This window comes from Lotus japonicus, chromosome 1 (genome assembly GCF_012489685.1).
Source record: "Lotus japonicus ecotype B-129 chromosome 1, LjGifu_v1.2".
Classification (NCBI taxonomy): Eukaryota; Viridiplantae; Streptophyta; class Magnoliopsida; order Fabales; family Fabaceae; genus Lotus; species Lotus japonicus.
In genome coordinates, this window is record NC_080041.1 from 45072053 (window position 1) to 45144141 (window position 72089).

The 72089-nt window shown below is 38.2% G+C and overlaps 2 protein-coding genes and 2 long non-coding RNA genes across 7 annotated transcripts; 1 reads left to right on the top strand and 3 right to left on the bottom strand.

Annotated features, from left to right (window-relative positions):
* Positions 1-5839: 5839 nt before the first annotated feature.
* On the bottom strand, positions 5840-7560 carry LOC130731857 (uncharacterized). The gene is made up of 3 exons (XR_009016854.1): positions 7270-7560; positions 6625-6701; positions 5840-6034 (listed from the first exon to the last, which is right to left on the bottom strand). It is a non-coding gene; the product is annotated as an uncharacterized LOC130731857 (long non-coding RNA).
* Positions 7561-23527: 15967 nt separating this feature from the next.
* Positions 23528-27249, bottom strand: LOC130730522 (uncharacterized). 4 transcript variants are annotated; one of them, XR_009016379.1, is made up of 7 exons: positions 27054-27246; positions 26538-26923; positions 26358-26429; positions 26156-26208; positions 25854-26031; positions 24045-25090; positions 23528-23706 (listed from the first exon to the last, which is right to left on the bottom strand). It is a non-coding gene; the product is annotated as an uncharacterized LOC130730522 (long non-coding RNA). The 4 variants fall into 4 exon arrangements; XR_009016402.1 differs by having other exon boundaries at positions 23528-25090; positions 25854-25958; positions 27054-27249; XR_009016372.1 differs by having other exon boundaries at positions 23528-25090; positions 27054-27249.
* Positions 27250-41453: 14204 nt separating this feature from the next.
* Positions 41454-42079, bottom strand: LOC130731858 (uncharacterized). The gene has a single exon (XM_057584051.1). The coding sequence runs from the start codon at positions 42017-42019 to the stop codon at positions 41600-41602; it is 420 nt and encodes a 139-aa protein (XP_057440034.1). The 5' UTR covers positions 42020-42079; the 3' UTR covers positions 41454-41599.
* A 3450-nt stretch (positions 42080-45529) lies between these two features.
* On the top strand, positions 45530-46741 carry LOC130736615 (uncharacterized). Its single transcript, XM_057588427.1, has one exon. The coding sequence runs from the start codon at positions 45530-45532 to the stop codon at positions 46739-46741; it is 1212 nt and encodes a 403-aa protein (XP_057444410.1).
* Positions 46742-72089: the final 25348 nt, after the last annotated feature.

Sequence of the window (72089 nt, forward strand, 5' to 3'; positions counted from 1 at the left end):
GAGGGGGAAAATTCCTTTTCCGAAAACTTGTCCTTTCGCGCTAGATTATCGTACCTCGGAGTATGAACTACTTCGTGTAACCTTAGTGAGCATTGATAGCTTAGTTTCCGATAGATTTTGATAGAATTCTGTGGTTTTACTTTAAAGGTTCTTTTGAAGAATTTCCTGAAGATCAAGGAGCTCATTGTGAAGGAACGTTTGAGGAGAACGCTGGAATAACTAGAGGTAAGGGCAACTTACCTTACTAGCTAATGCTTTAGGTGTCGACGCATTCGACTTGATTTACTGTTTATGCACTTGTTTGTGTATGATTGGGAAAATGTTTTCTGAGGCTTCGGCTGACAATGTAGATGATTCATCTACTGACTGTTTTTGAGATTGAATTATATGCTATGTGCTATGTGGGTAATCTAGGATGTGTGGTGCATGCCTTATATGCTAAGTGCTATGTGGTTATTGCTTATTATGTTGATATATGACATGTTGATTGATGGTGCTGAGTTATTTATGCTTTAGCAATGAAATCTGAGTTTCTGAATAGTGAGAATAGCGGGCAGGTCATGCCGATTTTATTTTGAGAGTTTTGGGGAAAGTTTGATAGGACGAATGAGATTCGGGCCTTGTTATGGTGTTTTATGGATCGAGACATTCTCTGGAGTCATTTGGGGATTTGGAGATCCCGAGAACTTATAAGAATTGCGATAAGGCTAAAAGGATATTATTTTGTGAAGAAAACTCATAAGACCTTTAACAACCTCTAAATCTTTAAGTAATGATAATAATCTCGAAGGAAGCTTAGGAGTCGAATCTTAGTTTTGGAAAACGAGAAGTGTCGTCGGATCCAAGTGTTGAGATATTGAGGGGTTTTGAGTATGTCGATACTCTTGTGCTCTGGGAGCAGTTGTGTTGTTGGGCTATCTGAGAGATGAGCCGGGAAACGGGTAGTTTCCGAGCATGTTGATGCTCTTTGCTCGTTGAGCAGTGTTGACCATCGGATAGAGATGAGTCGGATGATTTGGAGATCATCATGAGATACCGTTTATGCCTTCGGGTACAGTTTATACCTTCGGGTACAGTTTATACCTTCGGGTACAGTTTATGCCTTCGGGTACAGTTTATACCTTCGGGTACAGTTTATACCTTCGGGTACAGTTTATACCTTCGGGTAATTCGGACATCGACGGGGGATATGATCGACCGTGAGGTTAGGATCGACCTGTTGATTGTCGGGCATAGCGGAGGGAAAAGTTGACCCGCAGGGTTAGGACTGATCCGGCTATGTCAAGGTTGTAAGTGACACTCCGGGGTTATGGTCGACACAATGCCAGTGTTAGGACCAACTCAAACGTGCCCAACCTATTCTTTCTGGAACCGTCAAGAGTGACGTTGCATTGACATATCATGCACTCTAATTGTATCGTTATGTGTTTTGATGAGTTGATGTTGATAAACATCGTTATGTGTTTTGATGAGTTGATGTTGATAAACATCGTTATGTGTTTTGATGAGTAGATGTTGATAGATATCGTTATGTGCTTTGATGATGGAATTGTACTAGAGATTTGATAACATGCTATGTTTAAACCTTAGGGTAGACAATGCAGAACTTATATGTATGTAGACAACATATATATATATATACCCCTTATACTTTATCTGGTGTCTTGTATTCTCTATCCTATATTCCGTAAGTTGACCCTTGCACGTGCTACCTGTGTTTGGGGGGCTATGTATGCCCTTTTTGTCAGATGTCGTCCATGGATTCTTCGTCATTCGGGGAAGACCCGGAGCGAAATGACTACTATTGAGCCTTCGACGTGGACCCGGACTTCATGCATGACCAGATGGGAGTCGATGATGGAAGTATGGGGGATGGGTGATTAGAGTCTATTAAGGTTGGGTGTTAGTGTCCTAGCTCTGACTTATTCTTATTTTTGAGGGCTTGTGTTGCTGACACTTGACCTATCACTTAGGGGATTGTACATTTTGCCTACGGGCGTTACATTTTTCTACATTCCGTCACTGGAGGTTACTCGTGACGAGGTCGCTACTTACAGCGGGGAATGTTATATGTATTGTGTATTAGTTCTGTTACCTTTCGCATTTGGGTTTTATTTATTTCAGTCTTAGTTGTCATAAAAAAAAAATTATTTACGTTTTCCGCATTAAGTTTATTTTGGTTACTAAAGTGACGCCACCGAAATCGGGGTGTCACAACCTTCCCCTGTATCAACGACCAAGCCACTAACACAAGGCCCTCCGTCAAACTTTTTAGGTCGGTCTCGCCGCTTAGGAAAACTAATAGCTGCTTTAGGCCCGACACCTAGGCCCTGAACACCCACTTCACAAGACAGACCAACAACCATTGTCATCCGAAGAAAGCTCAAACACTTCAACAAGGGAAGAGAAGCAATGTATTGCCCCATTCACAAACAAACCAGTGTCGCAACTTGGGTTGCGGGGGGACGACGCATAAGAAGCGTAAAAGCAGAAGAGTCGCCAACAATATTTATTTACATGGATAACATTCGAAAACCCACAAAGGAGAAAGGTCTTTGAAAGCAGATCAGGATATGAGAGTCTATTACACATAAGAAAAATACGGGAATCCTACAACGCTCGTTTATAAAACGGTCACCCCTAATTAATTATGCAAATTATGTTAGCTTTCTAACCTTTTGTTTTACCCCTAGCAAATTTTAATCATTTATAATTATTTGTTTTTTTTGTTTTTTATTAAGAAAAATAACATTCACAAATTTGACTATAAACGAGCTTGGCTATAGTGGCAAAGTTTTTGCCAGCTTTATGCTACTAGGTTACTTTACCCATGTTGAGAGAGGTTGTTTCTCAACACTTTCTATTCATATATATTATATCGGGTAAATAGCCAACTTGGTCCCTGAATGTGCCAGCCGCCTTCATATTGGTCCCTAAACTTCTAAAATGCCTCTCGCGATCTCTGAATGTGGCAAAACCTCTTCACGTTAGTCCCTGGGCTAAAAAAAGTTGACGGATGTTAACAGAAATACTGAGTTGTCACGTTAAGTGCCACTTGGACATTCTTTCCACCGTCAGTATAGTTCCCACCGTTGAAAAATTCAAAGTTCTCTCCCCTCACCCATCTCTCCCTTCACCCCTTTGGGTTCCGGTCCCCTGAAACAGGTTATTGGTCAAGCTCAAATCCTCCAAGGAGCAGCCACACCTGGGTCAGCGAAGTCATGTTCTGCTAAAACATCAGGGAGCTGCAATGAAGCAAAGCTCGAAGGCAACACACCTTCAAGACCATTGAAGGCTAAATGCAAGTGGGTCAGGCCAGGAAATCTGGGAAATTCCCGGTGATGTTGGCGGAGTTGGCGGAGAAGTTTTGCAGCGATGACGAGTCACGGAGGCTCTCTGGAATCTCCCACCATTGGAAGGGGTTGTTGCCGATCTCCACAGACTGAAGCTCCATGAGACCGCCGAAGAAATCCTTGGGGATGGAAGTGAAGCGGTTGTTGCGGAGAATGAGGACTTGCAGGGAGCTCAACCCGTTGAGGCTAGGAAGAGGACCTGAGATGTTGTTCAACTAGATCTCCAAGCATTCAAGCTCGGTTAGGGTTTGGAGAGTGGTGCTGTTTGGGAGGGTTCCATGGAGGCTCTAGCAACCGATTTGGATCGGGTGACCTGTTTTTCCTCGGAGCAGACGACGCAGGTCCATGTATATGGGTCCGGGCCAGACCACCCGAGAGACTCCGACGGGTCGAGGGATGTTTGGAGGGTGAGCAATGCGGCGGCGTCTGGTGAGGTTGGTTGGGAGTGAACGGTGAGGAAGAAGAGGGAGAGGAAAATGGGGAGAGGTTTGATGTTTGGGAAGCGGGTTGTCATCATGGTGGTGGTGGTGATTGGTGAGTGTGGGGAGAGTGAAGAAGAAGAAGAAGAGATGGAGATGGAGATGGGAGGAAGAGATGGCGATGGAAAGTGAAGAAGAAGAAGAAGTCAATAATTTTTTATAGGTTTATCTACTTGGGAGGAGGAGAGGAGTGAGAGAAGAGTGCTGGTGGTGGTGGTGTTGGGGGAGGGAGGTTGGAGGAGGAAAAGGGTGGTGGAGGTGTTGGTGGGTGAGGAGAAGGGTGGTGGTGGAGAGAGAGGGGGGTGGGAGAAGGGTGTTGTGGTGGTGGTGGAAGAGAGAGATGAGTGGGGGAGAGTCCGAGAGAGAAAGAAAAGGTGACATAGAGAAAAGAAGTTGACTTTTCAACTGTTTGGGACTAAATTGACATTAGGTTGATAACATTAGGGACTAAATTGATATCTAAGTGGCGTTTAATGTGACAACTCAGCATTTTCGTTAACGTCCGTCAACGTTTTTTAACCCAGGGACTAACGTGAAGGAGTTTTGTCACATTCAGGGACCGTGTGAGACATTTTCAAAGTTTAGGGACCAATATGAAGGCGGCTGACACATTCAGGGACCAAGTTGGCTATTTACCCATATTATATCCTTTTGCTTTAAGAAAAAAAATATTCCTACTCCGTTATCATAAATTTTTTATTTAAAAACTTGTGCATTTTATTTATGCTTTTCTCATCAAGGTGTTTTCAATTTTTTTATAATTAAAACTGGAGCATATTGCACAAGCTATCTTGAATCAATAATTAGTGATTACAGAGAAGTTGATTTTGCTACCTTGAACAATTTTCTTTTTTGTTTTCATGATTCTAAGATTATATAAAAATAAATTAAATAAAAAACTATAGAAGAAAAGATGCAGATAGAACTATATGGGCTGGATATACTTTAACACATACTGCAAAAAAACAAACAAAAAGGCTGGGCAAGTCCCACAAATGGTGGGGGTTTTGGTGTTGGAGGATGAAGGTGATATGTGGTGTTGCTGAGTTTGTGGCTGATCATGTTCCCACAAAAGTGTTGAAGCTTGTTGCAGAGACATGCAACAGTGGGACTTTCCAATTTTCTTGATCAGTTTTTATCTTTCCTTCACTTCTCCTTTCCAATGAATGGCCTGCTAGCTTCCATATCTTAGCTTCCGGTTTTGAGAGGTATAACATCTTGCTAAGATATACCTCTCAAAACCGGAAGTTGTACGTTTAGGTTCGTAATGATATATTTTTGCTTGTCATAAAAAAACTGTGGTAAAGATATATAAATATAATTGATGTAGAACAGTCCAAGTATAGATTACTATTCTAGGCTAGCGTGTTCTTCTAACTCAAATATTAGATAATTATTTATAGAAGAAAACTCAATCGCATGTATAATAGTCACAAGCTTCCATTATGCTTAAAATGAAATTTATTCGTCTAATGAAACCACAAATACCCTTATCAGCTGTTACAATACTACTCAAATGAAAAAAGATAAACGAGAATCCCTAAATAACAATAAATAATTCCTAATAAAAAGCCATAAATAAATATAGAAACTAAATAGCTTGATCCCTGTAAATTATGTTCTCGGTTTCTGGAGCAGATGCAGTTGTTCCATGAAGTTTAGTTCTGCAGAAGTTCAACAGAGAAAATAGAGATTTTTCAATGAGAGGATAATCTAATTCTCATTGACTATATTGTAATACAGAAGATAAATATATAGCACAATCTGAATAATTGAAGGTGATTATGATAGAATACTTCCTTCCAGTTTTACATAGGAAAGGGAAATCAAACAAACCACTATTGCAATTTGGTAATAAGAATGTAAGGTAATTGAGGTGAAATACTTACATAGTCCTTGCAAACATCACAAGTTGAATGGTGGTCATTCACATAGCATGTTTTATGGAAATGGTTTCTTCCACATGTTACGAACTACAAAGCAAAGGATAAACATGTATAAGTAACACAAGCCAATAGAGGAAATGATCAAGCATGAACGTGTGCAATTTGGCTTGGAAATAGATAATCTCGCATCACCTCATTTTTTGTGATTCTTCTGTTGCAAGCTCTGCAGTGGAAGCATTTGGGATGCCAGTATGCATTCAAACTACTCTTATATGGCTGGCCAGACCCAATCTCAGTATTGCAGCCAGCACAAATCCTATTAAGCAAATATTGAACAACTTTTCATTAGAATCACAGGAATATATAGTTGATATTATAAGGTTTACTGGCCAATGTATGTATGTGAATCGGTGTTTGGAGCAGTGTTCACAATTGATTTTGGATAAATTTGACTACAGCAAAATTAAGTTGAAGTGAGATGAAAGTAAAGCAAAATCTATGATTGAATCCATTTAAGAAAAAGTGACTTTTGTAAGATAATGTTGTGAAATTAAGTTGATCTCATAATTGATTATGTCCAACGTGAAAGCTACTACCTCTAGCTTCTCACATGATTAATTTTGAGGCTGAAATCAATTCCTCAAAATGACTCACCAATGTCTATTTTATCCAAAACTTATTTTACCTAACGAAAAATCAAACACAGTTTATCTAATAGTCACGCCAAATAGATCTTGTTATATTAATTAATACCATCTTGAAATTAACTAGTCACTTGATGGATAGTTTTAAACAATTGACGCTTTATTACAAAATACCATGCCAAATTGAAGAAGTCAAATAGAACAATGGTTGAACTTATAATGTCAAATTTGTAAAACATGTTCTCGGCCTTTTAATTCATACCTGCTGGGTCCTGTTGGTTCTGCATCAGATTCAGAGTTACTTTTGCTAGAATTACAACCCATGAGGAGCTTAAGTATCTGCACATTGAACACCATGAGAATCATATATACACAGTCGGAGCTCAAGATATTGCTGACCAAGAGTCATTGTTTGATGCATGAACTCCAAACCAAATTAAAGGAAAAGAAGGTTAATAACAATGATAATTTGAATATAAAGATATTTAATTATTTTTTACAAACAAACTTTTTCATTGCAAAATCAAATAATTATTACACCCAGACCCATTAAAAAACAAACTCATTTGTTCTTACTAGAATCGTTTGGATTTTCTAACAACTTCCACGTTTCAAAAGAATTTTTTTTGGCTACATAGGAAGGAAGTAAAATAAACATAAAATATTAATCAAAGGACATTTAATTTACTTAAACGAAATTTAACACTTTCACACATTGGACATGCGAAGGTGAATGCTTAAAATTATCATGTTTTTTTATCATTCGGAGCTTAAAATTTTCATGTATTCATTCAAAACAAGACCCATTATGTTATAACAACTAAATTATATTGCCATCCATTTAAAACATGGATTCACTATGTCACAAGCAAAACAAATAGAAAATAGAGAAGGCAAATATGGTTACCTTCTTGTCAAACGACAGCTCCTTCTCTTCCCCTACTTGTTGCTCTCCTTCTGAACGTGTCTTTCCACCACCAATCCTCCTTTATTTATAATCGTTCTCCTAGGTTAGTTGTTTCAAAATTTCACCTGTGTATTTCATGATGAAATCTGATTAGATTTATTCATTTCTTAGAATTACATTTATTATTTTCTAGAATCTTTATATTAATTTTTAGAATCAACTGTTGATTGTGTTCCAAAACCTTCTATTAATTATATTTAATTCTTAATCTTTTTTATATGACCTTTTTAAAATTTTTATTTTTTCATTTATTTTCGTTTTTTACTATTTTATTATTTTTTGAGTTTTCTGAATTATTTAATTTATTATTTTTTCATTTTAATTTTCTTTTTTTCTTTTTTTTCTTTTTTTATGATTTTTAATTACACAATTAATTGAATAAAATTAAGGATTAAAATATACATAAGTCGGGCAAACACAGTGCCGACAAGATTAAAAATAATGTAGATAAAAATATTGGTACATTAATAATTTTAGTTTTTTTGGTTACTAATCAATATCAATATCAATATCAATATCAATCATCAATCATCAATATCAATATCAATATCAATATATATTAAAAAAGAACAACTTCTAACATGACGTGTCAGCACCAGATTAATTCTTAGTGACATGTCATTCTCACGTTAATTTTCTTAAAAAAAATTTCACGTGTCATTCTCAGGTATTTTTAGAGTATTAATTAATTTTTATGGTATTTTTATTGAATTTTCGGATTTTTAATTAATTCAGGATTTTATGAGTTTTTATTGTGATTTGCTAGATTTTGGTAGTTTTTTATCTATATTTGTTTCTCTATTTTAGATTAGTATCTACATAAAAATATATTTTTTTAAGATTTTGTTTTGTTTTTATTGTTATTTGTTAGATTAGTTTATTATTAGTCTTATCTCATCTCATCTCATCTATCTATCTATCTATATATATTAGAAAAGAACAACTTTTAGCATGACGTGTCGCTCTCACAGGCCAAGTTAGTGACGTGTCGCTCCCAGATTAATTCTCACATAATATTTTACATGTAAGCTCTTTCTCCTTGGCCTCACTTGCCACATGTGCCTTGATTTTTACTTACCTTATTTCTCCTTAATAAAAAAATACATTTTTAAATTTTAGATTTGATTAGGATTTAGGTTTTATATTTCTTGATTTTAACTTAATTTATTTTTTATTTATTTTTAGAGTATTAATTAATTTTTATGGTATTTTTATTGAATTTTCGGATTTTTAATTAATTCCGGATTTTATGAGTTTTTATTGTGATTTGCTAGATTTTGATAGTTTTTATCTATTTTTATTTAGTACATTTTTAAATTTTAGATTTGATTAGGGTTTATGTTGTTTTTTTTGTATTTTATCTTAATTTATATTATTATTTATTTTTAGAGTATTAATTATTTTTTATGGTATTTTTATTGAATTTTCGGATTTTTAATTAATTTCGGATTTTATGAGTTTTTAATGTGATTTGCTAGATTTTGATAGTTTTTATCTATATTTATTTAGAACATTTTTAAATTTTATATATATTAGAAAAGAACAACTTCTAGCATGACGTGTCGCTCTCACATGCCAAGTTAGTGACGAGTCGCTCCTAGATTAATTCTCACCTAATATTTTACATGTAAGCTCTTTCTCCTTGGCCCCACTTGCCACATGTGCCCTGATTTTTCCTTACCTTATTTCTCCTTAATAAAAAAATACATTTTTAAATTTTAGATTTGATTAGGATTTAGGTTTTTTATTTCTTGATTTTATCTTAATTTATTTTTGATTTATTTTTAGAGTATTAATTAATTTTTATGGTATTTTTTATTGAATTTTCGGATTTTTAATTAATTCCGGATTTTATGAGTTTTTATTGTGATTTGCTAGATTTTGATAGTTTTTATCTATTTTTATTTAGTACATTTTTTAAATTTTAGATTTGATTAGGATTTATGTTGTTTATTTCTGTATTTTATCTTAATTTATATTATTATTTATTTTTTTATGGTATTTTTATTGAATTTTCGGATTTTTAATTAATTCCTGATTTTATGAGTTTTTATTGTGATTTGCTAGATTTTGATAGTTTTTATCTATATTTATTTGGTACATTTTTTAATTTTAGATTTGATTAGGATTTATGTTGTTTATTTCATGATTTTATCTTAATATAAAATCTGTGATAAGTGATTTAAATCAATAATACATCCCATCAGCAAAAACCCTCTTAAAACCCTGCCTACCTCCACTATCTCCTCCATGGAATTCATCTCCTCCATGCAATTTTCATCTCATCTCTCCACTGAACGGAACCACCCCCACAAAATCGTCTCATCTCTCAACGGAACCACTTTGCCATCGACTTGCAATCGCATCCCTCCGATTTGCTGCCTTGGACTGATTGGGAAGGTTGCAGATGGAGGTTTCAAATTATTTTCTTCCTTTGCTTGCATAATATGTTATGGTTTTTTTCAATTTTATTTTACTTTACCTTTAACTTTCATTCACTCATGTTTGACTTCAAGGTCAATTTCGTTCATCACTTGCCATGCTAATTTCAAATTCTTTTCTTCAGGTTTTTTTTTATAGATATTCCACCAAAAGAGATTCTTTGGAAGCCATGGATGGTGAGTCCATTTTATATTCTATATGGAATTTTGCAATATTTTGATTTGTTTTTTATGTTTTCTGATTCTCCTTTGTATGTGATTCTACAGGAAATATTTTATTCTATTTTAGAGTTATTTTTAGAGTATAAATCAATTAGGATTTAGGTTGTTTATTTTTATCTTAAATTAATTAATACTCTAAAAAAATCCGAATTTTTATCGTATTTTTATTAAATATTTTTTAAAGATTTTGTTTTGTTTTTATTGTCAATTTGTTAGATAGCCTCTCTTATGTTGTGCTATTTTATCTTGAAACCTGAATTTTAAAAGATTTTCCCTAATTATCTAAGATTTAAATAAATTATATTTTGAAAGAAGATTTACTACTACTCCTTACTAAATTTATAATGATGGCTTCGACTCCCCTCTTTGTCACGTTCCATGACTCAATTGGAGAGCTGGCCGGAAAAAGTGGTGAGCATTCTCCCTTTTCCTCTTCAAATTCCTTCTTTGCATAGTTTTGTTTATGTCTAATCTTATTTTGACTCGGGTTATAGGTGATGGTTCCGCCAATCTACCTACGTGTGTTGCTCCAAAATTAGTTTCTTGATATAATATTGTAGGTTGAAATGATTTTCTTGATCTAAGACATATTATGATTTGTTTTCTCAGACTATGCTAAGGAATGAAGAATGCAGGAGATTTCAAAAAAAAATTAGAGAAGAATTGTTGAAGTACATTAAAGGCTCGAGATAGAGTTTGGGAAGGAAAAACATGTGGCTTAATGCTTTTAATTTCTGAGGTAGGAGAATGAATCTTTTTAGTTAAAAGTTCTTTATGTCTAGCATTTGATTCATAAGATTAATGTATTGGTTTGAAGCTACTTATGTGTCTGTTTTTAATTTTATTCTTTATGTGTTTTGGTTGGTTCAATTAGGCTAATTTGAATCAAATGCCTTAAAGAAATCAAGGCACTACTTGAAATAAGGTATGAGAAGCTAGAAGAAGGAAATGAGTTGTAGGCAGGAGAATAGAGAGACAGAGAGAGAGGAGGGTGATTGCACACAAAGAATGCTAATGAAGTGGATATGTTACTTTCAAACAAAAGCTATATTGGATAAGATTTGAAAAATAATTTAAAGAAATTTTAAAATTATTTTCCAAGAACTCCTATGCCATTTTGTTATAGCCTTGCTAAACTATTCAACTAGGTTCTCTAATGCTTTGTTTGATATGGTAGTGAAAGAGAAGAGAGAAATAGAGGAGAGAGAGATAAGAGTTAGTGTGTTTGATTGGCAAGGGATGAGAGATAAAGGGGCAGATTTTGTGGGTCCAATGTATTTTTTCAATCTTCTCATTTTGAGTAGACATAGAACAAAGTTTGATCAATTTTTTTAGCTTTCCAATTGTAATCTTATTAAGTTTTTTGGTTATTGGGAGGGAGTAATCTTATTAATTTATTAAGCCTATCATTGTTTTTATATTTTGATATTTTTATTTTTATTTAAATGTCGATTCATGGCAAACTAATTCCCTCTCTTATTCTCTATTTAACCCAACGATGGGAGAGAATCTACGTCATTCTTTCTCTACTATCACAGCTCTCATACAAACAACTTATATAATTTACTCTATACCACACGTATTTCTCTATACTCATCACATTTTGTTATATTTTTTATTAATGTCAACTCCAACAATCAATTTGCCGTGCAACGCACGGGTAAAAAACACTAGGGGATAAACAAGGGGTAGTTTCAAACTCCAAGCGCAATGTTGTCTACCAAGAAGTTTTTGAGAACATATGAGTGGTTAGTTTAATTTTTTATCTTAATAGTTTTTTTAATACAAACTGACTTCTAAGTGACCTAACTTTATTTCATTGTTAACATGATGTCTATGACATCTTATAAGTTGATGAACATCTGATGCAAAAATATTATTGTCGGTTTAAGGTTCGTTCTATTTTCCCTTACAATGAAATAATTCTTTATTGATTAAAACAAGTATGTACAAAGTCTGATATATATATCTTAAATTTTGTAGGCACCCTGCAATATTGGCTCAAACATGGATGACTTGAAATAAAAAAAATGAGGTCATGCTTTATGATTTATCTTTCACAATTCAGATTTGTGCTACTATCACGTTCTTTTTTTTTTCCATGATTAATATGTATTTATCATCTACTTTATTGGTGATTCTTTTTTGTCCACTTTCCTTAGCATTTCAGACTCTTCTATTTCATCTATTGTTTAATAATCACTTTTTTTTAAATTAAATATGTAACAGAATCACAGTTGTTATCTAATGTATTGACACGTTGAATTTTTAGAAAAAGAATCACGTGCTATTTCTTCCATTTTTAAAAAAAGAATAATTTTTTAATGAATGTACTAAGGGTGGAATCACGTTGTGGTAATAGGACAGTCATCACCCTTAGACACAAAATTGTTACTTGATATACTATAAAAGATCATAAACTCCCTATATATTTCGGCTCTTCTCCTTTAGAAGACAAATTTTAAGTAGACGAATCAATATATATTTCTTACACATTTTATTATTATATGCAACTAAAGTAGTGTTGACAAACTACTAATAAAAAAGTCAAACTTTTTTTTTGAAAGATAAATATATATAATATCAAAAGGCTTGAGAGCAAACTCTTAAGCAGGAAATACAAACCAACCAACACCGGCGGAAAAAACCCGAAAGTACACCCAAAGATCGAGCCAGACAAAAACCAAACAGAAGAAACCCAAAGACAGAAAGGTAGGAAAACCTAGAAAGTGCCGGAAAGAAAACAGGACAGAGCAAACAAACCAAAAAAAAAATTCCTATATATTTCATAAATTTTGTAGGTACCTTGCAATATTGACTCAAACTTGGATGACTTGGTATAAACACAAAATGATGTCATACTTTATGATTTATCTTTTACAATCCTGATTAGTGTTACTATCACATCCTTTTTTTTCCATAATATGTGTTTATCGTTTGCTTTATTGGTGATTCCTTATATCTATTATTTGTGTCATTGTTTTCATGTTCATGAAGAATGTGAAACGATTTCATCTTGATCTTAATCAGGCTTAGATGACAAGTCTTTTGGTCCACTTTGCTTAGCATTTGAGACCCTTCTATTTCATATGTTGTTTAATATATTTTAAATAATCAAATAATTGATTGATGTATCAAATACGATAGACATATTCCCCGTGCAACGCGCGGGTAAAAAAACACTAGAATTTCCCCTTCTATATTGATTTATGAAATTTATAAGATTTTGTTTCTCTGATAAATGAGAATCCATTGAGTAAGATGATTTGCATTTAAGTCTGCTCTGAAACCTAAAAGCGGTTGTTGTTTGTATTTGCGTATAATTTTCAATTGTATGTTTTAATTTTAAAGTACTATAATGCTATCTACGTGAGATTTTGTTTTATATAAAAAGTATCATTATACTTTTTTTTATACAATCATTATATTCTAAACTAATTAATTGATATTATTTTAATAGAATAAATTTAATATAATTAACTTTAGTATTATTTTCAAAATTTTAAGAGTGTATATTTATATAAGTATATAACTATAATAATTTGATAATAAGAAAAGTAAGAGGAATACAAAATATTAATACATATGTACTATAAAATTATGACCTGAATTTATTAGTGCTAACAAATTAGAGTTACGAGATCTCACGGGGAGAAACATTTTACATGAAAATGAAAATTTGTACGAGTTAAAAAAAAATAATTCATTTTCTATAACTTAAGTGTATTTTTAATAATTTAAAAAATATTTATATATTTATGTATTGTTATATATCTAAAACACAAAAACATTACCCTTTATGCAACACGAGTATACATCTTCACAAACAAAATTCAGTTATACCTCACATATGCAAAAATTAAAGTTTTTAGTTTATTAACTTCTGTGTTTTTCAAAATTTGTGCTCTTTAAATATCTACATCTTTATTATGATTATTCTTACATTCTTAGCATCTTAAATATTTATAATTTAAAATATGAATCGATGTATCAAATATAATAGACATATTCCCCGTGCAACGCGCGGGTAAAAAGCACTAGTTGAGATTAGAAAACAATAACTTCTAGCATGACGTGTCAGCACCAGATTAATTCTTAGTGACGTGTCATTCTCACGTTAATTCTCATAAAAAAATTCCACGTGTCATTCTCAGGTATTTTTAGAGTATTAATTAATTTTTATGATATTTTTATTGAATTGTGATCATTGTTATTGCTCACCTTTCTTTTCTTGGATTTGCCTCCTCTATATTGTGGACTGCACTCTAGAATTTAACAACTTCAGTGTTTGTTACTGTATACATATGCATGTAGTTTTGTTATTTAATCAACAATGATATAGTTCTCTGACATAGTGTCATCTAAAGTTGCATACTTCACTTTGTTATTCCTAACCCTATTTTATTAGTTATAGCATCGTATTGAATGTTGTTTTTAATAAAATATATACAAATTGAATAATTTTTTTTTTTTTTGAAAGATGAAGATTAATATTAAAAAAAGGATCATAGTACAAGGTAGAAAGGAACGCAGCATTAGAGCCAACATTGCCCTAACACAACTTCCACAAAAGCAAAAAGGAACATCCAGGATACAAGGGAAAACAATCCTATGTAAAACAAAGACACAACTAGATGCTTTCCACATTCGCGCCCCTCCTGTCCTCTACAAGCTCCCATATGGGATCCTGAATTTCACAGCCCTTGTTTGCTAAATAATCTGCAATTATATTACCTTCTCTGTAGGTATGACGAATTCCCAAGCAATTAATCTCAGTCATCAATAGGTCGATTTGGTTCAGTTCATTCATCAGCTTCCAGGGCCTATAGCAATTGTAGAATCACTTTCTAAAATGACATTCCTGAATAGGAACTGCTGACAGAATAGTAGTCCCTGTAATATTGCTTTTACCTCTGCTTCATAGGCCCATCCATAACCAATTCCCATTGCAAAGTATCCCATAAATTTCTTATCAGAATTCCTAATCACTCCACCTATCCCACTGATACCAGGATTTCCCCTAGATGCACCGTCTACATTACATTTCAGCACCCCAATGTCAGGTGGTAGCCAAGCAATCTGTCTAGGGATTGAGTGGGAAGCAGGTAGTTTGATATTTCTCAGGTTCAGAGCAATCTGATCAGAATCAAAAGGGCAATTTTTCCAAACATTTTTTACCCACCAAGCTGTTCTCAAAGCATAAAAATCTTCCACCTCTTGCATTTGCACCCTCCTGCCTCTGAAAATAATGTTGTTTCTCTCCATCCATAGGGACCATACCAGAGAGAAGGGGATGAAGGACCAAACTGTGGAATCTAATCCTGTGGTAATATTGTTCCATTCTTCAAAAAGTGCCAGTAATGAATTTGGGATTGACCAAGATATGCCTTCATTTCTAATTATGCTATACCATATGCTGCTTACCAACGGACAAAGCAAAAAGAGATGGTCACAAGATTCTTCACCAAGATTGCATAAACAGCATAATCTGTTCTCTTCATTAATGACACCTCTCCTCCACAGATTCATCTTTGATGCCACCTTATTATGGCAAGCTTGCCAACACAATAACCAAACCTTCGGTGGGATTGCTTTCCTAACCTGCTCAGGGACCTTAAAGTTTACCTCTTCTTGAACATTTTCATCCACCCAAGAGCATAGCTTTCTAACCGTGAAATAGCCATTTCCGCTACCACACCAAATTAAGTAGTCTTTAGCATTGACTGCTGGGATTCTGGAATTGATAGTGTGCCTGAATTCAGAGTATGTTTCCAGTTCCCAACCCAAAAAATCCCTCCTAAATGGAATGTCCCACAGCCATTTGTTTCTTACAAACATGCCAATTTCAGATATGAAAGTTGTTTTGTTTGTACATAATGCAAAAATACGAGGGAATTGGGCAGCCAAGGTTTTGTCTCCAATCCAAATGTCTAGCCAGAATCTGGTGTTCTCCCCATCACCAATTCCACACAGCAATTGATCCTTGAATCCCAGGGCTAACAAAGAATTTTCCTTTAGAATAGAGCAAATGTCTTTCAAGATAGCTGAAAAAACCCCTCCCTCTTCCAGAACTGAGTGTAGAAGAAGTATCTTGCTGTTCCACTTATATTTTCCTGCAATGATCCTTCTCCACAGGCAATTCGACTCTGAGCCATACCTCCAAGCCCACTTCAGTAATAGAGCTTTGTTTTTTCATGCTAGATGCCCCAATCCAAGACCCCCTTTGTCTCTTGACTTGCATACTAGTTCCCACGGGATCCACACAATTTTCTTTCCTCTTTCTTCTCTCCCCCATAGAAATGCCCAGTATATTTTCTCCACTTCCAGAATAATGCTTTTCGGTGCCTTAAATAGACTCATCCAATACACAAGTATAGAATTCAGAGCAGCCTTTAAAAGGGTCAACCTTCCACTCAGGGATATATATTTAGAATTGTATGATCTACCCTTCTTCCTCAACTTGTCTATCATTGGATCCCAAAAGGCCAATCTTCTCGGGTTTCCACCAAGAGGTGCTCCAAGATAGGTGATAGGTAGAGATCCCACTGTCCACCCATAAATCTGAGCAACTCTTTCAACCTCTGATACTTCCATGTTACAGCCAATGAGAACAGATTTTGCCATATTAAGTCTCAACCCCGAAGCAAACAGAAAAGCAAAGAGAGCATGACATAGGAGTTCAAGTTGCTTATCATCTTTTTCACAGAAAAGTTGTGTGTCGTCCGCGAACTGGAGATGGTTCAAAGCCTCTGCATTGCCCATTCTGACTCCACTAAAGAGGGTAGTTCCCGAGTAGCCCAGTAATTGATTCAGTAAACATGACAAGCCATTCACACATAAGTTGAATAGGAGAGGGGATAGAGGGTCCCCTTGCCTCAAGCCCTTTTCTATGTCAAAAAACATGGATGGTGAACCATTTACCAACACAGCTAGAGAGGCAGTTGTAACACAATTTTTGATCCATAGAATCCATTTCTCCCCAAAGTTCATTTCTTCAAGTATGTCAAATAGGAATCTCCATTCTATTGTATCATAAGCTTTGGCGAAATCGAGTTTAAGAATATACCCACCTCCTTCACTTTTATTTAAGAAATCAGCCACCTCCGAAGCGATTAGAATACAATCAGTTATTTGACGACCCGGAGTAAAGGCAAATTGGTTTTCTGTGATTATCTTCGGCATTATCCGCTGCAATCTGGCCGCCAGCACCTTTGAGACTAGCTTGTAGACACTTCCTATTAGGCTTATAGGCCTAAAATCAGCAACTTCAATAGGGCAAGGTGTTTTTGGTATTAACGAGATGAATGCAGCATTTAACCCTCTAACAAGTTTTCCATTTGCGTGAAATTCCTCAAAGAATTTGCATATATCTCCTTTGATCAATGGCCAAAAATGTTTGAAGAAATTGAAGTTGAATCCATCGGGTCCCGGTGCTTTATTGCCATCACAATTCTTGATCACGTCCCATATCTCATTTTCAGTGAAACCTTCCTCCAAGGATCTTTTTTCCCCATTAGATAGCTTGGCCAGATTTGAACATTTTACCTTTGGTCTTGAAACCTCCTCACGGGTAAAGAAAGATTGGAAGTGTTGTCTAATGGCTTCTTTGATTATTGTTGGGTCAGTTGTTTCAATATCATTCACTCTGAGCCTATAAATGTGATTTCTAGCTCTTCTGGATTTGCTCACAAAGTGGAAGAACGATGTATTCTTGTCGCCCTCCTTCAACCACCTGACTCGTGATTTTTGCAGCCATTTGGACTCTTCTTTTCTATACCCTTCCCAAAGCCCACTTATCACTTGGCTTCTCTTGTTTCTCAGTTCCTCCGACATACCTTCATCCTCAAGCCTTTCCATGACATTTTGGAGTTCCCCTTCAAGGGTCTTAATTTTTTCCTCATTCTGAGAGCAAGAGTGCCCTTTCCATTCTTTTATTTTCAGTTTCAGCTCTTTGAATTTTTTCTGTAGTACATACCCAGACCAGCCTTGTACAGTAGTAGTATTCCACCAATCATGAATTAATCTGTCAAATTCCTTGTCAAGTAGCCAATTATTGTAAAACAGGAACGGTTTTGGTCCTGAATTAAATTGACCCATTGCTAACACAACTGCTCTATGGTCCGACAAGCCCCAATTTTCTACACGTTGGGTGGCTTCTTCAAGAGATGACCAAGATTCTTCATTTAACAACCAGCGATCAATTCTGCTCCACACCCCTCCATTCCTAGAGCTAAACCAGGTGAAATCTGAATTCTGTAAGGGGAGATCAATTGAGTTCCAATCATTGACAAAATTCGTGAATGAGGCATCCGAACCCCCCATCCTTCCACTCCTGTCTTCAAGGTTTAGAGTAGCATTGAAATCCCCTCCTAAAACCCACCCACAATTCCAATTCCTGAGAATGTCTCCTAATTCTAGAAACATTGCCTCTCTTTCTACTTCAGTGTTCGGCCCATATATATTTCCAATCACCATAGTAGCATTGATCGTGTTGTCATTAGCTACAATGAATACATACCTCTCTCCTTTCAGGACTTGATTTAGGGAAAAAGCAGATGATTTCCACATTGTTAGTAGTCCACCTGCAGAACCTCTCGCCGGGACCACCACACACTCAAAGTTTAATGCCTTGGCGAAATTAAGGGCCAGTTTCTCCTTCTGTGAATCAAGCTTTGTCTCCTGCATAAGTACTAATTCTGGGTGAGCTTTCTTCACAGCCTCCTTTACTTCCCTTCTCTTCTCTGCGCTTCCCAATCCCCTGACATTCCAAGAAATCCAATTTCTCTCCATGATTAGGTTCCACAATTGGAAGGAACGCACCTAAATCAGATTCTAGAGAGGAAATGGCAGATTCATCAGGACCATCAAACTCCAGCCCAAGAGTTTTACCCAGAAGCCATACTCTTGTGCTCCTCGTCAGGTATCTTCCAGTACCACTTCTTTCTGGCTGGCTAGGTGACACTGCTACTGATTGAGAATTTCCAATGGATGGGAGTTTAGGTTTCCTACCTCTCTTCTTGGCTAATTGAGGCACAATCGGTACAACACTCGAGGTCTGTGGCACCAAATTGGAGCTTAAAGTTTTCTTGGGTCTACCTCTTCTCTTCTTAGCGGAAGTAATTGGGGTCTCCGATTCTCCCACAACTCTGTGGTTATGAGACAGTGGGGAAATTTCATTTGACATGTCCACAAAAATTGTAGTCCCAACTAGGAGAGGCCCAATAAAAGTGTTTGTGTATCGGGTACTTGGGCCTTTTGTGCCCATCTCACAGCCCAATTGACTTTCTAATGGTTTCCACCTCCAGCTGTTCTCTCCAGTGATATTGACGGTTTGAATTTGTTCCCTATCCACCAACTTGAGTACATTTGACCCTTTAAAAGTCACCTCCAGATCACGTGCGCCTCCAAAAGTTACCTTAAGATCTGAGGGAAACCCGTTCCAGAGACCATCCAGTCCTGTCAAAACAAAGTTGAGGCAAATGTTGTCCCCTGCTCGTACCACTATCTGTCCATTCTCAAAAAAGCACCAGTTGCTGAAGGTCTCCTTCTTTGAATTTTCAAAAAAATCCCCCAAAATGTCTTCATTGGTCCGTACCCTTTCTGATGCTACTCTGCACATCATATTTGTAGCTTCGTTGACCCCTACCTCCTGACAGGGTGGCGTCCCTGTTTCCAACACTTCCGATGAGGCACTCTCATCCTCTTTTGCGTCTTCAGATTCCTCCACCACCGTCCCCTCTGAGGCCCGAGGCGAATCGTTCATTCCTGTGCTGGAGTTGTCCATGCCCCAAATCGCCTGAATCAGTTGATCTTCAATCTCTCTCGTATCTTCACCTTCCATCATCACAGTGATGCTTTGGTCTTCAACTTGAATATCCACTTTCCTTCTTTCGACGAAAGGTGTCGGTGTACTCACCACCATTCTGGCATAATCAAATTTAGCACGGTTTTCTGTTGCTTCATCCACACAAACGAACTCCCCCACATGACTTGCCAATAAAGCAAAGAAATCTCTATTCCACAGTCCCAACGGAGTGTGCCAAATCCTTATCCAAGTGAAGTATCTGGTGGGTTTGTCGAAAGATGTAGCAGGTTTCATAACTGTAAATATGTTACCAAGCTCTCCTTCATTACTGAGAAACTGAAACATCTCTTCTTGAGTGCCAAATTCGATTGCAACTTCCCTAGCCCCCATCGAAGACACCTTGATCTGAGACCAGCTATGACATCGCAGAAAATCCTCCACCTGTTGAGTGCTTTGCAGCCCTCGCAGCGATGCCACTATTGTTCTCCCTACCCTCTCCTTATCTTCATTTTTCATCTGGTAAGATCCTTCAGACATCTCAGACGTTTTCCTTTCAGTGATGGCTTCACTCTTTTGTTTCCATATCTGATTTGTAGTTGTCTGAGCTCTGTTGTGTCTTCTGATGTGCTTCCGATTCACCTCGATGGACTTAGAAAAGAAAGGATATCTGGCTATGGACACGTGAATGGTTTTGTTCCCAAGTTTAGATCCATTTAGCAATCGGATGGCCTCTTTTGCATCTGCTACATCGTTGAATCTCACAAAGCCAAACTTGCTTCTTCTATGCTTTTTTCTCATTTTCTGCACAAAAATCCCAGCTGTCCTTCCGAACTTTGAAAAGGTTTTCTTGACTTTGTCATATGACATATTGTCGTCCAAACCATCAATGAATAAGGTGCAACGACTTTCTTTTTCTTTATCTTTGCAAAAGCTCCTTTGGGCCCTATAATGGGATTGTGCTTGTCTGCCTTGGATGTGTTTTGCTTGATGAAACTCCCTCTGCTCCGAGCTCCTTACCACAGGTGCCCCCATAAAATTTGATTTTTGTTTCTCCAAAGCCGCCTTTGAAGATTCTGCATTCGCATCGAATCTCCATGGTTCCTTGCCCCTGCTGATCCTCAGCTTGTTGGCCCCTTTTGCTCCATTCCCCTTTGGTTCTAGAGAGAAGGAGGAACACATCTCTCTTACAAATTGAATAATTCTAAATAGTTAGTGTATATTTTTTTTTAAAAAAAATTGTATATTGGAAAACACAAAAAGCCGTTTGAATTAATTTTTTGAATAGGTAACTGGATTTAAATTCAAGGCATTTATAAAAAAAAATCACATGTTGACCAAAAATATGAAGAAAAATCCAACAAGTTATCCAAGCACATGTTAACCTTTTTAAATTTTAGATTTGATTAGGATTTAAGTTGTTTATTTCTTGATTTTATCTTGGGTATTTTATTTTATTTTGAGAGTATTAATTAGTTTTTATCGTATTTTTATTAAATTTTCGGATTTTTATTTAATTCAGGATTTTATGAGTTTTTATTGTGATTTGCTAGATTTTGTTAGTTTTTATCTATCTTTAGTTAGTATCTTTTTAAATTTTAGATTTGATTTGGATTTAGGTTGTTTATTTCTTGATTATATCGTTGATCTTTTATTTTATTTTTGATTTATTTTGAGGTTATTAATTAATTTTTATGGTGTCTTTATTGAATTTTCGGATTTTTATTTAATTTATGATTTTATAAGTTTTTATTGTGATTTGCTAGATTTTGATAGTTTTTATCTATCTTTAATTAGTACATTTTTAAATTTTAGATTTGATTAGGATTTAGGTTATTTATTTCTTGATTTTTTCTTAATTTGTCTTATTTTTATTAAATATTAATTCCATGAAAAGGGAGTTGATCTGGTGCTGAGGGTCCACAGAGCTATCATGGACACGCAGAGATTTGATGGTTGCTAGGTGAATTTGGCAGAGTTTCTCATTAGCTGCAGACTGCGGTTGTTTCTATATTGTTTCCATTTATCACCTAAGAGAAGTGTGTTTACTTAAATTTTCAAGCTCATGTAAGGATGTAACAGAAGGGGAAATTAATCAGGGACTGCTAAGTTAGTTAGATGTTATTATAGTAGTTACTTAGTACTAGAACGAAATGAGTTATAAATAGAGAGAAATTAAATTAGAGGAACACATTATGTAGCATTATATATCTCTCATTAAGTATGTCATTTAGTATCTGAAAATATTGTTATAGTATGGTATTGAACATGTCTTAAGCACAAGAGAAAGTTCTTCGTGCAACACATAGATAAAAAATGATTGTTTGAACTTATAGGTCGAAATCTAATTCCTATGAGTGGTAAATAAAAAATCAATATGATGTCATTACTTTTTTCATAACTTTTTGAAAATTTTAAAAAGAAATAAATATAAAGGCATGATAATTTGATGATTAAAATGTGTCGTGCGGAGATTAGAAAACATTAATATATATATATAGTGTATTTTTGTTTAAGTTAAACTATAGGGTTAAGAGTTCCCACGGGGATGAACATTTTACATGAAAATTCATGTAAAATTAACAGAAAAAGCTCCTACGGGGCAAAAAGCTAGAAATAAACTAAGGTATTGATCCATGCCTCAAACACAAGAGCAAATTTCACCGTAAAAACACTAGAAATATTTGTTCTGGAGATACACACAATTTTCTACTGCTTATCTTTCTGAAACCTAAAAGCGGCTATTGTTTGTATTTGCGTATAATTTTCAATTGATATGTTTTAATTTTAAACTACTATAATGCTACCTACGTGAGATTTTATTTTATATAAAAAGTATCATTATACTTTTTTATACAATCATTATATTCTAAACTAATTGATTGGTATTACTTTAATAGAAAAATTTAATATAATTAATTTTAGTATTGTTTCTAAAATTTTAAGAGTGTATATTTATATATGTTTATAACTATAATAATTGGATAGTAAGAAAAGTACGAGGAATAAAAAATATTAATACATATGTACTATAAAATTATGACCTAAATTTATTAGTGCTAACAAATTAGAGTTACGAGATCTCACTGGGAGGAACATTTTATATGTAAAATGAAAATTTGTAGGAGTTAAAAAAAAATTCATTTTTTCTATAACTTAAGTGTATTTTTAATAATTTAAACAATCATTATATATTTATGTATTGTTACATATCTAAAACACAAAAGCATTACCCTTTATGCAACACGAGTACATCTTCACAAACAAAATTCAGTTATACCTCACATATGCAAAACTTAAAGCTTTTGGCTTATTAACTTCTGTGTTTTTCAAAATCTTTATATTTGTTAATGAAGTGTATGCTTACAAAACACTAAAATTGAGTGTCTGAATTTATGTTCTTTAAATATCTACATCTTTATTATGATTGTTCTTACATTCTTAGCATCTTAAATATTTTATAATTTAAAATATTAATCGATGTATCAAATACAATAAACAAATTTCTCGTGCAACGCGCGGGTAAAAAACACTAGTGCTTAAAATGATAAAAATGATAAGACCACAATACCTGTAAAGACAAATTTTTTTTTAAAGGACTAATTTTTATAAAGGAAAACTATCTAGACATGAATGAGGTTTTAAATTTAACAAGAGAAACAAAGAATCTAAATCCTTGCCTGATTTTTCAATTAATTAACTTAACAAGAGAAATGTCAAAAAGAATTAAAAGTACGTTAACAGTAAGCTTAGACAATAGATCCAAGTGGCAAGATTTACCAATCAAAGTGTTGCTATTGAAGCAAGTTTACAACTGGGGACCAATTAAGATGAACCTAAAAATTATGCCTTTAGATAGAGGGATGAAGAGACAAAACTTAAAGATCATATCCAGGTAGCATATCCAGGTAGCTATAGCAAATAGAAAAATGAAACAGATCACAATCACTTTTATAAAATAAAAGTTAAGAGAGGGTGAAATATAAACGGTGAAGGTAACAAAGAAATGGAAACTTAATGAAAAAAAAAAAACATATATCAGTCTATATATACAGATTTTAAAGTAAAGAAGACCTACCTGAGAGAATTAATTTTCTAATTGATGGATACTTACCAGCAAGAAAAGCAACTTCAAATTCAAGATAAACCGAAGTTTGAAGCTCATTGAGTAAATTGCATTAGGAGAAAACCATAGACCATTCAAGCATTAAGAGAAGATACAAAAGCTATTATGCAGTGGGTGCACGTACCTCATTTTGACACAGCAGATATAAAATATCATTCAAAGAAAAGACCAGATTGGCATTGTTCTATTGCATCCAGTTTTTGCTAGGTAGTCCGCGAGCTGATTAGATTCCCTATAAAAGTGAAATACTCCCACACAATCCACATCTTCCATCAACATATAAATCAGCACTAAGTCATTTAATAATTTTCATGGACGATGTTCTTTATTAGAAACCCACCCAACTGCCAGTGCAGAATCGCTTTCAATTAACAGATGTTTGAGCTGAAATTCTTTACAAAACTTTAGAGCTGCTAGAATTCCTTTGACCTCCGCCTCAAAGGCCCATAATTCCCCTACAGCCAAGGAAAAGTAACCTCTATGTATCCTGCTCAAGTCTCTCAGAATCCCACCGATTCCACTCTTGCCCGGATTCCCTTGGGATGAGCCATCAACGTTAAACTTGATCAAGCCCGTCGGTGGTGGAAACCAGATTTTTGGCCTTACTCTAATCAGAGATTTATTCACCCTCAAGTCAGCGAAGTTGCAAGAGAAATCCACAGCTGAGTACGGGCATTCTTTCTACCATGCCTTCATCCATCCCATGATTCTCACAATATGCAAATCCCATGTGGATTCCATTGAGGATTGAGCATTCTGAAAAATAACATTATTCCGCACAATCCACAGGGACCAGCACAGCGAATACGGAATTAGATCCCAGAGAATTGAATCAGAATTGGATTGCAAAAAAGGCCATTCCATTAGCAGATCTTTAACTTGTTCTGGACAGCACCATAGCACACCTTCCCTTGACATGACAGCATACCACAGCTTCCATGAATATGTACATGACAGCATAAGGTGACCCGTTGTCTCGATTACAATCCCACAGCTGCTACATAAACCTTCGTTCTCAATTACAACCCCTCGAGCCATTAGATTATGTTTAACCGCAATTTTGTTTGCAGAAGTTTGCCATAGAAACAAAGCTACTTTAGGAGGAACGATCCGTTGCATTTTCTTTGGGATTATCCAAGCTTCCGGTCCCAGAAGTTGTACCTCCACTTGCTGGTACAGATCAAGTGATCATTTAAATTTCTAACTTGAAGGAAAAAAATAGATCCGTAGAATTTTTTTTTTTTTGAAAAGTGAAATCATATATGTATATGCGAAAACTGTTGAGGACAAAGTTCCCCCAAGTGAACTAACTTAGGAAACAACAAAAAGAATAAAAGACAACAGAAAGAAAAACAAAACAAGAAGCAAGACAGAAAACATAACAGGAACAGCAGCAGAACAAAGCCAAGGGCGGGCAGCAGCAAGCGAAAGAGCAATGATGGCAGCAGAAAAATAGAAGTTCATAGTAAGGCTCTCGAACCACGAAGGATCAAAGCCTAAAATTATAATACAGGAAATCCAAAATACGAAACCAAAGTCATAAACTTTGGACTAAATATACATAAAAACCGATGTGAAACAAAATAAACGAAAAATGGGAGGACAAGCATATGTGTCTACCACTAAATCACTAATGTTCCCTTTTTGAGGTTCGCCCTGTTTCTACCGCTAAACTAAACTGAGCCCTTAAAGAGTTCTCTTGAATCTTAAAAGTTTACAAGTGGGAAAAGGACAGTGGAGTTTGACCCAAATATACAAACTTGTCAACCAAAACAAAATGTAATATTGCGAAATAGGCACCAAAATGTAAGGACAGTGGAGTTTGGCCCAAATATACAAAATAAAAATTCTTTTGGGAACATGATATAAACTCCAATGAAAAAGGCATAAAACCTACTTCATGCTATAAACTTCACATATAAAGAAGTCTCACCTTTTTATAGCTTTCCATGCTTGTTCCCAGCATTGTTCGCCTTCATCACCCGGCCAAGGCATTCCAGAACTCTTCATCTTAGTTTTCGCATGGTCTTGCATATAGCTTACAAGATTTATTTTAGACCACATATAAACGTTGGCAATCCAAAAGAGGGAGGAAAAACTAGACAAAAGTACTGCCATGTGGGAAACAAAATAAGATTCCAAGTACCAAATATTATCAAAAGAAAATTGGTTCGAAATACTTTAATGAAATTACAGGCTTAGCATCAAAATCAAAATGCAAGGTACAGTTCTTACCAAAAATGGTAAGAAGAATCCTCTCCTTGTTTTGACCTATGATATCCATTCCTCTGTCATTGAAAAGCAAGTAATCACCAAATTAACACCACTCAGCTGAAAATGGCATCAAGGTATATATAGGCTCATTCCATGTACCTCCAAACAATGTAGCCCATGCAAATCTACAAAAAGGGAAAATGTGAAATCTAGTTTGTCAAACCTGTAAAATTAGCAAGCCCATCATCACCTATCTTGCATGAATCCAGATTTAAATACTCCAGATTTGTCAAACCTGTCCCAAAGGAACCACATCAGGAAAAAGGAAAATAAGAGAAATTAGAACAATGAACAAGTTGTATGCATGATGATAGCTAATGCAACAAGAGCATCAATGACCCACTTGTGGAGTACGAAACAAGTTACTCTCCCTATGGCACTCAAGAATACACAGGGCCTGTAATCTTTCGAGACCAGATGCGCTGTTATTAAAGAAACTTGAAGACAGTAGAAGGACCTCATTCAGTTATTGAAGAATTTGTTGAGTATATTGACTATTTAAGATAACACACATATGCAACACCCCACACCAACAACAAAATTAAGATTCCTTGATTGTGTGTCTTGGTCGTGACAATGCTGCCTCATTGATACACATAAGATTCCTTGTGTCTCGATTGCGAAGGAGAAGATTGTTTCAACCAATAAGCGACTGCATGCGGCGGCGATAACTGAAGACACCATGAACAAAACAACCAGCTTGTCGAGTTTCCAACTCCTGACCTTTATCTGCGATTCCATACATCAATAGAACCAATCATTGCAAAATCAAGGAATAGGAAGGAGGAATCAAACGCTCGGAAACATGACTCCAAAGCAAAACTCAAAATCAAAATCGAAGATCATAACAAACAGAAACCTAGCCAAAAATTCAAACAGTCGTTGAAGATGGGAGAGATGAGCTGAGCTTCCACCAAAACAAAGGATTGAAGAGCTCAGCTAGGGTTCCATGGAAGATTCTGAGGAGGAGAAGCACAAGCTCCTCAATGGAGGAAAAGGGACAAAGCTCATCGTGGAGCCAAGGATCGTGACAGATTTTCACTCTTGGAAGTTGGAAATATTAAAAACCAAATATAAGCTTTAAGTCCCTGAAATTGTAAAGGAAATCCAATTAAGTACCTAGAAAATATTTATATGAAATGTTGTCCCTGATTGTTTTCTAATCAAATTGGGTCTCTACACGAGTACACGTGCTTCAGTCTTATGTAGCTCAAAATTTACACAATTATCATTTATTTTTTCATTTTTCATTTTTAATTTATTCTACTTCACTACATAATGATTTAAAATTAACAACAAAAACTTAAAATTAATCCCTAACTTTAATCTCAATCTCTTTCTCACCAACCCTCTTCTTCATCTCCTCCTCTGTCTAACTCTCTTCCTCTACTCCTCCACCTCCCTCGACGTTTGAGTGTCGTCGAATATAGTGTTGGTGTGGGCAGGGATCTGGTCCTTCCATCACACCACCGCGCTGCTCCGCTCCCTCGCCCTCTTAGGAGCATTAGGGAACTCTGCCATCACCTATCGCGTGCCTCCACAAAGAAGCAGGTCGAGAAGCAGATCAAGGAATCCTCGTGCCTCTGCCATCACCCTTTTTCCTTCCATTCAACTAGATCAAAGGGCATGCGACACAAATTGAAGAGTTTCGTATCCACAACTGAAAAGAAGCAAAACCCAGATCAACGATCCATGAACTAATGTACTAGCATTGTGAATTGAAAGGTCATGCATTTATTTGCTAAGCTATTTTTTTTAATTTTTTATTTTCAACCTTTTCCATTGGAAACATGGAAAACCTCACAAAGGAGAAAAATCTTCCGAACTACATCAAGATCCGAAGTCTATTACGTGTAGGGAAAATACTAGCACCCTACAACGCTCATTTATAAAACAGCTACCGCTACTTAATTATGCAATTTATGATAGCTTTCTAATTATTTGTTTTACCGCTACAAAATGTTTATGATTTATAATTATTTGATTTTTATGTTTTTTATTAAGAAAAAGAATATTCACAATTTTGGCTTCACGTTTGTTGATGTCCATTCCTACGTATCGCCATGGAGCAGTCGAGAATTCAAAGCCACATAGTTTTTTAGTTTTTATTTTTGTAGGATTTTAAATTAAGGACTTGAAAAAACTTGATTTTGATAGAGAACCTTAAGGAAAGTTTTTATTTGGGGTGCCTGGTGGGAAGTAATTTTCAACCTACACATTCTTAGTGAAGAGACAAAAAGACTACGTAATTCCTTGACACTGGAGCAGGGAGGGGTGGAGGAGGGACAATGAGGGTTAGAATTCGAAGAAAGAAGGATATAGAAGCTTATATTGATGGAACAAGAGTCATATGAAATGGCTTGTCCTCTACAACTTAGAGTCAGCTCCAACCGACGCTAGAGTGGCTGATGATTTTTGTCTCAGCTTATAACACATGACGCTAAACAAGCGAGTGCGGTCTTTACTTTTATGGGTAATTTTACATCTTCTGGAACCAACACTAATTTGTACAAAGACGACCCGACATGACATTCAATTTTAAACCAAAGACGTACATTTATTATATTGAGATAAATATAAAGTACTTGAACAATAAATATAAAAAGTTATAATAATACTTTCAACACCAGTTAGGACTTACAAGGGCTAGTGGAAACAAACACAAAAACGAGGGTTACTATGAGACCCAAGTTTTTAAGTTTGGAATAAACCGAATAAAATTTTTTTTCACGATTAATTTGAGGTAACGTGAAGGAAAACCTGAACAAGTGTCTATTGAATGGAATAAATTTGTGAAGGAGAAAGTTCAGGAAAAAGCTAAGGATTGCATCAAAGTCGATAAAAGTTATAGCACGATTAGTATTCGCTTAAACCTAGGTCAAGAACGCTAGGAAATAGCTAATTTACGTTTTAGGACACGATGGGACTTAATTCCAAAAGTCTTTAGAGGAATGTTAGAATTTCTCTTATTCCTTTCCATGACAAGCGTTTCGATACGAAACCCTAGAATGTAAGAACGCCAAATTCCAATGCTCGGAAGTTTGCCGAAACCCTGATAGTTCAGAAACCCTAAAATCGACGGACGATGAAAACTTTTTCTATTCGGAGCTTCAAATAAAGATTTCATCCGCGTACGCCCACTCTAATCGACGTTCCAGATCTTTCTTCAGAAGGAAGTTTCTGCATCCGAGGTCAAAACCATAAAGTGCATTTTAAGCCGGTACACATTAAAAACAAGCCTCGAAAACCAAAAATCATACTGATATTTCTTTGAAGAATTAGAAGATTCAGCGGGAAGAATATCGTGTCTAAAATACGTTGGAATCAGTAGGAAAAATCGGAATCGCGAAATTTTCATTTTTCGGCATTTTCCATTTCCTATATATAGCTTGAAATGAAAAAAAAAAAAACAAAAAAATCACAAACACACACACGGCCGTGGGCTTCCAAGGGGGAAGGAAGAAAAGTGATTTTGCCAATTCTTGCCTGATCGTCCCACAGTTCGTTGCTACGCGTAGGCCTCGAGGTACTGATGCTTTTCCTTACCTCTGATCGTAAATTCTGTCGCTTTTCTCTATGTCTTTCTGTGCTCAAAGTTTTGAGCTTTTTGTAAAACTGTCCAAATAACTTGATTTTAGTGTCTAAACTTATTGCCTACGTGCTCTAGAGCATGAATATCCGGTTGTTTTCTGCTGAATCTCGCCGAATTGCCGCCGAGTTTCAATTCTGCTCAAAAACCCATTTTTATGCTGAGGTTCCGCTTTTTGGATCAAAAACTCTCGACTGAGCTTAGCTTTAGTAGGATTAGTTGTTATAAATGTCGTTAGGATCGATCCCATCCAATTTGTTTTTCAAAATTCCAATTTTGAAATTCTAAGCTGAAAATAATGACCAGAATACCCCTGCGACAGTTTTCGCCCCGATAATTTTTCTGAGAGTTTCCCTGGCCTAGATATCGCCTAAGAATACCTAGGAATTGATTTAGATCGAGGAAAAAGTTCGAAAACCCTATTTTCCATAGTGGCCGAAACCTATTTGCTTGGGTACCGTGTCCAAAAATAATTTTTGGGTCTCTATGACCTGAGCCATTGCGTAGCTCTTTCAATTGTCGAAATTTTGGCTCCGGTTTCGTGTTATTCCGAGTTCTGTAGCTCGAGTTATGCACGTTTTAGCGAATAAAGTGTTTTTGTACAAAACTTGAATCGAGTCAAAACTCATCCATTCGGGGAAAGCCCTTCCATTCGTGCCTAAATGTTGTACTCTGAAGCTTCTTGAGCTTTGTCGAACATTAGTTAGGATTGTTTCGACTGTATCGACTTGGTTTGATTCATTATTGCTTTGTTGCTCAAAGGTTCGATTGTGGGAACTTTGGGATTGACTGAACAAGCTTGTGAGCGAGACCTACACCGTGAGACTGGAACAACTCGAGGTGAGGGAAACTTACCTTGCTAGCTAATGTTTTAGGCGTCGACCAATTCGACTTGATTTATTGTTTATGCACTTGATTGTGATTGACTGGGAAATGTTTTCTGGAGGCTTCGGCCGAGTGAACTAATTGAGAGGTGTGTCTCCGTTTTCTGGGGCTTCGGCCGACATTGGTGATTGAGATTTATTTATCGCTTTGATTTGCCACTGATTGATTCATATGTTGTACTTGCTAAATGGATAATCATAGGCTATGTGAATACTTGTGCACATGATTTGCTGGATTATACTGTGCAATTATACGAATATTTGTGGAACGTCAGAGTGTGGGGAAACGGGTAGTTATGCCATACTCAAGATGAGAATTTGGGAAAAAGTTTGATGGGACGAACCGAGGTTCAGACTCTTATTATTTTAGCGGATCGAGACATTCTCTGGGAGTTACTTGGGATGTTAGGATCTTTTAAACTCGTAAGATTAGAGATAAACCTAAATGGAAACTATTTTACAAGGAAAATTCATAATACACTAAACAACCCCTGAACCCTTTAAATAATGATAACAATGTTAGATGAAAGCTTAGGGCTTGGATATTAGTTTTGGAAAATGAGAAGTGTCGCCGAATCCAAGTTTTGGGGAAACTAATAAGTTTCTGAGTATGTTGATACTCCTTTGCTCGATGAGCAGTTTGTTGTTTGGCTATCTAAAGGATAAGCCGGGGGAACTATAAGTTTCCAAGTACATTGGTACTCCTTCGCTCTTTGAGCAGTTTATTTAGCCATCCAAAGGATGAGCCGGGAAGCTTCACTGAGGCGTGAGACTTCGTGAAAGCATGGAACTTCACTGAAGCGTGACACTTCGTGAAAGGGTGCAAATTCACTAAAGCGTGAGACTTCGTGAAAGCAGAAACTTCACTGAGGCGGGAGACCTCGTGGAGACGGGAGCCTTCGCTGAAGCGGGAGACTTTGCGGAGGCGTGCAACTTCACTGAAGCCTGAGACTTCGTGAAGGTGTGAAACTTCGTTGTAGCGGGAGACTTCATGAAGACGCGAAACTTCACTGAAGCGTGAGACTTCGTGAATGCGCGAAAATTCACTGAAGCGTGAGACTTCGTGTATGCGTGAAAATTCACTAAAGCGTGAGACTTCGTGAAAGCGTAAGACTCCATTGAAGCGTGAGACTTCATGGAAGCGTGAGATTTCATCGTCGTTTACCATAGGGCAACCGACAGGGAACATTTGTTTAGTTAGACACTTGTGCGTTGGGAGGACGATACATTGTTTGACTAACCTTATCACCTAACTTCATATGTTGTGATTTTGATGATTTGATATTGGTGAACATCGTTATGTTATTGGTTGAATTGTTGAGATATTGAATATTGTGTTGTTACAAGAGATTCGATAACATGCCATGTATATACCTTAGGGTAGGCAATGCAGAACTTATATGTATATATACAACCTATATATATATACCCCTTAATTCATCACATGTTGCTTGTATTATCTATTATATCCTGTGAGTTGACCCTCGCACCTTGGCTTTGTTTGTATGTTTGTGTTTGGGCGATCGGCCTGCTGTCAGGCGTCCGTCAGCCGGTTCGTGATGATTCGTTGTGCGGGAAAGACCCGGAGCGAAATGACTATTACTGAAGCCTTCGACGAGGACTCGGACTTCATGCCTGATCAAGGAAGGGTCGATGATAGTAGTGTGGGTTATGGGTGGTTAGAGTCTTTTGAGCTGGTTGTTGCTGTCATAACTCTGATTCTTCATTTGTACTTTTGGGACCGGGTAGTTTCCGACAGGTTGCTTTCGGTGTGGTTCTCCTTAGATGGGGATCGCATGGAGTAGTCGGACGTAGGAAGTCTTTTCTGAAGCCGTTTTGGGCTGACTTACTTTTCGGAGGACTGTATTTATAAAACTTATGACTCTATCTGTGAGTCGCACTTGTTTGCCGATGGGCAATACTTCTAGTTATCTGAGGTTACTTACCGTCACTTGAGGACACTCGTGACGATGTTTTTAGTTGCAGCGAGGGCTGTGCTTGTATTGTATATTGATCGCTGTTAATCGCGATTGGGTTGAGTCTTTGGTTCGACAAGTCTTTTTATTTAAACAAATCAAAAAAAAAAATACCTGCTTTTCCGCTTTATTTTATCCTTGAGTTACTAAAGTGACGCCATCGAAATCGGGGTGTTACATTGTGGTATCAGAGCTTGTCGAGTCTTTCGGGAGTCTTTGGGGAATAGGTCTTCTGTGCTAGGTTGTGTGACTCTGCAAAGAGTGAAAATTGATTGTCTGCCGAGCGATTTTCGCTTTAATTGATTGAAATTGCTACCTAATCATATTGTATAGCTATGCATGATACTATCTTATGATTGGTACTGACTGTTTGCTAAACAAATACAGAACATGGTGAACGCGAACCAACTTGCTGAGATGGTGGTCACTTTGGTCCAAGCAATGACTGTACAGACAAATGACAATGCACATAGGCGTGCTACTGAGGATGCACGTGAGCTACACCGGCTTCGGAGAGAAACAGCCCTGGTCCAGAACAGGGGATTTAATGATTTTAGAAGGCAGGATCCACCCAAGTTCACGGGTGGGACTGACCCGGACAATGCGGATCTATGGATCCAAGAGATTGAGAAGATTTTCGAAGTACTACAGACTAGTGAAGGGGCCAAGGTGGGCCTAGCAACTTATCTACTGCTGGGCGATGCTGAGTACTGGTGGAGGGGTACCAGAGGAATTATGGAAGCTAACAATGAAGAGGTGAATTGGAACTCTTTCCGTGCTGCATTTCTAGAGAAGTACTTTCCAACTAGCGCTCGAGACGAGCGGGAGGCACAATTTTTGACCCTTTGTCAAGGGAGCATGACCATACCTGAGTATGCTTCCAAACTGGAATCATTGGCTAAGCACTTCCGGTTTTTCAACAACCATGTTGATGAACGCTACATGTGTAAGCGGTTTCTGAATGGGCTGAGAGCAGACATCGAAGATTCAGTGAGCCGTTGGGAACTATGCGGTTTCAAGATTTGGTTGTGAAGGCCACCGAGGTGGAGCTGATGAAGAATAGGAGGATGGACCGGGCTGGAACTGGGGAACCAATGAGGTCGAGTTCCCGAAGCTATCAAGGAAAAGGAAAATTTCAGATGGAGAAGCCGTATCAGCGTCCTGTAGGGGAAAGGTTTACCCCAGGATCGTACAAGCCTATGGTTACTGCTGCTGCTGGAGGAACGGGAAACTCGTTTGCAACCCAAGACGTGAAATGCTTCAGGTGTGGAAAGTTGGGGCACTATGCAAGTGCGTGCTCAGAATCGAGGCCCAAGTGTTTCAACTGCAACCAACCGGATCACAACGCTAGGCAGTGTAAGGCACCCAAGGTGGAGCCGTCTGTCAATGCTGTGAGGGGAAAACGCCTCGCTACTAGAGGAAGAGTTTATATCATGGACGGTGAAAGATCGGAGGGGTTAGCCAGAGGTGAGCGCAATAACGATGGTAACCTTCTAACTATTCTTTCTCATTCTAGTACAACATGCTCTTCATTACTCTCGTAGAATGTGCAACACACCTAACTTACTTATACCGTTTAAGCTTTGACCTTATAGTTAATACACCTATTAAGACTTTATTTGACGGTTACTCGTGTTTAAACTATAGAAGTTACACGAGGTTTAGAATGACACGCTAAACCTAGAAAGTAGTCTCGCACCGATGCATTTATAAGGAAGCTAGAAGCTGAAGAATGAATCTTAGAGAAATTCCTTATGGGCAGTATATGTGTTATGTTGAGGGTGTGTGGTTCCATAGCGGAATCGTTAGGGACTTGATATCAGGATATTTGTGGTTACTGGATGTTAGGAACTCATTGACTGTTCCAGTGGGTTTTTCTAAATTTCCACCTTCGATGTATTAGGCCCGATCAACTTAATATTGAGGGGGTGATATTCGGAATCACAGCTGGCTATGGACTTTGATAGAAGGATTGGTAAGATTAACTTGATTGGATCGAAGATTAGTCGAGTTTGGGAGGAAAAGTTCGCATTAAGTATTAGTTTTCTTGCGAAGGAGATAAAGTTTTAAGAAATGGATATTCATTTAAGAAGTATTGAAGAATTAAATGACATTAGAGGTCCAAACTTGGAAAAGGTTTAGGTTTTAAGTCTATGAATTTTTGTCTAAAGTGCGTAGGACTCGAAGTTTGTCAGAATTTGATTGAGAGATTAAGAAGTTGATTGACGAGATGGTGATTAAGTCACAAAAAGGGAAAGTGTTAGTATTAAGATGAATACTTGAGGTTGTCATATTTGGACAAGTTGCTTAACGTCTAAGAGTGAATGGAACTTTGTTATGGATTTTGATGATGCATGCTAGGGTTAGCAAGTGAATTTTACTAAGTTGAATGAGAATCCTAGGGCTAAGGTTGATCTAGTGAGCTGAGATTCATGTACACTTAAGAGATATAGTGGTGTTAGCGGTTACGATAGCAGTTAAATCTCAGAAGGTTGAAGGATCAGATGATGAAATGACTAGTAAAGTCCCTTGAGGTATAGTTATGATTTGATCTTCTAGGGGACGGGTCCCGATTTGTGCGAAGTGTTAGAGATTTCAGTAAGTGTAAATTGGTTTGAGTGAGGAAAGTTTTGAAAAAGAAGATGACAATAATGGATTGCTAGATATTAAGATGATGATTAGCTTATGAATTGTGAATGAATTGATGTTAAAGGGAATGAGTCTAGTGATGCACAAGGTATTAAGACTCAAGTCGAGTTTTAATTTGAATCGTGACTAAGTGGAAAATTGATTTCATGGTGCGAATGAGGATAGTTACGAAGTTAGAGGTAATGATTACTGGACTAGTGGATTCCAAGGGATAGTTTGTCTAGGAGTTACCAAGCGATCGAGTTGGGTTTTGGATCATGAGTGAACATCACGAGGACAAGTTGAACTTTCACTCCAGAACATGGAGATGTACCGAGTTTCTAGTCAGAATTTTGGACGAACAAAAGCAAAGGAGTAAGTGGTTAAGGTTGTGCGAATGCACGGAATGCCAACAAATATTATTTCCAACGTAGACAAAATGCAAGTGGTCAAGCTGGACAACATAGAGCTGAAAGATGATATGTCTTTTGAGACGCCGCCGGTCAACATTAGGGCTAGAAAGTGAAACAATCGAGAGGAAAGCAGAGTGCTTTAGTGAAAGTTATTTGGAACAAAGACACGGACGATGCTATATGGGAGTGAGAGGAAAAAGATCAAGGAATAATATCCGGAGTTTTTGCTGAACCTTAAGTTTCGAGGACGAAACTTTCTTTTTGGAGGGTAGTAATGTGAGACCCAAGTTTTTAAGTTTGGAATAAACCGAATAAAATTTCTTTTCACGATTAATTTGAGGTAACGTGAAGGAAAACCTGAACAAGTGTCTATTGAATGGAATAAATTTGTGAAGGAGAAAGTTCAGGAAAAAGCTAAGGATTGCATCAAAGTCGATAAAAGTTATAGCATGATTAGTATTCGCTTAAACCTAGGTCAAGAACGCTAGGAAATAGCTAATTTACGTTTTAGGACACGATGAGACTTAATTCCAAAAGTCTTTAGAGGAATGTTAGAATTTCTCTTATTCCTTTCCATGACAAGCGTTTCGATACGAAACCCTAGAATGTAAGAACGCCAAATTCCAATGCTCGGAAGTTTGCCGAAACCCTGATAGTTCAGAAACCCTAAAATCGACGGACGATGAAAACTTTTTCTATTCGGAGCTTCAAATAAAGATTTCATCCGCGTACGCCCACTCTAATCGACGTTCCAGATCTTTCTTCAGAAGGAAGTTTCTGCATCCGAGGTCAAAACCATAAAGTGCATTTTAAGCCGGTACACATTAAAAACAAGCCTCGAAAACCAAAAATCATACTGATATTTCTTTGAAGAATTAGAAGATTCAGCGGGAAGAATATCGTGTCTAAAATACGTTGGAATCAGTAGGAAAAATCGGAATCGCGAAATTTTCATTTTTCGGCATTTTCCATTTCCTATATATAGCTTGAAATGAAAAAAAAAAAAAACAAAAAAATCACAAACACACACGGCCGTGGGCTTCCAAGGGGGAAGGAAGAAAAGTGATTTTGCCAATTCTTGCCTGATCGTCCCACAGTTCGTTGCTACGCGTAGGCCTCGAGGTACTGATGCTTTTCCTTACCTCTGATCGTAAATTCTGTCGCTTTTCTCTATGTCTTTCTGTGCTCAAAGTTTTGAGCTTTTTGTAAAACTGTCCAAATAACTTGATTTTAGTGTCTAAACTTATTGCCTACGTGCTCTAGAGCATGAATATCCGGTTGTTTTCTGCTGAATCTCGCCGAATTGCCGCCGAGTTTCAATTCTGCTCAAAAACCCATTTTTATGCTGAGGTTCCGCTTTTTGGATCAAAATCTCTCGACTGAGCTTAGCTTTAGTAGGATTAGTTGTTATAAATGTCGTTAGGATCGATCCCATCCAATTTGTTTTTCAAAATTCCAATTTTGAAATTCTGAGCTGAAAATAATGACCAGAATACCCCTGCGACAGTTTTCGCCCCGATAATTTTTCTGAGAGTTTCCCTGGCCTAGATATCGCCTAAGAATACCTAGGAATTGATTTAGATCGAGGAAAAAGTTCGAAAACCCTATTTTCCATAGTGGCCGAAACCTATTTGCTTGGGTACCGTGTCCAAAAATAATTTTTGGGTCTCTATGACTTGAGCCATTGCGTAGCTCTTTCAATTGTCGAAATTTTGGCTCCGGTTTCGTGTTATTCCGAGTTCTGTAGCTCGAGTTATGCACGTTTTAGCGAATAAAGTGTTTTTGTACAAAACTTGAATCGAGTCAAAACTCATCCATTCGGGGAAAGCCCTTCCATTCGTGCCTAAATGTTGTACTCTGAAGCTTCTTGAGCTTTGTCGAACATTAGTTAGGATTGTTTCGACTGTATCGACTTGGTTTGATTCATTATTGCTTTGTTGCTCAAAGGTTCGATTGTGGGAACTTTGGGATTGACTGAACAAGCTTGTGAGCGAGACCTACACCGCGAGACTGGAACAACTCGAGGTAAGGGCAACTGACCTTGCTAGCTAATGTTTTAGGCGTCGACCAATTCGACTTGATTTATTGTTTATGCACTTGATTGTGATTGACTGGGAAATGTGTTCTGGAGGCTTCGGCCGAGTGAACTAATTGAGAGGTGTGTCTCCGTTTTCTGGGGCTTCGGCCGACATTGGTGATTGGGATTTATTTATCGCTTTGATTTGCCACTGATTGATTCATATGTTGTACTTGCTAAATGGATAATCATAGGCTATCTGAATACTTATGCACATGATTTGCTGGATTATACTGTGCAATTATACGAATATTTGTGGATCGTCAGAGTGTGGGGAAACGGGTAGTTATGCCATACTCAAGATGAGAATTTGGGAAAAAGTTTGATGGGACGAACCGAGGTTCAGACTCTTATTATTTTAGCGGATCGAGACATTCTCTGGGAGTTACTTGGGATGTTAGGATCTTTTAAACTCGTAAGATTAGAGATAAACCTAAATGGAAACTATTTTACAAGGAAAATTCATAATACACTAAACAACCCCTGAACCCTTTAAATAATGATAACAATGTCAGATGAAAGCTTAGGGCTTGGATATTAGTTTTGGAAAATGAGAAGTGTCGCCGAATCCAAGTTTTGGGGAAACTAATAAGTTTCTGAGTATGTTGATACTCCTTTGCTCGATGAGCAGTTTGTTGTTTGGCTATCTAAAGGATAAGCCGGGGGAACTATAAGTTTCCAAGTACATTGGTACTCCTTCGCTCTTTGAGCAGTTTAGTTAGCCATCCAAAGGATGAGCCGGGAAGCTTCACTGAGGCGTGAGACTTCGTGAAAGCATGGAACTTTACTGAAGCGTGAGACTTCGTGAAAGGGTGCAAATTCACTGAAGCGTGAGACTTCGTGAAAGCAGAAACTTCACTGAGGCGGGAGACCTCGTGGAGACGGGAACCTTCGCTGAAGCGGGAGACTTTGCGGAGGCGTGCAACTTCACTGAAGCGTGAGACTTCGTGAAGGTGTGAAACTTCATTGAAGCGGGAGACTTCATGAAGACGCGAAACTTCACTGAATCGTGAGACTTCGTGAATGCGCGAAAATTCACTGAAGCGTGAGACTTCGTGTATGCGTGAAAATTCACTAAAGCGTGAGACTTCGTGAAAGCGTAAGACTCCATTGAAGCGTGAGACTTCATGGAAGCGTGAGATTTCATCGTCGTTTACCATAGGGCAACCGATAGGGAACATTTGTTTAGTTAGACACTTGTGCGTTGGGAGGACGATACATTGTTTGACTAACCTTATCACCTAACTTCATATGTTGTGATTTTGATGATTTGATATTGGTGAACATCGTTATGTTATTGGTTGAATTGTTGAGATATTGAATATTGTGTTGTTACTAGAGATTCGATAACATGCCATGTATATACCTTAGGGTAGGCAATGCAGAACTTATATGTATATATACAACCTATATATATATACCCCTTAATTCATCACATGTTGCTTGTATTATCTATTATATCCTGTGAGTTGACCCTCGCACCTTGGCTTTGTTTGTATGTTTGTGTTTGGGCGGTCGGCCTGTTGCCAGGCGTCCGTCAGCCGGTTCGTGATGATTCGTTGTGCGGGAAAGACCCGGAGCGAAATGACTATTACTGAAGCCTTCGACGAGGACCCGGACTTCATGCCTGATCGAGGAAGGGTCGATGATAGTAGTGTGGGTTATGGGTGGTTAGAGTCTTTTGAGCTGGTTGTTGCTGTCATAGCTCTGATTCGTCATTTGTACTTTTGTGACCGGGTAGTTTCCGACAGGTTGCTTTCGGTGTGGTTCTCCTTAAATGGGGATCGCATGGAGTAGTCGGACGTAGGAAGTCTTTTTGGAAGCCGTTTTGGGCTGACTTACTTTTCGGAGGACTGTATTTATAAAATTTATGACTCTATCTGTGAGTCGCACTTGTTTGCCGATGGGCAATACTTCTAGTTATCTGAGGTTACTTACCCGTCACTTGAGGACACTCGTGACGATGTTTTTAGTTGCAGCGAGGGCTGTGCTTGTATTGTATATTGATCGCTGTTAATCGCGATTGAGTTGAGTCTTTGTTTCGACAAGTCTTTTTATTTAAACAAATCAAAAAAAAAATACCTACTTTTCCGCTTTATTTTATCCTTGAGTTACTAAAGTGACGCCACCGAAATCGGGGTATTACAGTTACATGGTTTGGTTTCTTACAAACTCCCACCCCCCTTATCAACTCTAGTCTCCAAGTCTCTCACTGTGTCATTAGGTTATTTTTTTTTTTTTGGTACATCGAAAAATCATTAGGTTATTATTAAAATTAAATATATTGTTTCTAACGAAAATAAATTAAGAAACTTAACCAAAAAAAAACGCGAGTGCTGTCAGACTTGATAAAAAATTTAAAATATAAACACGGCGAGAAAAAGGCAAAGACAAACTTTTTTCATCGATCCCAGGCCAATAACATTCACATAGTATTATTGGTAAAAGAAATAAAAAGTATGCGAGTGACCATAGTATGACCGTATGAGTCGATCCCCCAACACATTCGCAACTGCCTTTGACAAGAGTGCATAAGTAACTAAAATAAGATACTAATTTTTTGATTGTGAAAATAATAAGATACTAATGAATAATACAAGAAATACAGAGAAAATGTTTAACAAATGCATATACGATTATATTCTCATAACCTTTTTTTTACAGCCTTATGACGTTTTTCAAGTCTACTTTACATACATACATATAGATTCAAGTGTTAATATTAAAGTTAGTGGGGGCAATCGCCCTCTTTGCTTCAACCTCTATTCATCCCTCGATGAGGGCTACTTGCGCGACAACAAAATTGTGGTGATTTCAGAGAATATATGGTTGTGGATCGATTGTCGTGCTTTTAGGGAAAGATGAGTAAGACTTCACGTGAATGAAGGATTTGAAAAAAAAAAATTTTAGGTTTTACTTTTTAGTGTCATTAATTTTTGGTATAAAGAATTTTATCAGTCAATCTCTAATTATCATAATTTTTTAATTTTACAAATTAATTGATGGCAATAGCACTATTGACGCTATAAAATTGTCGTGAAGAATTGTTGTGAAACCTCTATATATGTTTTCCAAGGGATAAGGACTAAGCAACTCTCGATAATATCCTGCATGATATCTATGCTTGATTTTAATATCTGTCCCGATATTTGGACTTCATGCTTCCATACCAGCAATCAACATACATGTTCAATGGAAGTTAAAAGCCGCCACTAAACGCAAAGAGTGAAATAGATTTTGTGGTTGTTTTGACTGATCTCCCAACTAGTCCGTAAATGTTTTTTTTCTTTTTTTAATACCTTGTTTATGTCGTGTGGTGGTCGGTGCTATACGTGTACAGTAATCAATGGTTCGCACCAAGCGGCGGCGGCGAATGGTGGTGAGCGGCGACGGCGAGCGGCGGCAACGACAATGAAGAGCAAACAAAAGTGAAGAAGCTTCTCCTTCAAGGGGTTGTTATGTTTCTGACTTTCTTCCAGACAAGTTTGAAACTTGAACCCTAATACTAATTATTAACTTTTTTTATTTTATTAAGGTCTCTGGCCTTTTAACTATTACCCTAAAAAATCCCTCTACCCTTTTTTTTAGAAAATGTAAAATTTATAACTTAAATTCCAAGTGTCAATAAGTTATTGGGCCATGTAATTCTGGTACCACACCAAAAAAAAAGTTTGGGTACCACAGAAAAAACCTAAAATAAACTGTTACAATGTAAATTATTTATATAATACATATATAGCAAATTAGCAAACATATAACGGATATCAAATGCATGCCTGATGCCTGGAATGAAAACTAGCTGCTAGCAAAACATATAGATTCTTCAAAGGCAAAGTAGTTAATTAGTAACCAATTCTACAAAATCAAACTTGGGGCAGGTTATGTGATGAGAAACATCACCATCTTTAACCTTGCAATCACTTTCTTCTTCATCACAAACCATAACTTTGGCCCCAACGCCCCCAACCTCAACATCTCTGCAGGCTATAAATCTGCCACACCGGCGCTTCACCCATCCAAAACAGCCCCTACCTTTGATACTCTCCAATGGGGTTGGTGCCCTTCGATTCCACAAGCGACCCAAATAGCAAGATAGCACCGCCAGAACCGTAAGCACCGTGATCACAGCGAAGAACGGGCCAATAGATCCCGAGGATTGCCAAGTGCTAGAGCTTGTTGGCACAGTACTGTCTCCTGCACTTGCTTGTTGTTGCTGCTCCGGTTGAAGAATTGAAGAAGATGCTGCTGTTGTTGCCATGGGGCATTGGTATAATTAACATGGCCAAGTAATTGCAGTAGAAAAATACTGATTTTAGAGTAAGTTTATAAAGGGAATTGTGAATGGATGATGGTTAAGATTTACAGGTTCCTTAATCAGCACCGTTTGCATGAGTGGGAAACAACGTGGAAAGGGTTAAAGCAGGAAACACAAGCTTTCTTAACTTTTATCTACCTGGTTTACTTTGCTGATGCATGCAGCGGAAAGTATGGTTCTTCTTTTGTCAGAAAGTATTTGGGAGTGAGCCACATGCCTCATGCATGTGAATGTGATCAATCCTGTTCGGCACTTTTTTTTTATTTGAACTCTTGATGACTAGAGTAGTGAAAAAGTATGACCCCTGATTCCTCTGAGATATTCACTCAGCAGATTCCTTAGTGGAGACCCAAAATTCCATGGACACCTGGTGTTTCCTGATAACACAGTAAAAAATTGCAAAGTTTATTGAAAATGAATTTTATAATTTGTGACAGTTACTAGTAGGGTTGGTAAAAGACTAAAAGGGTACACTGGACTGGGCAAGACCCCAAGGTCCCTCGCCCAGGGACCTGACCTTAGGCGGGGAGCGCGCTGTGACTTTGGGCCGCCTTACCCGAGGCCCAACTGGCCCATTTGAATAGGAAAGAGGCGCCAAAGCCCAACTCTACCTCTATAAATAGGAGGGGAATACCAATTGTAAGAGACTCTTAGCTCATTTGGGTAATAATAGCTTTGAAATTCAGTTATACATTCTCTCTCCAAGCGGTTAGAGCTTCTCTCTCTAAGCATTCACATCACCTTCCTCACGCTTTGGGTACTACCTTCCCTCTCAATGTTCTAGCACGGAACATTTGGCCCCGTCTGTGGGGAACGGTAGATTTCTATTCCCGGACTACGTGGATCGTGATTGAGAGGAGTGAAACTCGTTTTTCTGAGCGTTTTTCTGAAATTTTCTTAATTCTTTGATTCTGAGTTTGGAGTTTGGCGATTTGGTTTTGAGAAATTCGATCCTCTAAGAGATTCTCCGTAATTCAAAGATTTTTGGCGGGATTTTCGTTTTCATTAGCGAAGTCTGATGAAGACGCCTCGCCAACGACGTGGCAACGACGTCTCTTGTAACACCCCACTTTTCATTATGAGGTTATTTATTATTTTATTTTAATTATTATGTTATATGGTAATTTGATAATTTATGTGATTTAATTTGATGATTATGTGATTATGTGATTTAATTAGATGATAAGGTCATTAAGTGATTTTATTAAATAATTATGTGATATAGATAAATAAGATTTTTGGATTTTATTGTGATATATGGAGTGGAGCCCGCTAATATTACAAGTTTAGGGTTAGGAGTGATATAAGTAGAAGAAAAGAAAGAAAATTAGGATTAGAGAAGCAGCAGAACAGAAAAACACGTGAAAGGTGAAGGAGAGGAGAAAAGATGGAGAAAACCTAGAATTTGATCTTCAAGAAGAAAAGTGTCTATGAGGCTTTGTACCGGTGTCATAGAAGGTAATGGTTTGAATTTACCTTGTATAATTGTAGAATAACAGAGGTTGAGTTTAAAATGAAGGAACCCCCATCTTCTTTGAAAATTCAGAACTGAGAGACTGTGTTGAGTGTTAACATGTGGTGAGCAAAATTGATTTTGAGCGATATTAAGGTTCTGGGGAAAATTGGGTTCTGTTCTGTTCTGCCCGCAGATACCCTAACAGTCTGTGTTGTAGAGAGCATAACTCTCTCTACAAAATTCCAAATTGAGTGAAACCAATTTTTTATGAAAGCTAACTCACAGGGCTATGTTGGGTAATATTTTCATAATTTTCCGATTGCTGGTTCAATACGAGAATCATTTGCAAGTTCATTCTGTTTCTGCCCGCAGACACCCTAGCAGCCTGTGTTGTAGAGAGCATAACTCTCTCTAAGGAATTCCGAATTGAGTGAAACTAATTTTGTATGAAAGCTAACTCATAGGGTTATATTGGGTAATATTTTCATAATATTTGGATTGCTGGTTCAATACCAGAATTATCTGCATGTTCACTCTGTTTCTGCTCGCAGACACCCTAACAACCTATGCTGTAGAGAGCATAACTCTCTCTACAGAATTTCAAATTGGGTGAAACCAATTTTATATGAAAACTAACGTATAAGGCTATGTTTGGTAAAATTTTCACAATTTTTGGAGTGCTCGTTTAGTACCAGAATTATCTGCAAGTTTGCTATGTTTCTGCTTATTTTTGTGATTGATTCTGGAACTGGTTCTAGTAATTGATGAGACATTTGATGATTTTGTGTTTATATTTTGTCAGTGGAATAGTGAATGCTTTGATAATTATATTGAAGTGTTATTTTGTGCAATTTTGGTGTGATTTTCGTTATGAAATTTGGTGAGAAAATATGTTATATATTTGGGGCTGGAGTGGTCTCAAATTGCATGTTTTAATTTATGAGTTTTTGCACGAAATACACTTCATTTAGTCAAGAGGCAACGTGTCGATTTTCATCGGAAAACTGAGGTTTGTCCCAGAACTGGCGTGGTTCTGGAAGTATGGAGTGGACTTCATTGGTGGTTAACTGTCTGGAGTGGACGCGGTGATGCCGCTAAGGTTAACAATTGGTACCACATGCATACATTAGAGTCTCACACAAAGTTTCGCGTTTTCAGTGGTTTTATGTGTTTGGTGAATTGTTGGTGAATTGCTTTGCTGTTGTGCTAAAGTCGAATTATTATTTTCTTAAAACTTATAATTTTCCGAAACAACAATAAGAATTATGAAACTGTCTTGAGAGCAAATGTTATAATCACACAGATTTTAAAGAAAAGGTGAAGAGTTTATACTTGCTCTTTGTTATGCTATATTTTATACAATGTAAGTTCTTACCCTTCTGTTGGAATGATGTTCTATGCGACATCGCTCAGGTACTGGAGATAAAGATGTGGCTCATGAGGAGTAGCTTCGGAGAGTCTTAGTTTATGTTATTATTATTATTATTATAATAAAATAAGTGTCTTGCTCTGTAATGTAACACTGGGTAGATATTTTACGCTACTTTTACACTTCTGTTGTGAGGATTTTATAACCTCTCCTTATGGAAGATGTTGAATGATTTTCTAAATTATGGTGATGTCGTACTGTTGATGGCCGAAGTGCTTATGAAATTCAGTTCTGAGTATGATGAATTTTATTGGAATATCATGAAAGATAGACCTATTTAAATAAGTGATTTTATGCATCTTAGGATTATCTGGATGGTTTAGAAATTTTATTGGCAGAAATAATTCATTCTTTGGAAAGCATATGAACTTATAAATTTTCAAACACAATCAGTGTTAATTTTAATGAGTTTTCGTGAAGAAGTGTAATAGTCCCTTGATATGTTTTTAAACTCTGATAAACGTTTTTAAATAAAACAAGGGGAAAAAGGGGGTGTTACATCTCTTCCCCAAGGAGCGATAGAAATCGTTGTGCCGAAACGCGTCGAGCGTTAAGTGGCGACTTGAAGATGCAAAATGAGTGTTTACAGGAGCAGTTGAGGTACTATCACCTTCGGCAGTGGAATCAAGAGGACGAAGAAGCTGCGCCTGCCGTCGGAACCAAGCCTTTCTCGGCAGCAGTACGAGAAGTGACTGTACCAGATGGCATGGTGAGCCTCGCGTTGGAGGCATACGACGGGCAAACCGATCCAAAGAATCATCTGTCTCGTTTTTCCGTGAAAATGGCGAACTACGTGGTCTCCGACGCTGTCAAATACAGGATGCTTCCATTAACGTTTCGAGGCGCGGCAAAGGAATGGTTCACGAATCTGCCTCCGGGATCCATAGCTAAGTTCCGCGATTTCTCATCGAAATTCCTTGATCATTTCTCTGCGAGAACGATCGAGGATCTATTTGGTATTCGGCAGGAGGAACGTGAAACCTTGAAACAATATGTGAAACGATACAGTGCCATATCCGCGAGGTTCGAGGAATTGCAGCCACGCGCGTGCGTGTTTGCTTTCAAGGGCGGTCTATCGCGGAGAGAATTTTATTGCGAGCTGAGTAGGGAGTTGCCATGCTCAATGACGGAAGTTCGCGCCCGAGCACAGGACTACATCTTAAAAGAGGAAATTGAAGCACACAAGAGAAAGGGCGAGCGAGCGGCAAAGGTATCGCTGGCAAGGAAAAAGGTACAGGACAAGGAAGCGAGTCGCGAGCAGGGGTTCAAAGAAGCTGGCCGATTCATAAAGAAGAATAAAGGAAAACTACCCCGCCCGAGAATGGGGGATAGGAAACACTGGTGCTCGCGCCGAGAAGCAAAGGCAAGCCAGCGAAGGAGGTCGCAGGGATGCTCAAACAAGGAGCTAGCAAAGTTACTTCTCGAGGCAGAAATTGAGGACATGGACAGAGTCGGCAAGCGCAGAAAGGACCCCAGAAGCGAGGCGAGGATTCCGTTGAGGTGGTGTGAGTACCACAACTTAGAAGGCCATAACACCATCGACTGTTTCATGCTGAAGGGTCAAATCAGGCGGTTGATCGGGGCGAAACGGCCGCAAGCGGCGAAGGGAAAGAAATTTGAAGAAGTTGACAGCGGCGAGGGCGGAGAAACGGTTGAAGCAAGAACACAATCGCTGGAGGTTTTGAGGTTTGCGGCGACGTATCGATGGCGGGCCGGGGAACAGTCGGGGCGACAGCATCGGTACAGGTGTATCCAGGTTCATTTGGGTGCCCATATCTAGACATAGTGATGTTGACCGCGGATTTCAAGGGAATCAAGGCCCACACGGACGATCCGTTAGTAGTAATGGTGAAGATAAAAGGTTTCAATGTACGGAAGGTGCTTTTAGACCAGGGCAGCTCGGCTGATATAATCTATGAGGACGCGTTCAGACAGATGGGGCTGACGGACAAGGATTTAAAGCCATACACAGGAAGTTTGGTAGGTTTCTCCGGGAAGCAAGTTCAGGTACGTGGCTACGTAGAGTTGGATACATTTTTCGGAGTGGGCGAGGACGCCGAGCTCTTGTGGATAAAATATCTGATCCTGCGAGTTGCGGCAGCTTATAACGTCATCATTGGGCGAGGTACCTTAAATTGCCTCCATGCAGTGATATCTACGGCTCACCTTGCGGTAAAGTATCCCTTACTTTGCGGAAGGATAGGAAAGCTGGCAGTAGACCAAAAGGGGGCAAGGAAGTGAAGGTGTGAAAAACGACTAGAAGGGGGGGTTGAATAGAGTTTTGAATATAAAAACTTTCCCCTTAAGATTTAAAGTAAATCTTTTCGGTTTATCTGAGATAGATGGTGCAGCGGATAAAGATAGAGAGAAGAGAGAAGCACACAAGCATTTTATCCTGGTTCACTTGATAAATCCCTCAAGCTAATCCAGTCCACCCGTTAAGGTGATTTCTTCCTTCTTAGAATGAAGGCAATCCACTAATCAGATAATTGTTACAACTGCACTTGAAACCTACAAGTGACTAACAATACACTGACTTAGCTCACACTAAGATTCACTCTCTTAGTCTTCTCTAGGATCCGATCAACCTTGATCTCCTAAAGGAATCACCACTAAGATACACAGATCCTAGTCTTCTTAAGGATACTGACCTACCCGGTCCCTTAAGGAAAATCAAACAACTGTTTGAGGTTGGTGTTTACAAAGGTTTGCTTCTGAATAAGCTGAGTGTAAACTAAATAAGAACAGATGAAGAAAGTGGAGGCTTGAATCTTTTCTTGTATTGCAGCTCTTGGTTTCTCTCTCTTGTCTTTCTTCTTTTCTTCAGCCTTAAATAGTCCAAGGTGCAAAGGATATTTCTGTTGAGAGAATATGACCGTTGGAGGGCATTTCAAGAACTTCCAGAACCTGCTGTGGCTGAACCTTGGTAGGCAGGCTTGTCAGAATAGTACACTGCTTTTGTACTTCTTGATAACATTTGCCTTTAACCATTTACTTCTGATCTGACGACGCTTCATGTTGGAACTTGTGAAGCTTGGTGATCAGAGTCAGAGGGAAGCTTGGATCCTCTGACCTTCGTAACTTCTGCTTCTGGACCTTCAGAGCTTCTGGACCTTCAGAGCCTCTGGACCTTCAGAGCTTCTGGTCCTCAAAACTTCTGATCCTCAGATCTTCTGGACCTTCAGAGCTTCTGGACCTTCAGAGCTTCTGGTCCTCAGATCAGATCTTCTGATCCTCAGATCTTCTGGTCTTCAGATCTTCTGATCTTCAGATCTTCTGGTCTTCAGATCTTCTGATCTTCAGAATCAGAACCTGTTTGTCAAAACACTCAAGACAAACGTTAGAGTATCATAATTGTTCATCCACAAATAAATACTTGTTATCATCAAAACATAGAGTTGTACCACATGACCAAATCTTGATCTTACAATCTCCCCCTTTTTGATGATGACAAAACCATGTATTTTGATGAACAACTCTAAACAAATAAATTGAATACACTCAGAGTATAAGGTATCAGAGTTAAAACTTATCCTGATGTGTATAGTTTATCTTACTCCTTCTGAATCCAAGACTCGAGCTTGATTCTGAGCTAAACTCCCCCTGAATCTAATACTTAATATCAACCACGTTAGAAGTATCTAGATTCTGAGCTATATTGAAGTATGTGATTAGAGTTAATTGAGTCATAAGATGTATCATAGCATTGAGAGACATGACATCAATCAGAATGTATCGTTAGAGCATAGAAAATGATCACATAAGGGAGTTGTCAAGATACTATTAGTTCTCCCCCTTTTTGTCATAAGCAAAAAGAATGAAGGTGGAAAAATTAGTAAGAGCATAAAACGAAATACTCCCCCTCAGAAGGAATACCAAGGGATACTTGGCTGCTGATTAGTATATCTTCTGATGAGAGCAGAAGTGTGGTTCTGGTGACATCTCGATTCTGGACAAAATTTCATCTTCAGATACTTCAGAATGAGAAGCTAGGAACCTACTCTTCTTCTGAGGACGCAAGTCAGAAGTTGTAGTAGCATCTTCTGATGTTGTTGCTTCTGGTTTGACAAGTTCTGAGTCTTTGTTTCTTTCTGAAAAGGTCATGCTCATCTCTGCAAGCTTTTTCAGCTAGCTTTGACTTGTCAGAGTCAAGCTTATCATTAATTCTAACATGAATAGCGTTCAGAATATCAACAGAGGGGTTCTTATAAAAAACCAATGATTCCTTGACCAAATCTTACTCTACTGATGCCTCCAAGAACAACTTCACCTTCAGGTTCAAGTTTTGGATCTTGGGACATATGCCTTTCTCCCGTCATGTGTTGCCTGCATCCACTGTCCAGGTTCCATGGTTGGAGTTTCGATGAACCTATTGAAGATATCTGCAACATATATAATCTTATCCCTAGGTACCCACTTTCTGGGTCCTTTCTTGTTAGTTAGCCCAGAAGTTCTGACAACTTTGGGTCTTTCAACAGGATAATATAAAGGAATTTGAGCATGATATTTTGACATAGAGAAAGTTCCTTTCTTAAGAGATGATGGAGCAACTTCAGAAGGTTTAGAATAACCAATGCCATATATTCCATTTTTGCTCACGCCATATATCATTGAAGCCATTAAGCTTCTGTCTACGCTTTTAGCCAGGAATCTTTGAAAAGATTTTTCATATTTAGATTCATTCTTACTAACAGAGGCATCATAAGCAATAACTTCTTCTAACTTAACAATCTGGTTCTTAAGCACAGAGTTAGAATTTACCAAAGCATGATTATCATTTTTCAACTCAGAAATAATTTTCTCATGTTCAGAAGGAGTCTTAGAAGCAGCAGAGAAATCCCTTTTCAGCTTTTTATGCTTAGTCAATAAAGAATTATACTTATCCATTATATCAGACAAAGCATGTTTTAATTCAGAGGTTGAGAAAGAAGCGAATACCTCATTTTCATCATCTGAGTTAGGATCTTCTTCTGATGCTGAGTCAGAGTCAGGTACTTCTTTTGACTCTGCTTCTTTATCCTTGACAATGGCCATGAGTCATAGAACTTCACCATCAGAGTCAACATCCTCTGACTCTGATTCGTCAAAAGTCACCATCAAACTTTTCTTGGTCTTGAAGTGTTTCTTTGGCTTCTTGTCCTTTGACGAGCCTTTGTATTTGCTCTGCCTGTTCTTCTAGATGCAGTTGAACTTTCTGGATATTAGAGTCAGCTCATTCTCATCAGAGTCTGAAGAGCCTTCTTCAGATTCTTCTGCTTCTGCTTGGAGAGCTTTTGACTTCTCAGATTTAGCCTTCTCAGATTTGGATTTCAAGGCTATAGATTTCTTCCTCAGATCTTGCATCTCTGAGCGCTTCAGTTCATGACATTTCAGTATGCTGATGAGTTCTTCTAAACTCATATGCTCAACATCTCTTGTAAGCTATATTGAAGTCACTAAAGGCATCCAGCTTTCAGGAAGACTTCTGATGACCCTTATGACATGATCTTTTGTAGTGTAGCTTTTGTTGAGAGGTCTTATTCCAGCAATAATCAACTGGAATCTGGAAAACATATCCTCAATGGATTCGTCAGGTTCCATTTGGAAGGATTCATACTGCTTGATCAGAGACAACGCCTTTGTCTCTTTCACCTTTTTGTTTCCTTCATGTGTCATCTTTAAGGAATCAAGGATACACTTAGCGGAATCACGATCAGTAATTTTCTCATATTCTTCATATGAAATGGCACTTTGCAGAATAGCTCTTGATCTGTGATGATCTCTGAACTCCTTCTTTTGATCTTCACTCATCTTCTCCCTTGGGATCTTTACACCATGTTCATCAACAGGAGGGGTGTAGCCATCAACAACAAAATCCCAGAGATCAGGATCAAATCCAAGAAAGAAGCTTTTGATTATGTCTTTCCAGAAATCAAATCTCTGACCATCAAAGATAGGTGGTCTTGCACTGTATTGATATTTGCTTGTAGTAGTGGTGGAATCCATGAGTTTTTCACAATGGCCCGGATCTACTGAACACTGTTAAGTGTGGTAATCAGAACTTGCGCTCCGATACCAATTGAAGGTGTGAAAAACGACTAGAAGAGGGGGTTGAATAGAGTTTTGAATATAAAAACTTTCCCCTTAAGATTTAAAGTAAATCTTTTCGGTTTATCTGAGATAGATGGTGCAGCGGATAAAGATAGAGAGAAGAGAGAAGCACACAAGTATTTTATCCTGGTTCACTTGATAAATCCCTCAAGCTAATCCAGTCCACCCGTTAAGGTGATTTCTTCCTTCTTAGAATGAAGGCAATCCACTAATCAGATAATTGTTACAACTGCACTTGAAACCTACAAGTGACTAACAATACACTGACTTAGCTCACACTAAGATTCACTCTCTTAGTCTTCTCTTGGATCCGATCAACCTTGATCTCCTAAAGGAATCACCACTAAGATACACAGATCCTAGTCTTCTTAAGGATACTGACCTACCCGGTCCCTTAAGGAAAATCAAACAACTGTTTGAGGTTGGTGTTTACAAAGGTTTGCTTCTGAATAAGCTGAGTGTAAACTAAATAAGAACAGATGAAGAAAGTGGAGGCTTGAATCTTTTCTTGTATTGCAGCTCTTGATTTCTCTCTCTTGTCTTTCTTCTTTTCTTCAGCCTTAAATAGTCCAAGGTGCAAAGGATATTTCTGTTGAGAGAATATGACCGTTGGAGGGCATTTCAAGAACTTCCAGAACTTGCTGTGGCTGAACCTTGGTAGGCAGGCTTGTCAGAATAGTACACTGCTTTTGTACTTCTTGATAGTGACATTTGCCTTTAACCATTTACTTCTGATCTGACGACGCTTCATGTTGGAACTTGTGAAACTTGGTGATCAGAGTCAGAGGGAAGCTTGGATCCTCTGACCTTTGTAACTTCTGCTTCTGGACCTTCAGAGCTTCTGGACCTTCAGAGCCTCTGGACCTTCAAAGCTTCTGGTCCTCAGAACTTCTGATCCTCAGATCTTCTGGACCTTCAGAGCCTCTGGACCTTCAGAGCTTCTGGTCCTCAGATCTTCTGATCCTCAGATCTTCTAGTCTTCAGATCTTCTGATCTTCAGAACTTCTGGTCTTCAGATCTTCTGATCTTCAGATCTTCTGGTCTTCAGAATCAGAACCCGTTTGTCAAAACACTCAAGACAAACGTTAGAGTATCATAATTGTTCATCCACAAATAAATACTTGTTATCATCAAAACATAGAGTTGTACCACAAGACCAAATCTTGATCTTACAGGAAGGGCCATAGCCATTGCCTCAACCTGTATAGCAGGAAGGCAGCTGGCGACGGACACAGGTGCCACGAGATTGGAACATCGGAAGGCGGCGAAGGCGACCGAGAGCGTTTAGGGGTCCGGAGCCAAGGCGACGGTAACAGAAGAAAGAGGAAGAATCAGGGTGAAGAATCTGGCAAAATAGGGGAAGGCAGGCTCTACGCTCAAAAAGGTAATGAGTTGTGTGGCGAGAACTGGGACATGAACGCTACCAGCAGAGGAATACTGGCAATCGAGCCCAGACTCACCAAGGAACAAGAACAACGCCTGAGTGAATTAGTAGAAGACAACCGTTTACGGGGAGCCGTCTGCATTTGTCTGGCCCCCTCGGAAAGCAGGAAAGGGAGAAATTCATCGTCATACCGGGAATGAGGGAAAGAAAAGAGCAGAAGGAAAGGGTAACAAGAGAAAGGCCGAGCGACTAAGCGATGTGGGCGGAAGACCAACGAAGTCAGCTCGACCCGCCAGTCGCGAGGAAGAACAGGGACAGATCCCTCGCCACGGCAAGAGAGGTAAAGAGGGCAAGAATGACAGGATGCTCGGAGTAATACTTTGATTGAAAAGGAGATCAAAAAGCAAGGACCAAAATAAAGATGCACTCTTTTTCTCCGACACGGGAGTTTTTTAACGAGGCATCCCTTGATGTAAAATTTAAACAAATCAAATACAAAAGGATATTCTTAGCAATACTCCTAACTATGAACTGAGACGGCAACCTGGTGGGAAAAACTCCCTGAAGGTGGCGATCCCAACACGACTTTGATGTCTGAGGATCGCTCCGGAAAGTCCGGCGCTGAACGTAGCCCCTGCAGGCGACGTGTGCGGATGAGCTTCCCGCCGCCACCCGTTGGCGGTGTGCGCGAATAAGCTCTTTATCCAAATAACCTCCCCGAAATATGGGCGAGTCGAGTCTTCCCGAAATGCGGGAAGCATTTTTAACTAGGCCAAAAGTCTCGGGTAAACTCATATGACCATTGGGCCCCGAGCAACTGTAAGTCCCCACCTAATAAGGCTGGAGGGGCCGCACCGGCTCTTACGGGAAATATTGGTGCGAACAAAAGCCTCGGTAAAATACCGAGCGAAAGTCCTAGTTACACGAAGCACACTCTCGAAAAATTACTCACGCAAAACTGGGAGGCTTGCACTGAAAACACGTGCTAAACGATGATGAACAAAAGGCGAAGATAAGTAGCGGGCCGCCCGCCTCGCCCGCTTAACTATCTTTCGCTCATTTAATTATTCATTTATTCCTTCATTTATTTGTTTATATTGGGGCGATTTACTAACTCGATTATTTGTTTGCTCGTATGTTCATAATGGTGCACGTCAAGATAATTCAGGAAACAAAACTTTTATTCAAATACTTGACTTAATACATTTAAAATGGGGGGTCCCTCCTTATTCTCCTACATTCTTTGCGCTGCTCTGTTCTCTCAAGCTCCAACCAATATTGCCTGTACTCTAAGTTATAGAGTTTTCGGCTCAGCTCCTGCTTCTCAGGACCTTCTTCCACCGTCTCCAGAGCTGTTGTCACCGTTTCTTTCTCCTCTAGCAGATTCAGCTCCCGCCGGCAGAGCTCTTGAATCTCCTCCACGAAGCAGAGGAAATCTCTGAGGATAGTGTCCATCTCTGGACTCAGATCCATCCCCAGCAGTTTGTTGGTCAGGTCGTAGACGTTAGGATCCTCAGACGGGTGTCTGACGTTGATGAAGAGATCTTCATCGAAGGCTTTCTTCCTGAGCTCTTCCAGACAAGCAATATAGGAAGCCATTTCCTTGATGTTTTGGAAAACATATGAAATGTGAAGATTGTTGCGTTTTGGTTCTTATTTATAAGCCCGATTCAGTCTCCGGAAGTTATTGCTGGAGCAGTTTCTCGAGGAGTTTTTCTTAGAAAAAGAGCGACTTGCAATAAAGGCTTGAACGTTCGTGGTCGGTGGTCAACGGTAAACCGTTGGAACGTGAAAAAGAAGCACTTGGGAAGACGTTTGGAAATTCCCCAAGAGAAACGTTCCGCATGGTTTATTACCCAGCGGGAGGCGTACAATTGAAACTCATAGCAAAAGCAGTAAAAACTCGGGGTTCTCATTAAAAAGAAGGAAATTCAGTTTAAAAAAGGGGAGACCCTTGTTACAAAGATAGCAAAGATAATCTAAGGACTCCTAACATTTGGAGTTGGCTCTACGTGTTCTTTTGTCAGGAAGCGCTCGGCGACGAAGCCTGGAGGATCGTCGGGCCCGACCAATCCTGTGGGAGTAACCCTCTTGAATGCTCCCATCTGGTTGAGGTCAATCAGAGGATGGAGATGTTTGACTTGGGCTTTGGCGAGGAAAAAGCCTCGGCCACCTTCAGAAACAGCAGCAACAGCGGCCTCTGACCTCAATCTTTCTTCTAAGGCCTTCGCCTCAAGATGAACTTGAGTCTTCGCGGAGGATAGAAGATCATCTTTCTTCGCCAGGTCAGATCGAAGATATTCAAGGTCGATCTCCATCAAAGCTATTTGGTCTACCTTCGCGTTCGATTCTAGCTGCACCTCCTGCCGCAGCTCCGCGAGAGTCTTCTCCAATTCGAAAATCCTCCTGTATCGAAACTCTAAGCTGACTTCAGCACGAGCGGACTGCTCGGATAGCTCTTTGGAAAAGGAGTTTTCCTTGGCGACCAGTTGAGCGGCGAGCACTTCGCGGTCCTTAGCAAGTTGAGAGTTGAGAGCGCGGAGGCGCGCCACTTCGGATCGTAACTCGCCGGCATCGTGGGCGGAGCGCATGTAGTGGTGGAACGCGTGAAGCACTCCCACCACAGCCCCTTTAGAGACCTTATCCAAACCACGCCACTTAACAACTTCATCCATTCGCGCCACATGAGCTGACGTCAAAGTCAGAGAATACGGGAATCCCCGACTCACAGACCCTGAGGAGGGGGTGGGAGTATAAGCAGGTGGAGGAGGGGCGTTGGCGGGAGACGTCGGGTTTGGACCAAGCAGCGACGAGATAACTGTTGGGCGGGAAGGTGAGCCGTCAACGAGGCTGTGTTGAGCTGAAATCGTCCCTGCAGGCTCGCTGGAATTCAACCTTTTTGGGGAAGGGCGAGGATCTTCCTCGCCAAGGGGCCGTTTTCAACTCGCCTGGATTTTCAACAGAGACGCCTTGTCCCTTTTCAAATTTATTCGAGGAGGAAAGGAGACGTTACTCTTCTTCTTAAAGGCCGCCAGAAGCTCCCCTTCGGCGCGGTGAGTTTGTCCTAAAAATAAAAAAAAGAAAAGGTATGCTGGGAGAAAATAGAAAGAACGCGAGGGGTAAAAGAGGAAGATTTACCAATCACTCGAGAGCAGTCTGAAACGGCAAGACAAGCCAGGAAGTCAATGACAGCTTTGTGTTCAGGAGTGAGGGAGTCCTCAGACGGGTCAACTATTTGGAGCGCGCCCTGAGTCCAGTAGAAAGGAAATCGAGCGGTGTCATCTATGTGTGTAAAAACCTCAGGATATTCGTGGGACACCACTACCCTGAAGAATTTCCGGGCTAAATCGATGGAGATATTATGCCAGATGGGGTTGAAGCGCTGACGATCAGGCCTAGCTTCCAGGGAAACCCAGCTGCGCTGCGAGGAGGGCTGGACAGATACGCGGTAGAAGTAAAAGAAGGTCGAAAGTTCAAGTTCCTTGTGAATCGCGTCACAAAGAATTTCGAAACACCGGAGGAAGGCCCAACTGTTGGGATGAAGTTGGCTGGGAGCCACGTTGATACTGTGAAGAACGGAGCAAATAAAAGGGGAAAAAGGGAATTTAATCTTCAAACTTGTGAACATATACCCATACACGTAAAAGAAGTGAGGATCACCCACGGAGCCGTCTTTGGGACGGAGCCAAGGGCGTTCAAGGGGTAAGCAGACACGGACATACAGAAGCTCGTCAAGAGGTTTCTCATGACAAAATCCGCCGGATTCTGAGGAAATCTCCCAAATGGACGATTCCTTTTCCAAACTTGACCGTTGGTTAGGTATTGTCCCGGCGGGCAAGGCCCTCACGGCGGGAGCACTAAAAGATTCCCAAGTCCTTGTTCGGAAGGCAATGACGTCTTTTTCTTCAAGAGGAACGCCTCCTGGAGGGGGCGGGGGAGTAGGGGGGACAAACCGTAGAGGGGTGGCCGCGACGACGTTACGTTTGGGATTTTTGGTCTGACGCTTTGGAGTCATTGCAGAGGGATTGCAAGGAACAAAGGTAATTCTGACACTGGACAAGTTCGCGCAAGAGTAAAGAAGCAAAGTTTCGTAATCGCGAAGGAACGAATGGAATGTGTAAGACAATGCTGCTATAAGCGGGGAGCGACGTGCAGAAGAGAACGTGCAGAAAGAAGTTGTGGACGGTTATTGAGAGATGTGGAAGAAAAAGAGAGGTTGAGCCCCATGACGTCAGGAAATAACATGATTGCAGTTGCGAAATTCTAGGTAGTGGGAAAGATGCATTAAATGAAAGCTGCAACGGTTACTGCCGATTGGTTAAAATTCAAATCGTCAAAGTTCTGACGCGACTGGAGGGGACACGTCAAAGGTAGTGGTTGGGATTCTGTGGATTCAGTGACCCTGGCGTCACTTCGAGGCACGTGCACACCTATGCTGAGGCGGGCAGACTAAAAGTCGTCGCTAGTCACAAGCCTGCCTGTGGACTTGGGTCGCCCAGAAGAAGGGGGCGCGGCTGGAGATCCAAAGTGTTGATTGCAAATGCTTTATTTATCAGGCCATGTTGGCCATTGTTTTAGATTTTAAGTTTTTAAGCTTTAGTCAGTATCCTTAGGCATCTCGCCTTATCTCTTACTTAAAGACACACTTAGCTCCCATGCTTCGAGCTCGGTGTCTTGTGGACTGGGCGAGACCCCAAGGTCCCTCGCCCAGGGGACCTGACCATAGGCGGGGAGCGCGCTGTGACTTTGGGCCGCCTTACCCGAGGCCCAACTGCCCCATTTGAATAGGAAAGAGGCGTCAAAGCCCAACTCTACCTCTTTAAATAGGAGGGGAATACCAATTGTAAGGGACTCTTAGCTCATTTGGGTAATAATAGCTTTGAAATTCAGTTATACATTCTCTCTCCAAGCGGTTAGAGCTTCTCTCTCTAAGCATTCACATCACCTTTCTCACGCTTTGGGTACTACCTTCCCTCTCTATGTTCTAGCACGGAACATACACCAATCGTGACCCTATTTTTTGACCACCTAAAGTTTCATAAAAGAAATACATGGATACATAGTATTCTTTGTTGTAATTATTACTACTATAGTGTTCAAAAATGACAAGTGTGTTGATTTTGCATTAAATGGATTTGAAACAAGTCCCACATAGAAAGGGGAGCAACTTTTCAAAGCATTTATATATCATTAAATGCCAACCATTCAACAAAGAGACAAAGAGAGGATATAGTGTCACATGTGCATGTTTTGGTGGTCCCAAACTTTATGTCACATGTTCCACTCGTGGGCGTGGGCGTGGGCGTAGAGGCGCTAGTGGCGACTTGTAGGCGGCACTTGAGCACGACGCAACGACGGCAACGGCAACGCGGTTGCTGTAACGTCCGTTTGTTTTGCTCGTTTTTGAATTTGAATTTTACGACTGTTGGTAACAGACATATCTGTTGGTCACAGACACAATTTATGAAGGGTCGCAACCTTATATATTGTTCTGTTTGACCTATAAATACAGTGCAGGTTCAGAATTCAAGGTTCACGATCATATCCTCTGATTTTTCCAGAAAACCACTTCGCCTCATTTCGAGTTTTCATTAGTCTTGTGCAAACTCGAATCTAAAGGCTGATTATCCTCGGTATTCTTGCATCCAAACTCTAAGACAAATTCAAAGAGTGCTTGAAATACTTTAAGGAAAGTGATTTCCATCACGATCAAGCCTGTTCATTTTCTAACAATCTTAAAGTATATTCAAATGGCTACTGATGCTTCTGTCTCCAGTATCAAAGTTATGAACCAGGATCTTGTCAAACTTGATCGCTTCGATGGAACGAATTTCACTCGCTGGCAAGACAAGATGATTTTTCTCCTGACTGCACTGAAGATATATTATGTGTTAGACACTGATCTAACACCAGTTGCTGAACCACAAGATGATGATTCTGATGAACTTAAGACCGAAAGAAAGAAGCGCAGAGAGGATGAGTTGCTGTGCCATGGACATATTCTGAACACTCTCTCCGACCGCCTCTATGATTTGTACACAAACACTCAGTCCGCAGTGGAAATATGGAAAGCATTGGAATTCAAATTCAAGGCTGAGGAAGAAGGTCTTAAAAAGTTCTTAACATCTAAATATTTCGATTTCAAAATGTTGGATACAAAACCTATTCTGCAACAAGTGCACGAGTTACAGGTTCTCGTAAATAAGATAAAGGCAGTAAAAATAGACATCCCTGAAGCTTTTCAAGTTGGTGCAATCATTGCAAAATAGCCACCTTCCTGGAATGGTTACAGGAAGAAACTGTTTCACAATTCTGAAGACTTCTCATTGAAGAAAATTCAGAAACACCTTCGAATCAAGGAGGAATCGAAGGTCAGAGACAAGGCTGAGTCTTCTGGTTTCTATAAGGCAAATGTTGTGACTGCAAAAGGCAAGAAAAAATATGATGGTAAACAGCAACATCTCGGACCAAGGAAAGAACATAATAAGTTCAAAACAACAATGGAACAAAAGGTCCAAAGGGTGGCTGCTATGTTTGCGGAAAGCCTGGACACTTTGCTAGAGACTGTAGACAAAACAAGGCTAAAAAGGAAGTGAATGATGTCCAAGTTGATGATGAAATAATCGCTACTGTGAGCGAAGTTATGGCTGTAAAGGGTAAAGTCCCAGGGTGGTGGTATGATACATGTGCCTCTGTTCATGTATTGTTGGACAATTCGCAAGTGTACGAATACCTCCGGGTTTTAAAATATCGAACCACAGGGATTGTGAGTGAGAATTGTTGATTTAAGCCTAAAGTTTGCAAGTTCTTAAAACAGTAAATTTCAGAAATTGGTTTTGGTTGTTTGTGAGTAAAGTTTTGCAAAAGAGCAATGTTGAAAATGATGTAAATAACAATGATGGAAAATTGCCTTGGGTTTTTGATCAACTAATCCATTTTAGTCCACCTATCCTATGCATGTGATATCTTGATTTATCTCTTGTTGTTATAGCCTATGTACTTACTAGTTGATTCCTCACAAAAGTAATTCTCTCAAATTGAAAGATAAGCCCAATTGCTTGTGTACTTAAACATTCATAAGAGGTATGAAAGCATGTATGTTCAGGCCAACAAAACCCTACCCTCACTCTATTCCTAGAAGCAAGTATAGAAGGATCTATTCCAATTCATGTCCCTAAATCATAACAAATTTCCATTTGATTATAATCTAGCCTATAGCAAAGGTGCACCAAAGCTAAACATGCAATAAGGAATTGAAATACAAGATTAAATCAAGACTCATGCATAGAGATAGGAATTAACAAACTAAAATTTCATGGAATCTCTTAACCCAAAGCAAAAAGAGAACTAGCCACTCATGGCTAGTGAATTCATGAAGAAAATGTAAATAAAACCTGAGGAAAAGTACAAGTTGGAAGCCTCCCTTGGCCCCAAAGTTCTCCTCAGCTCTCAAACTTGACCAAAAATGAGTGAAATGTCAAAATGTATCAAAGAAATTGGCCTAAGCCTTATTTATAGGCAAAATGAACGAAACTGGGCGCTCAGGCGCCAATTCAGAGCGCCTGAGCGCCAATTGCATGTTGAAAATCATGCTCTCTGACCCTATTGGCGCCTAGGCGCCCATTCCCAACGCCTAGGCGCTCAAGCTCGCCTGAAAATGACTTTTTGGCTTCTGAAACTCCTCTTTTCAATCCTCTTTATGTTCTTCATCAATTCCATGCTTCTTGGCCTTCTTTCTCCTTCAGTTTCTGCACTCCAAACCTAACCAACAAGACAAGGAAGATTCTAGAAGCTCCAAGAGCTCATTAGCACAAGAAGTCCTTCATAAAACACAACAAAACCATGCAAGTCCTAAACTTTACTTAAAATGCAAGAAAACTACCTATAAAACTACCAAATTACCAAAACGAAATAAAAACAAAAGAAAAGAATAAAAATGCATGAGAATGCATGAAACACTACATGAGACTCAACGAAAAGACTCAAAACAACCAAAGAAATGACCCTAAAAACACTACTAAAATAGGGTCATCATGTATCATATGACAAAGCATCGTTCAAGACTTACTCTGAATCAACTGATGATCAAGAAGTTCAGATGGGAAGTGAAGTTCGATCAAAGGTTGTCGCAACTGGAACTGTCGAACTCAATTTCACTTCCGGAAAGAAAGTTACTCTTGTTAATGTGTTGCATGTTTCAGAGATAAGTAGGAACCTTGTTAGTGGGGATTTGTTGGGAAAACCAGGAATCAAATCTGTGTATGACTCTGGGAAACTTATATTAACCCGGAATGGGGTGTTTGTAGGAAAAGGATATTCTGCTGAGGGAATGATCAAATTATGTACTATTGACAACATTATTAATAAAGTTTCCAATTCTGCTTATATGATTGATTCTGTTTCCTTATGGCATTCTAGATTAGCACATATTGGTATTAGTACTATGAATAGACTAATTAAATCCAAATTAATCTCATGTATCATTCATGATTTTGAAAAATGTGAAATATGTGTTAAATCTAAAATGATCAAGAAACCTTTCAAAAGTGTTGAAAGAAGATCTAATTTACTTGATCTTGTACATTCTGACTTATGTGAATTTAATGGCATGCTAACCCGTGGGGGAAATAGATATTTCATAACATTCATAGACGATTGTTTTAGGTACACTCATGTTTACCTATTGAAGCATAAAGATGATGTTTTCAGTGCCTTTAAATCATACAAAGCAGAAGTAGAAAATCAATTAAATAAAACTATCAAAGTTTTAAGAAGTGATAGGGGTGGAGAATATTTCTCTACAGAATTCGATTCCTTTTGTGAAGAACATGACATTATACATGAATGTTCTGCACCGCGTACACCACAACAAAATGGTCTCGCTGAAAGAAAGAATCGAACCTATCAAGAAATGATAAACTGCATGCTAATGCATTCTGAATTATCATTTAATTTATGGGGCGAGACACTTTTATCCGCATGTCATATTATGAACCAGATACCCCTAAAAATGACCGGAATATCTCCATACGAAATATGGAAGGGTAGATCACCCAATATCGGTTATTTTAGAGTGTGGGGGTGCGTAGCATATTACAAAAATATGGATCCAAAGAGAACAAAATTGGGTCCCCGTGGAACTAGATGTGCGTTCATCGGATATGCCACAAACAGTAAGGCATATAGACTTCTAAATCTTGAGTCTAATGTCATAGTCGAATCCAGAGATGTGGAATTCTTTGAAAATCTTATAACTAAGAATAAAGACTATGAAACGCACACTAATGAGGAATCTCGAGATATAGATTCTCAAGAAGTTGTAGAAATACAACCTGAACCTAGAAAATGTAAGAGAATTCGAAAGACTAAAAATTTAGGTTCAGATGAAATCGATTCTCAACTCATTTCTTTTTACCTTGTTGAAGGTAATTGTAAGAATGATGTGCATAAAATTCCTATTATTCTACAATTAGAGGATGATCCTAAAACATATAAGGAAGCCATGGCTTCAAGGGATTCCTCTTTTTGGAAAGATGGAATCTGAGATGAAATGGATCAATCTTGTCTAATCAAACCTGGGAACTAGTCGATCTTCCAAAAGGTTCAAGACCTATTGGATGCAAATGGGTGTTTAGAAAAAAGTTTCATACTGATGGAACATTAAATACCTATAAGGCTAGACTAGTAGCCAAATGATTTAGACAAAAAGAAGGTATTGATTACTTTGACACATATGCGCCAGTTGCAAGAACAACCACGATTAGAGTATTGTTTGCATTAGCCTCAATAAATGATCTTGCAGTACATCAGATGGATGTTAAAACTGCATTTTTAAATGAAGATCTAGATGAGGAAATTTACATGGAACAACCAGAGGGTTACATACTTCATGGAAATGAACAGAAAGTGTGCAAACTAGTAGAATCTCTATATGGTCTAAAATAGGCGCCAAAACAATGGCATCAGAAATTTGACTTGGTCATAATTTCAAATGGATTCATTCCAAATTCTTGCGACAAATGTCTATACACAAAGGTGCAGAACGATACTGCAATATTTCTTTGTCTTTATGTGGATGATATGTTGATCATGAGCAATACCATGGATGGAATCCTAGAAACAAAGGATTTTCTGAAGTCCTCTTTCAAGATGAAAGATCTTGGACAAGTTGATACCATTTTAGGTATCAAAGTTAAAAGATATAGTGGGGATTATGAACTTAGTCAAACACATTACATTGAGAAAATGTTAGATAAATTCAAACACCTACGATTTAAGGAAGTAAATACTTCCTTTGATCCTAGCATCAAACTTGAAAAGAATAAAGGAAGGGCAGTGGCCCAGTTGGAATATGCAAGCGCTATTGGATGTCTAATGTATCTAATGCAATGCACCAGACCCGACATTGCATTCTCTGTTGGTAAGATGAGTAGATACACTAGCAATCCAAATGGTGAGCATTGGAAGGCAGTTACAAGGATATTTGGTTATCGTTCAAAAACCAAAGATCTTGGACTTCATTATGATAGGTTTCCAGCAATACTAGAAGGATATACCGATGCTAGTTGGATATTGAGTGCTGGAGATCATAAATCCACCACTGGGTGGATATTCACATTGGCTGGAGGTGCAATTTCTTGGAAGAGCAAGAAACAAACGTGTATTACCCTCTCCACCATGGAATCAGAATTCATGGCTCTAGCTTCTGCAGGACAAGAAGCTGAATGGCTAAGAGATCTCCTATTGGAAATTCCATTGGCTAAAGAAAATGTTTCAAAAGTGTTGATACATTGTGATAGCCAAGCCACCTTAGCCAGAGCATACAGTGAAGTATATAATGGGAAATCTAGACACATAGGTCTGAAACATTCTCTCGTGAGAAAGATGATTAAAGATGGAATTATCTCACTGACTTACATACGAACAAGTTATAATCTAGAAGATCCTTTTACTAAGCCATTGGACAGAGACTTAGTAAAGAATACCTCGAGAGGTATGGGATTAAAACTCCTTGAGTAAGAGTTCCAACAACGGTAGCAACCCAATCTGAAGTTAAGAAAACCTTAACCTAAGATTCAATGGGTAACAACAAATCGTTGATTTGGATGACAATGCAACATTAAGCAACAATGTTGACTATTAGATATTGAGGGTTGAGTTTCAATATACTCTTAATGAACTTCATGATCAAAATATGTGTTTTTGCGAAAATCACATATGATATGAACTTCACCTATAAGAATTTCGAGATGGTGTCGTCTGAAATGAGAGTTGTAGTTTCTCTCATAAAAATTCACGAAAACAGGAAAGCACATGGCCATAAAAAGTGCTAGGCGAGGAAAATGTAGGCGAAGGACCACAAACGAGTGTGTGTAATTTTATGCCGGTATGATCATTAGGAATATGGGTTCAAAGCACAGCTACCTAATATTCCGATTATACTCTGCACAATATTTACTAAGGTTTAGTTCAAATCGAAAGATACTAAACTGTATTAACACTCAGGTGTTTCTATTTCTGGAATTGGCATTGTCATTTATGTAACAAGTGGGGGATTGTTGTAATAATTACTCTAGTAGTAATAATTACATAGTGTTCCAAAATGACAAGTGTGTTGATTTTGCATTGAATGAATTTGAAACAAGTCTCACATAGAAAGGGGAGCAACTTTTCAAAGCATTTATATATCATTAAATGTCAACCATTCAACAAAGAGACAAAGAGAGGATATAGTGTCACATGTGCATGGTTTGGTGGTCCCAAACTTTATGTCACATGTTCCACTCGTGGGCGTGGGCGTGGGCGTGGGCGTAGAGGCGCTAGTGGCGACTTGTAGGCGGCACTTGAGCACGACGCAACGACGGCAACGGCAACGCGGTTGCTGTAACGTCCGTTTGTTTTGCTCGTTTTTGAATTTGAATTTTGCGACTGTTGGTAACAGACATATCTGTTGGTCACAGACACAATTTATGAAGGGTCGCAACCTTATATATTGTTCTGTTTGACCTATAAATACAGTGCAGGTTCATAATTCAAGATTCACGATCATATCCTCTGATTTTTCCAGAAAACCACTTCGCCTCATTTCGAGTTTTCATTAGTCTTGTGCAAACTCGAATCTAAAGGCTGATTATCTTCGGTATTCTTGCATCCAAACTCTAAGACAAATTCAAAGAGTGCTTGAAATACTTTAAGGAAAGTGATTTCCGTCACGATCAAGCCTGTTCATTTTCTAACATTGTTTACTATATGCATGGTTAAGTCTCTGTCTTAATTTGGGAATTATTTGGGAATGTTCTTCAAAAGGGACGGATGAGAGAAAGCGATAGAAGGTTTGGTTGGGGATTTTCTGCGTCAGTAGCTCATGAATTCATTAATTCAAGTAGTAAAATCAGTGGGTTTCGTCGGTATAGTAGAACTTATCCACATGGCTTCGGTGTTGTCAATCTTATTTGCAAATTGATTGCTGAGATATTTAACTGAAATTCTGAATGGGTGTTGAGACTCTTTGTACGCATATATTTCTTGATTGGATTCTATATATAATGTTAAGCTGGGTTTGTTTTTGGGTGTCCCCAACTAGTTTAATTTATGTGAAAGGTTATGTAATGATTCAACAATAACGATATATACACACCTCATTTTTTAAACACTTCATTTCCATCTATTTTTATTTTTATCTCTCTCATATTATCATCTATTAAATCTCATACTTTTTCTTTTCTTCATATATATTTCTCTCCTACTTCCACCTCTTTCCACCTTAAGGTGTGAAAGTAACATTATTTTTGAATTACTTTCACACCTCTTCTTCATCTCACATAACCCTTATGTCTAACTCTTACCACTTAAGCTATCCTTTGGAGAACCATTGAATCATCAATTATGATATATACACACCTCATTTTTTAAACACTTCATTTCCACCTATTTTTATTTCTATCTCTCTCATATTATCATCTATTACATCTCATACTTTTTCTTTTTTTCATGTCTCTCTCCTCCTTTCACCTCTTTCCACCTTAAGGTGTGAAAGTAACATTATTCTTGAATTACTTTCACACCTCTCTTTGAGGTGGAAGGAGATGGGAGGAGGAGAGAGACATGAAAAAAAGAAAAAGTATGAGATGTAATAGATGATAATATGATTGAGATAGAAATAAAAATAGGTGGAAATGAAGTGTTTAAAAAATGAGGTGTGTATATATCATTATTGATGATTCAATGGTTCTCCAAATGATAGCTTAAGTGGTAAGAGTTAGACATAAGGGTTAGGTGAGATGAAGGGTCTAGGGTTCGAACCTTGAGGATGACTAATTTACTAATATTAATAATAACAACTAACATTTGCCTATAGAAAAAGGTAATGATTCAATGGGTTTATTTGTTTTGGTAATTTTTTTTTGGCTTAATCCTCAAATTAGTCCCTGTCTTTGTGTCGCCGTCTGGACCAGATCCCTGACCGGAAATATTTGTGGAAAAAGTACTCATGAATACAAAACGTCTGGAGCAGGACCTCGCTGATTTAGACCGCTGACTGGTTTAATGATACTTATGTGGATTTAAAAAATAAAATAAAAAATAACACATCAGAAATTTAATTTAATTAACAAAAATAAAACCAATTAACAAAACTAACCCTAATTTAATTAACCAAAAATAAATTTTCCCAAAAAAATAACACAAATTCCCAATTAAATTAGGGTTTTTCTTCTACTCATCCCCATCAACACTGTCAAATTCTTTCTTCCTTCCTTCATTATATTCATTCAATCTTCGATCCAAGAATGAGAAGTGTGAGCTTGTTAAACCCCCTGCATCTCCAACTGCAAATATGGTTGGAAAAATGAGATTTCTGAGCGAAAGATTTAGCTGCTTTGAAGAGCCATAGTGAAGTAGGGAGAAGGAGAGAGGGAATTTCAGCAACAAACCTGTCACGACCCAAAATCCTAAGTCGTGACCGGCGCACAGACTACCACCCTAGCTTGGCAAGCCTCTTCCTCGTAGAATCATTTTCCAAACAATTTATTCAAAATATCTTTGTACACATATATAAACACTAGAATCTCTTTTGTAATTCCAATAGTTACAAATTAACAACATCTGCCAATAAGTTCTTCCATAACCAGTATTTTAAGTGAAATATAAAATAAACTCGAGCACTCAAGTGCCAACTCTTAAAATATAACAATAAATCACAATCCCAAATCTAAATCCACCTAGGACTCCCTATAGCTGCAGATAACCAGGATTAAATAAAAGACACCAATATGACAACCTGCTAAAGGAAATAAGTCGAATGATATGAATCTGACAACAGTCTGCTACTAAGCTGCCTGAAAATCTGTGAAGGGAAATAATGAATGGGGTAAGTCACAAAGACTTAGTGAGCAGTCAACAACCACCATGAACAGGAAGGGGAAACAAACTAGGCACGAGTTTTTCGCTCTCAGCTCAGTATAAACAATTTATATCATCAATAATACCAGTTTAAATCATTTCAACAATGAACTTGACAAAAATCATAAAGTTCATAAATAACCATTTCAAATAAATACAGTTAAAATCATGTCTAGATATGAAAAACATAAAACCAGAAATATAATTAATAGGGTCACACATGTAGAACCATGAGGCGGCTCCATCTCGCTGATAGCCCTCTCCTCCTAAGGGATGGCCTCTCCGATAGGGGTGGCTCCATCTAGCGGATAGCCCTTTCCTTTCTCAAGTCACATCGTGTCATCGGGGGAAGCTACATCTCGTTGATAGCCCTTTCCTCTTAAGGATTATCTTACCCAAGAGGCGGCTCCATCTAACGGATAGCCCTCTCCACCCGGAATCATGTCATATCTCATCACTCTCATCGGGGCAAGCTTCATCTCGTTGATAGCCCTTTCCGTGCACTGGCGGCTCCATGTAACGGATAGCCCTCTCCTCCCGGAATCAAACTAGCTAGGTGCACCTAGGTCGTTACCTCCGCTAACGGCTACGAGGTTCTATCAAGGATCCCCAAAACCATTTTCTCAAATCATATAAAGTCTCATCAACAGTCTCAAAATCAGCTTTCCAATACTCATCAAAGTTTTTCAAAATAACATTCTCAACATCAACTTTTCAATGCTCATAAAAGCTTTTCAAGTTCACAATCTCAATTTCACAAAATTTCAAAATTAAACCAATGTCATTCTCTTCTCATATCAACTCATAAAACATACTCAAAATCAGCTTCATAGAATCAGCTTTCAAGGTTAAAGAATAATAGTCAAACATATAAAAAACATGTTTCCCCAATTTAGATTAATAGGCAATATGATAAAGTAATTAAATCAGTCATAAGACTGTTAAAAATGTGTCATAGCAGTTGAAAACCACTCATAGTTGCGAAGAACCAACACGATTTCTCTCCACAACTGCGCGACAACCAAACGAACCCCTAACCGGCAGATCTGGACACCAAAAATCAACTTCAAACCTTCAACAACAATTATCTTATGTCGTACTACCCGTGAGCAACTATGAAATGCCCAATTATGTACCCAAACCCCTAAAATAATCCTCAAATCCAACATATATCATAATAGCATTCTCTAAATCTATAAGTGATAGGTATACCTCAATAACCCGACTGAGTAATCGTGAAGGGGTGGGTACTCTTCTCATTCCTTAGCACAAACCCTATCTCCCAATTTCTTGTTAGGAGCCTTTTCACATGGATACCCAAAACTTCTCCTCATTAGCGTGTCTTTTTCATGGTGATAATTGGTGTTGTTTCTAGTGAAGAACAAAAACAACATGTAGAAGGGAAGAGGAGTGTGCAGCTGGTTTTTTATGGTGAGGCAAGGAAATAGAGATTTCGAGAGTGAGGATGAGGGACGCAGTTTTGATAGTGGGTGTTGGGGGCTGCGTGGGTTTCCCTTTAAGTTTGGTTACTTTTAATTTTTTTTTAACCACTATTATTATCAAAGTTTTGTTTTGTTTATATATATATATATGTATTTTTCCTTTCCGCTCCCTATAGTCGTTTCTTTTTTTTTTTTACAAATAAACGGGTTGTTTCAATCTTCCCCCCTTAGAAAAATTCGTCCTCGAATTTTGAAGTTTGAACTAACCTGATGTATCCAATAAGAGAAAACTTCTCATGCATGACTGCATCGGGTTTCCAAGTCGTCTCTTTATCATATAATCCTTTCCAAAATACCTTCACTCAACAAATATTCTTAGAACCTACACTTTTTTCTCGTGTACCATTCATTGCTACTTGATGTTCCATATGATATAAACGCTCATCTAGTTGTGCATCCTCATGACAGCTAACATGAGAAGAAACATATAGGTATTTGTAAAGCATATAAACATGGAATTGGGTGAACTCCAAAATGATCTGAGAAAATATCAATTGATAATCTACATAGCCACCCTCTCAAATATCTCAAACGATCCAATGAATCTTGAACTTAACTTCCCTTTCTTAACTAATAGTATCACTAATTTCATTGGAGAAATGCGTAAAAGCACATGATCTCCAACTACAACCTTTAGGTTGTCGCCTCCTACCAACATAGCACTTTTTCATACTTCCACTCTAACCAAACAATCGTGAACCAGCTTAACTTTCAACTTTCCCTGCTACATATTTGACAAGTTTTGGACCCACAAGCTTAGCTTCCTCCTCTTCAAACCAACCTATTAGTGATCGCCTACTATACAAGGCCTTAAATGGTGTCATCCGAATACTAGATTGATAATTGTTATTATAGGTAAATTAAAAAAAAAACAACTCTGATCTGAACTCCCTTCATGTTTTACAACACAAAGTCAAAGCATATCCTCCCAGATCTTAATAGCCCTCTCAAATCAGCCGTCAGTTTAGGATAAAAAGTTGTACTTAGATTCAAATGAGTCTCTAAAACAATCTGGAAAGACTTCCAAAACTGTGCGGTAAAATGAGCCCCTCACTCTAAAATAATAGGGACAGGTACACTATGTAGAGAGATAATCTCCTCAAAGTAAGGCTTAGCATACTCTACTGTAATATAAGCTTTCATAGGTAAGAAGAGTGCAGGCTTAGTCAATCTATATATAATAATTCATATTAAATCATACTCTTTGGAGGTTCAAGGTACGCTTGTCAAAAAGTTCATAACAATATTCTTCAACTGTCATTTGTATCTCAATATATTGATGTAACGCTTCTGACTTTTAGTGCTTATCTTTCATCTCTAACATACTAAACATTTAGGAACAAATTCTACAACATTTTTCTTCATCTCTTCTCACCAATAAAATTTTCTCAAGTATCCTAGGTGAACCATGTAAGAATAATTATGAGCATCCTCTAATATTTTCCCTTCAAACTATCTACATTAAGCACACACACTATCATTCAAGTCATAAAATATCATCAGAGTCTATTGAAAAATGTGGAACCTTTCACTTAAAAAAAATCCTCTACCATCCTCACCACATACAAATCTTGACCTTGATCATGTTTAATGCCATCAACCACATTGTCCACTGTAGAACGAATTGCAAAAATTCAACATTGAGCTGGAATGGGCAGCCTATACATAACTCTACCATGAACAAGCTTATAGTGCTCTTCTTTGTCTTAGTAGTATACCAAATCAACAAGAACAACCTAAAAATGATCCCTGAATGATTAAAGATGCAGTCCATTAAATTCATAAAAAATAGTAGTGGCATCCCTAAGTCCAAAAGCATGACTAATAACTCATTATGCTCACAACATGTTCTGAAAGTTGTCTAAAAATTCTATCCTTAATATTCCCTTGATGGTCCTAGATCACAAGTCCTATTTTTTTTTTTTAACAATTGAGCACATGCAACCAATCAGCAACTCATCTATGCAAGGTATCTGCTATTTTTTTTTTCTTGTCATATTATCCGACCGCCTATTGTCAACACATAATTGTATACTCCAATCTTTATTCTTCACAAATTAAACTAGTGTTAGGAACCAAGTTTGTGAGAAACTTTAACTCCATGTTGGGCGGTATACCAAGAATTACATTCAAAAATTCACACACTATTAGAATATCTTCTGTTTTTATTTCAACTGCTTGAGTATCCTTTTACCCAAAGTCAAGTATCCATGACAACCCTTTCCTTAGTAACTTGCTAGTTCTCAAAGCTAAAATTAGATTATATGATGTCCAACTTTGATCTCCCGAAAATGAGAAAAATGACTCTCCAGGTAATTTAAACTTCACTACTTTGTTATGAGAATCCAAAGTATCGTTGACAAAAGATTATCCAATCTATATCCAAAGATCATATTAAAATCAATCATATCCTAAGCTATAAAGACTATCAACAACTCTCAATCGATCTCCAATGAATACCTTAAAAAGAATGGTACACAAACTCAACTACCAAATGCTCCCAAAGAGGTGCAGTAACGACCAACGTCTTCTTCAGGAAAGAAGATAATTCACTAAGTTAACTACCATGATAAAAAGAGTATTTATCTTTAGCATTAAAAAAACATAATTATCTCAAGATAATATAAAGAGTACATACACACTGCCATTGCATTGGTTGCCTAATCATCTTGATGAGCCAAAGAAAAGACTCGAGTTCGACTCTCCTAACATATCGTTGACCTCAACTACCATTTCATTTACAATTTTTTTTTGTACTCCATGATCTCGGCCAAAAGAACTCATAGCTTGTCTAACAAGTGTTGTAGGGAGCAGGTAAAATGCTAAAGCTACTCATAATAACACTTATCCATTACTAGAGGAAGGTTGCACCACAACCACAAGGCAATTACTCATAATATGACATGTCCAATTGCACTAACAGCACACCTAACCATCTCCAAAGCAGGCTACAGGATGAAACTTCACACAAGTAGGACAAGGTGTAGATATTGCGCAAAATGCTTCTAAAAATAACAATGGATAGTAAAGACCCCAAAAATCTACTCTTTGAATTTGTACAAATACTGATAAGTATCCACTAGAACCACTCTCGAGAGTTATTGTCCTCAGTCTGCTCTAGCAGCTCAAATCATTTGCTAAGCTCTCTAGCTCTCTCTATTACGAAATGATTCTTGAATTTCTAGGAAAATTCATCTTATTCTATCAGAGGTGATCTCAGTGCTCTCATACGCATAAAGTCATCAATCTAGTCATATACCACAACCTAAAGATAAAACTATATTAACTCTACCGCATTAATGTATGCGCATCAAAGTTCTCTCCACAATCTCTCTAAAGCACCAATATTCCTTTGTGGATCCTTACTTGCATGTGTAAAGTAGGAGAATTAATTAGCTACACAAAACCAATCACTTTGACCTCAATCTCTCTAGTGGCACTTAATTTTTCCAACACCTAACTGACACTCATAAATTGTCTCATGTGGATTGTTGCTGCCCCAAAAATGACTCAAACGCGTTAGTGCAAATCATGCTATAATTCTTTTATGCCAACTGTAAGCTCTCTAATCCCTGAATTTCATTATCTCGCCTCAATATAAGCACGTTAATATTGGCTAGAACAACGAACAACCAGCGCCTACCAATAATGGTCCTTGGCCTAAACCAGAAAGTCGGCCACGACCACCTTAAAGAGGATCGATCCTAATAAGCTAACTCATCTTCTAATGAAAATCCTAATTTAGGTGGCAT

Coding starts and splice junctions, on each gene's coding strand:
- LOC130736615 (XM_057588427.1), top strand. CDS start 45,530: ATGCAAAATGAGTGTTTACAGGAGCAGTTGAGGTACTATCACCTTCGG.
- LOC130731858 (XM_057584051.1), bottom strand. CDS start 42,019: ATGGCAACAACAGCAGCATCTTCTTCAATTCTTCAACCGGAGCAGCAA.